This window comes from Corylus avellana, chromosome 5, assembly GCF_965113065.1.
Source record: "Corylus avellana chromosome 5, dhCorAvel1.hap1.2, whole genome shotgun sequence".
In the NCBI taxonomy this organism is placed as follows: Eukaryota; Viridiplantae; Streptophyta; class Magnoliopsida; order Fagales; family Betulaceae; genus Corylus; species Corylus avellana.
Genome location: NC_142494.1, coordinates 17,518,858 through 17,590,758, shown reverse-complemented (window position 1 = coordinate 17,590,758; position 71,901 = coordinate 17,518,858). Strand labels below are relative to the sequence as shown.

General features: G+C 36.8%; 5 protein-coding genes across 8 annotated transcripts; 1 reads left to right on the top strand and 4 right to left on the bottom strand.

Moving 5' to 3' along the window:
* Nucleotides 1-1,910: 1,910 nt before the first annotated feature.
* Nucleotides 1,911-7,971, top strand: LOC132180269 (transcription repressor KAN1-like). The gene is made up of 5 exons (XM_059593021.2): nt 1,911-2,089; nt 2,272-2,348; nt 4,583-4,704; nt 5,388-5,457; nt 7,715-7,971. The coding sequence occupies exons 1-5, from the start codon at nt 1,933-1,935 to the stop codon at nt 7,946-7,948; spliced, it is 660 nt and encodes a 219-aa protein (XP_059449004.2). The 5' UTR covers nt 1,911-1,932; the 3' UTR covers nt 7,949-7,971.
* Nucleotides 7,972-17,449: 9,478 nt separating this feature from the next.
* Nucleotides 17,450-24,312, bottom strand: LOC132183034 (uncharacterized). 2 transcript variants are annotated; one of them, XM_059596424.2, is made up of 9 exons: nt 24,037-24,312; nt 22,982-23,208; nt 22,768-22,856; nt 22,550-22,688; nt 19,062-19,136; nt 18,722-18,843; nt 18,559-18,634; nt 18,399-18,458; nt 17,450-17,827 (listed from the first exon to the last, which is right to left on the bottom strand). In XM_059596424.2, the coding sequence occupies exons 2-9, from the start codon at nt 23,117-23,119 to the stop codon at nt 17,699-17,701; spliced, it is 828 nt and encodes a 275-aa protein (XP_059452407.2). In that variant the 5' UTR covers nt 23,120-23,208; nt 24,037-24,312; the 3' UTR covers nt 17,450-17,698. The 2 variants fall into 2 exon arrangements, with proteins under 2 accessions (XP_059452407.2, XP_088372562.1); XM_088516436.1 differs by lacking the exon at nt 24,037-24,312 and having other exon boundaries at nt 22,550-22,623; nt 22,982-23,071.
* Nucleotides 24,313-26,055: 1,743 nt separating this feature from the next.
* On the bottom strand, nt 26,056-32,741 carry LOC132181487 (BTB/POZ domain and ankyrin repeat-containing protein NPR1). Its single transcript, XM_059594733.2, has 4 exons — nt 31,274-32,741; nt 29,047-29,800; nt 26,933-27,130; nt 26,056-26,556 (listed from the first exon to the last, which is right to left on the bottom strand). Exons 1-4 carry the CDS (start codon nt 31,796-31,798, stop codon nt 26,291-26,293), a joined length of 1,743 nt encoding a protein of 580 aa, XP_059450716.2. The 5' UTR covers nt 31,799-32,741; the 3' UTR covers nt 26,056-26,290.
* Nucleotides 32,742-34,010: 1,269 nt separating this feature from the next.
* LOC132180792 (DExH-box ATP-dependent RNA helicase DExH6) lies at nt 34,011-70,660 on the bottom strand. 3 transcript variants are annotated; one of them, XM_059593738.2, is made up of 14 exons: nt 70,386-70,660; nt 61,488-61,578; nt 60,986-61,298; nt 60,788-60,862; nt 60,504-60,548; nt 55,622-55,712; nt 55,470-55,528; nt 42,401-42,562; nt 38,440-38,492; nt 37,907-37,940; nt 37,704-37,793; nt 36,612-37,616; nt 35,016-36,116; nt 34,011-34,879 (listed from the first exon to the last, which is right to left on the bottom strand). In XM_059593738.2, exons 1-14 carry the CDS (start codon nt 70,516-70,518, stop codon nt 34,391-34,393), a joined length of 3,741 nt encoding a protein of 1,246 aa, XP_059449721.2. In that variant the 5' UTR covers nt 70,519-70,660; the 3' UTR covers nt 34,011-34,390. The 3 variants fall into 3 exon arrangements, with proteins under 3 accessions (XP_059449721.2, XP_059449722.2, XP_059449723.2); XM_059593739.2 differs by having other exon boundaries at nt 61,004-61,298; XM_059593740.2 differs by lacking the exons at nt 60,788-60,862; nt 60,986-61,298; nt 61,488-61,578; nt 70,386-70,660 and having other exon boundaries at nt 60,473-60,535.
* On the bottom strand, nt 46,711-49,515 carry LOC148585872 (uncharacterized). Its single transcript, XM_088516336.1, has one exon. It carries the CDS (start codon nt 49,513-49,515, stop codon nt 46,768-46,770), a length of 2,748 nt encoding a protein of 915 aa, XP_088372462.1. The 3' UTR covers nt 46,711-46,767.
* Nucleotides 70,661-71,901: the final 1,241 nt, after the last annotated feature.

The following is a 71,901-nucleotide window of genomic DNA, read 5'->3' as shown; positions in this document are numbered from 1 at the left end:
AGTGGCATCCGCATCAGCATGATCATCAATGTCGTTTAGCGTAAATATTGAACATTATCTTTGTCGCTTTCACAAGGAACGAGGATCACGAAATATTCTTTTTCCTCACCTACGTGCATGGAAGTGGGACCCTCAGAGCTGATCGAGCCATGCCATTGGATGAGAGCCATGGCCCCATTAACTTACCGTGCACGCGGATGCACTGGAAAGTGCCCGGCTACCTATATGTGTAGCTAGTGGTACTACACACATGCATCGTTTGAAGAAATTTGCTAGGGTTTCATATTGGTTTTCTCGCACGTTGAATTTGGAGGGAGTTGGAGTGTTGAACACGGCAGCATAAAAGAGGGGTCCAAAAGTAGGCACCGTCTTTTATTGACATGGAAGTATTGATTGGGATTCTTTTTTTTTTCTTAAAAAAAAAAAATTCTCAGCTTGACTTACTTGTTCTTTGCTTTTGCCATTTTCTGCCTCTTTCTTCCCAATTAATTAATTAATTAAACATCAATGCAAAGATGCATTTCCTAGGTTTTCTGCACATGACTTGCCTTCTACTTGTTTTTAATCATTCTCATCATCAATATATCAAATTCCAATGTATATATTTTTATTTTTTATTTTTCGATAGTGATTTATATTTATATACTATAATATTTGTATCTCAAATGCTAACTGGCGTGGAAGTTTTAATCAACTCTTGATTTTTTTTTATTATTATTTTAGTAATGGTAGAAGTTACTCATTTTTATTCTACAATATTAATTATCTCAATGTGGCAATTCCAAGCAACCGTTGATTTTTTTAACAATGAGTAATCCAATAGTTGATTGAGCCTATTATGTACGTCAGTATTTATGGGATAATTGCAAGATAAAATGCAGTTTCTAGCACTATTCTCTCTCTCTCTCTCTCTCTCTCTTATATTTTTTTTTTAGTAATGCTAAAAACTATGCATTTTTATCCTATAATTGTGTCAAAATGTTAATATGGTAATTCCAACCAACCATTAAATTTTTTAAGAATGATTAATCAAATAATTGGTTGGGACTATTACGTTAATATTTGTGGGATAATTGTGGGATCAAATCTAATTTCTAGCATTAGTCTCTCTCTTTATATATATAATGGTAAATAATAAGGTCGGCTTCTAGTTTTATCACAAAGTTTTTTCTAATGAATAATATGTTTTTTTTTTTTTTTGAACAAATTCTAACGAATAATTAGTATGAAAGCACAAGGTACACATATAATAATATTATTCATGAATTAATGAACATTTTTTTTTTAAAAAAATTCTCATACAAAATAATATATTTGTTGCCAAATGTTTAAAAAGATGCATAATTGCGTCAGTGTTCTTGACTTTGTGGAACTCCTTCCACCAATTAGATTCATAATTGAGCAGTTTCTTATCTTGACTTTCTCGATATGCCGAAAAATTACCCTTAATTTCTTTATATATATAAGTATAAATATAAAAGAAATAGCTAATAGGTACGGTATTATTAAGGGTTTTCTTGAGTTGATTTCGTCATTAGGAGATGATTACATCATCTAACCTATTTCTTAAAGTTGATAGCACATTAATTAATAACGCCGGTTGGTCATACAAATAATAATAATAAAAAAATCAAATAATTAATTTCTGCTAATTAATTACAAGGAAAACGTCTAACCAAGAAATATTCAAAAGTAATAATAAAGATATCTATTTTTCTTGTGCAATAGGATATTACAGAATTAATGTTTGGCCTGACCATCAAATATTTAATATAATTATAATTATAATAAAAAAAAATAATAAAAAAATGTATGTATATATATATATATGTACTTGTGAAAGTCAAGGGTCATAGACTCAATACAAATCCTGTGGGTGCTGCTCTTATAGCTAGTATTAGAGCTAGAGAGATCTATCCCCATTATCTTGCAATGAGCTTCTTAATTTCTCATGAGCAGAAAAGTATGAAAAATTCAGAGAGAATCGGAGTAAGGCAATACAACAAATCTCAACTTCCACGTTTGCGGTGGACGCCGGAGCTTCATGAACTCTTTGTTCAAGCAGTTGAAAGCCTTGGTGGAAAACAGAGTATGTTTTGCTTTTTTTTTTTAGAATTTCTTCAGAGCTAGCTAGCATGATGATGATGATGATGACGAAAAAATTAAGGTTTCTGAAACATTAATACCAATTAAGGAGGAGCTAGCTAGAACATGTTTTCTCATGACATATATGCATGGATGCTTTGCATTAATTCTTGGTGTTTTGTATAGAAGCAACTCCAAAGCGCATTCTGCAGACGATGAGTATTAAAGAACTCAAGATTTCTCACATCAAAAGCCATCTTCAGGTATATATACATATACTTCAATTCTCAAATTCATTCACCAGAAAAACTTACAAAAATCACCAAGAGTTTCTTGTTTATTATTAATATATACTGAGAAGCTAGCTTGAATGGATTATGTATAAAACTCTCAATTGGGAAGACAAGATATATATTATAGCACAGGTTCAGGGCCTGACTGCAAATTTTATGTCTAATAATAATAATCCTTGAAGAGGTTGACCACAGTAATGACTTTGATTATAAAAAAATTCTCTCATTTTAACAGAAACCCAAAAATAAAAAAGATTAATCTATGATCTTAAATGTAACCAAAATATATATAGTGATATGTTACCTTTGTTATATATATATTGATGAACTTCAATTACAAAGAGAAATAGCCATCTTTCCCAATCTTTGAATGGACAATGATTATCTCTATTTCATTTGAAATATTTTTGGGTTAAGATTTAAAATGTGTGTTGTTAATTAATGTTGACATTATATACATCTTTAAATGCATCAACTTTAAATTCTAACCATAAAATGGAGATTTTTATTCCATCCTATTATCTGATAAATAATTCCAGAAAAAGAAAAAGACTAGCCATTCTTTAGGGTAGACTATTTATATAAATATATTTATCAGGCAGCATTTAATTAAATATAGAGTGGCTTAAAAGTTATGGCACTACCTTGGAAACAAACTGGACCTGCAGCTAGCTAGCCATAGCTAGTTAAGCTGCAAATTACCCAAGAGGCCACACACTTCCAATTGGTCCCTATTAATTAATCAAGTTCTAAATACTATAACTAGTATTACTTATTTAGTATTATTGTTATTTTTATTGTTGCAAGCATCAAGATTATTTATATCTGTTATATATGACCGCATACTGGTTGACTGCTGAATTAATCCAGCTTATTAGATATAATAATTAAACAGGTTATCATATTGTGTGGTTATGAATTCAGAAATAAGTATAAGAAAATAAATAATTAGAAAATCCAAGGTCAACTTTGTCTTCTACACAAATTATAAATTAAGAGCATGATTTTCTCTCAATAATCAAAATTTATATAGTTTTCTATACGACAGAGTTTTAGAAATCTTACTTATTTTAATGCTCTCTCTCATGTGGTGTCTTGCGTGCAATATTGATCGAGCACTTGACTATGGTTTCAGTCTTAATTAAGTATTACTTTGCGAGGAGTTGGATTTTAAACTTCATAAATTAGTATTAATTTTATGGGTTGACTTCTTTAACTAATAATAGATATATGGACAGAATTCTAAAAAAACATGTATTTTTCACTTTTTAAGGAACATGTGCAACTTTTTTGAAGCTGGTTATAAGAGTTCCTATATACAACCGGTTTTCTAGGAAATTTATGTCATATATATATATATATATATATATATATATATATATATATATATATATATAGTCTAGAAATACATTCACCTCTCTCACATGAATGGTGAATCCCACCATCATATTCACTCATAGGATCTAATGTGGCGTCGGAGGAGAGTTATTTCGAAAATAATGAATATTGTGTTATGTGCCTATGTAACGTGTGATGAAAAATTAACAAAAGAATAGAATTTCGGTAGGTATTAATCGAGTTATCCTAGGCCTTCTTACTTTAGAGTATGTAGTTTGAGGGATTCTAACTCTCCCAACAACAAACGTAAATATTTGATAAATTAACTCATTAATTATTTTATTAACATTTAATTTTTCACTACCCATATGACATGCCTACTCTTATGTCAAATCTTTTTAATTTTAAACTTGGGAAGCGTGTTGAACACGCTCTCGGTTTGGAAGCAAAACACCCATAAACTTGACTTTTAAAGAAACGTAAGTACAGTATAATTTAATATAAAATTAAATTTAAGGCTTAGTTTGTTTTTAGTTTACATAAACGCATGCACACACATTAAGAGATTATATATATATATATATGGGCTTATTTATTTTCCTAGGTTCTGACCTCCCACACAAACATAGAGAGATTATATACATCTATAATTTTATTTATTTACGTCCTTCAAGTAAAAAATCCTTGTTCCGCCCCTAGTAGAACCGTTCATCATGCAAGGGTGTAAGTTGCTAAACTGTGTAATTAATGTATATTATTAGACCATATACATGAATCCTTATGTTTTGGTATTTTCTTTTTCTTTCTTAATACTTCTTGTTTTTTTAACAATAATCTTTCCCTCAATGAATTGTGGTACCATTTAGATGTATAGAAGCATGAGGGATGGTAGCAACATGAGTACTATACTCATGCAAATGAAGCATTTTCGTCCAAAAAGAGCACATTTTAAAGAAAGCTCCTTCTCCATTCACCCTCCTCATGAGAGGTACGTAAATGACGACGTTCATCACTCATACATCTCTTTTAACATTTAATATCTCAAGAACATCTTTTGAAACTGCTGTGTCATATTTGGAGATCATGATGGTCTAGTTTTTATTACTGTCCATATATATAGTGTAAAACTTGCCTCATCACAACGTTAATTGCATGCAGGTTTTTCTCGCACATATATAACTTAGTTAATTTCTTATTGTTTAGCTTTGAAATTCTACCTGCAGGTTTTTCAACTCACAATTAAAATGGATTCTTTTATTATTTTAGAGTCAATGTGCATTTCGTATATTATAATTTGTAGCCAATTAATAGAATATAATACAAAAAATAAAAGGAATTTAATTGTTCTGTTAAATGTGTTTACCATTTCTGTCCCACGAAAGGATAAAGAACATAAATGTTTCTGGAGAATAGATTTGGTCTATTCCAGGGGCCGCAAAAGATAGTGACATACTACCAATTATTGATTGAGAAGTTTAATAAACTTATTTTAATGGAGATATTATTTTTTGTCCCATTAATGCTTGACCAATTACCTTGATCTATGAGAATCCCAACGGACAGTTTACATAAAATGTACCAATTAGGAAAATCCTAGTCTTGTGTCTGAATTATATATGATGTTTCATTACTCATGATCTACTGACACTAGAGAAAATGGGAATATGACAGGGAGGATTTTGGACGTGAAGATGGCGATGGGCTTCCACGACCAATATTAGAAGAAACTTATAAGCATCAGGTACCGTACGCTAGTTAGCTCTATTTTTTGTCCTTTAAATCATGACATAATGCATTGCATGCGTGTGCACAAATACATGCAGAAAGAGAGAGAGAGAGAGGAATGAATACGATTGAGATAATGAGTATATATAGAATCATTTCATTTTTAATGGATCAGAAAATATCATTCAACACAGCTAGCTCTTAAATCCTCAAGAATGGCCATGGTTTTTGTTTTTAATTCCACAAGTTTATAGTGCTTAATAATTCAAGAACTTGGAAGACAATATCATGGAAAGGAGTGAAGAATAAAAAAGCTGTGCATGCATCAATTAAGGAGTTCTAATAATCTAAAACTCATAAACAAAACACAAGATATCAATGCGAGTATCCAACCTATTAATTTTAGGGTTAAATGCCAATATTAGTAAATGTAGTAAGGGCTTAAATCAAATGGCTACGACTTCAATTTTAAAAAGTATCACATGTGGTACTTAATCATTGTAAGCCTAAATACTGACTTGCACATTATTCCATCCAAATTTTGTTCATTTTTTTAACCGAGATCCAATATATATATGAGAAATGCTAGGTATTCTTCTAGTGTTCTCCTGGTGTCCTCCCAACTGTGATGTGACTTTTAAAATCATCGTTAAATTTAAGATTATCATTATTGACTTTTAATCTATTGGTGATTTTAAAAGCCACATCACAATTGGGAGGATATCAGGAAAACATTAGAAGAACACATAGCATTTTCCTATGTGTATATATATATTCAACTGGTCAAAATGGAAGTAGTCGAATCAAAGGACAATTAGGCCTTGGGAGTGGTTTGGTCAACCCAACTTACAAAATGGGGTGGCCGAAACCACCCCCTATGCTCGGTCTGGGGTTCGTCAACCACCCCCATGACCCTTGGTGTGGTTCAACCACCCTCAACTTGTAAACTGGGGGTGGCCAAAACCACCCTATATCACCGGTCTCAAGGTGGCCGAGCAACCCTCATAACCCTTGCAAATAGTCCGAGGTTTATTACGTTCACGCTAGACTACGATTTTTTGGCACTAATAAACACATTTTTAATTATTCAAAAAAAATGGGACAACTAGTTAAATTTCTAAATTAGAATGGGAGAAAAGATAAGTGACATCTTATAACATGTTCATCAGATATAATTTATTTCTCTTTCCCTTTTCAAAAATAAAATGGGAAAAAGACTTATGTGGAGAAACTTATGAAAATTATGAAATCAGAGCTGCCCTATTTATAGGGAAAATTTTTGGCTCATTCAAACAAGAATGTGTTACTACTTCGCTAGTAAGCAGTTTCGACACATGGTGTTGACGAGGCAAATTTTTGACGAGTGGCATTGAGTTGTCAAAGTGGTACATGTCTGACACGTTAGCTCGTTCAAATGAGTTGCAATCTCGTTTGAACATTTGAATGAGATTATTTATTAATTACTAATAAATCTTCTAGCTAGCGTATATATATGACATGTGGCACCCAACGCAATTCTGTTGTGATACGTGGCATTTGATGCTAATGTGGCATATGACGTGGCATCTCGCTTGACATGTGGCATTACGTCGCATCAAATTAACGTGGTTTGACGGTGGCGTGGCAAGCTCCTTAATTTGAATGAGTAGCATTGTCTTGTTCAAACGAAATCCTCATTGTTCGAATGAGGAATGTTAATTTTTCCTAAATTTTAAGTTTGTCTCAATTTTTTATTTTTCTTGCCTTTTGTTTTAATTATTTAGGGTATTAATTACAATTATAATGGCTATTTTATTTTTGAGTAATTTGATTCTACAATCAATAAATTAAGTAGAACAAAGTATTTCCTTGGAAAAACATTTTATAGAAGATGTTAGATTATTAAGGTAAGGTTAATAGTACTAATGGCAGTATTATATACACTTAAAATGTGTCAAAATTTTACTTGATTAAAATGAATAGACTCAAAGAGAACATAACTTTCTTTGTTGGGAGGCAAGTCGTAGTCGAAATAGGATTCTCTCAATTACACTGAAAATAGAGATTTAATTTCACAGATCTAGCAGTGCACATAGTGCTAGATGATGAATTTGTCACTACGTCACTAAAAATTTTAAATAACATGGTATCATGTAGACCGTTAAATGGTTTATCTCAATTTCACTTGAAATGGAAAAAAGATCCTTGTCCGGTCCGGCCCCACCCTTATATGTTATGAACTTCATAACTTGCTTTTTTTCGTATTGAGTAATTAATCAAGATTTTTCATGCAGAACACAAGCACATGCTGGCTTAGTAGGACCTCCGATGAAGAAGAAGAAGACACAAATGAAGTTCATGAGCTCTCACTATCCTCTGCACCTCCAATGGTACATAGTGTAGAGAGAGAGTTGTGGCCTTCAGTTGACGATGATGTTCCTGAGTCATGTTCCTTTGATGAATTCGTAAACATTCCCAATTTCCACTCTCCTGGGACCAATAACATAAACTTGGACCTAACCATATGAATTCGATCTCTACAAGGATTAAATATGTCACACTTGTTTATTATTATATTTATCCTTTTAATATGTTAATAAGAATTAGACTGTTAATATATACAAATTAAAATATGGCTTTTTTTAAGGTATTAAAGTTTTTTTGTTGCTACTATATCTAAACTATAAGTGAAGATCGCTAATTTGAGAAAGAGAAATGCTACAGTTTCTTCTGGTGTTCTCCTGATCTTACGTGGATATTGTTTTTTTAAAAAAAAAACAATTTTTTTTTTTTTTTTTTTTTTTTTTTTCGAAAACAATAAAAAGAACACCTAGAGAGATCGTAGCACTCCTCTTTGAGAAAATATTGTCTAAAATGTTTGAATTTCAACATGATTAGGAAGCTTAATAAGAGAGTAGGTGGCTGGCTTGAATGGACAGCTTGGAGATCGCCATTTGCTAAGTAGATTTGAGATGATGTGAGACATGGGAGAGAATTCACTTGGCACAACTGCAGAGAGGAGGACTCTATTCAAAAAAGTTTGATTGAGGATATGACTGGTCTCTTCTACAAACAGTATTGGCACATAGTCAAAGAGGATGTCATCAACTTTGTGCAAGACTTTTTCAGAGATGAGCACCTCATAAAAAATATGGATAATCAACCCCGCTAACTGTTAACTGTTTTTTAAGATAGTCAGGAAAAATCGTTAGCTGTTTAAGCGGTTACAGTTAGTGATTTTAGATTTTTTTAAAATCACTAACTGCTAACCATTAACCGATATATATATATACCAAGAGGGGACTCGCAGAACGAGTTGACATAAGCGAAAGGATTGAAGACATAATGATAAATTTAAACAGAGACTGCAGATAAGATTCTAAGCTGAATATGAACAGAATATCTAGAAGGATACACAAAGATATAAACATAAATATGAATATGAAATGTTGAATCTACTTCAATTGGAAGCATATATTCAAGAATATACATAATGAAAATAAGATATATGAAAAGAAAGACTTACGAAAATATGATGCTGTAAAATTAGCTTGAAGAAGCTTTCATTGAATGAAACATTCTGTAATACATAGATGAAACTCTGACATACATATTGTGAGATTTCACAGATGATCAGAGAGGGAGAAAAGAAAAGAGAATTAAGTTCAGAAGAACCCGAGCCCCGTATACAAGAGCTGAAGGGGCTTTAAATAAAAATTAAAAGCTGAATACTGTAGATGAACAGTGATCTGTCGGATGAATAGTGCTATGAACAGTAGCTGCCGACATGAACAGTATGTGAACAGTGGTATGAATAGTGTTGAACAGTAATGGCCGCCAAACAATAATGACCGCCAAAACAGTGACATGAACAGTGCTATATTTGGGAACAGTGTTTGTTGTATTTTGGAACAGTGATTGCTGTATTTGGACTTCTTGAAGTCTTAATCTTCACCAAGATCATAGGGGTCTTGGGCTTCCTGGTAAATGGGCTGTACTTGGTTTGTTGAAGAGGAGGACGAAGCTGGGCTTTGTTCTCCTTGTTCTTCAATGCCTTCATCTTTAAGGAGAAGGCTTCTGCAAAGGTCTTTGAGGTCTTCTTTACATTGGATCTGGGCCATGGCTGCTGCAATTTCTATCTGTAGATGTGATTTGCTTGCCAAGAATTGGCTTTGAGTGGTGAATGAAGGAAATTCTCTCTGTATTGATGAAAGTATTTTTTGAATGTTGTATTTGTCCCACCAGCGGACATATCTGTTTCTTCTGCAAATTCCTTGATCAATGGCATAATCCCATTTGAAGAGCCATGAGATTTTATATTTCTTTGCCATATGGAGCAAGGAAGGAAATTGACTTTCTGCTTCATTAACTCTGTAGGCTGTAGAGAATTGCTGTAATGCATCTGCAAGTTCTGGGGGTAAAATCTCGGGAATCATCCCATGACTTTGCCACCATCTGTTGAACCAAATAGGGAGTTGACTGTTGAAATTGTTATCAAAACAAAGATACCAGGAATGACTGTTATTATTGTTTTGATAAAGAAGTACTTTTGACCATGCTTCAATGTAATCATAGTAGCTGTATTGAACTTGGTGGCCCTGCAGGACTTTGAGATTAGCTGGGTGACCCCATTCTTTTGCTGAAATGATCTTTGTGATATACATTTTATCAAAGATTATTCTTTTTTGTTCTGGATTATATTTGTCTGGGACAGAATCTTTGGTAATTGATGCTGTTTGGAGTAAAATGTCTCTGTAGAAATTGATGGATTTAGATGGGTGAAATGGAATAAAATTCCATTTATGAGGAAAATAATTCTTTACAAGATCCGAAGGATTCTTGAGATGACGCTAGTCATGTTCTACAAAAAATAGGTTTTCTATATAGGTTTTTTGGACAAACTTAGATCTATTGGTATAGGTAATGGGCTAGTTGGTATAGAATTTTTGCTGCTGTATGAGTTTTGAAGAGTTCTGTTGGGTAGGGATAATGGTTGCTGTAGGACATTCTACCAACTGGTAAGGGTCCGGATGACTTGGGGATGCTAAAGTGAATGAAAAAGTAGGTCTTGGGGAACCAAGAACCTGAAACTTGTTTAACATGTTAATGGGTGAACATGTGTCATAAGGGTTTACATTTCCTGAGCTCAGGACTATATGGTGACTTGGTTGTGACTTGATGGAATATGTTTTATTTTTGTTTTTACTGGATTGTGGCTTTTCAGCCATATTTTCCCTGCAAAAATTCACGAGTGAGGAAATCAGGTATAGAATTTTGATCTCCTTTGATATATTCAATATGAAAATCAAAGATACTTAAAATTGATTGCCATCTGGCAAAATTCTGTTTACTTGCTATATTTTGAACATCTTTTTCTAAAACATGTTTTGCACTTTTGCAATCGACTCGAATTAAAAATTTTTGGTTTAACAAATCACTTTGAAACTTTGAGATGCATAATACTATAGATAAAATCTCTTTTTTAATAGTACTATAATTACTTTGTGCTGAATTTCAAATTCTTGAATGGAAACAAACAATTTGTTCAGGAGAATCTAGAGAGATTTTCTGTTTGAGAATACCCCAATATCCAATGTTGGAGGCATCTGTTTCTACAATTTTGAAAGCTTTTACTTCAGGAATGCCAAGACAGGGCAAAGTCTTGACATATTTTTTGACTTCTCGGACAATTGAAGTATGAAGATCTGTCCAAGGTGGAGGGTTGCTTTTAAGACGATCATACAATGGTTACAATGTTTTCTAAGATTTTGATAAAATTCAACAACATAATTTAAAGATCCTAGGAACTTCTGAAGTTGATTTTTATCAAGGATGATATCAGGAAATTTGTCTGCAATTGAATGGCCCGATCAATGGGTTTAACCATTCCTTGACTGATGTTGAATCCTAGAAATCTGATTTTTGTTTAAAACAAGTTGATTTTTGTAGCTGAAACAACTAAACCACTAACTTTGATGATACTAAGAAACGAATGAAGATGTTTCCAGTGTTCATCAATTGACATTGAAAATATGAGGACATCATTTATATAAATAATTGAGAAATGTGCTATAGGGTCAAAGATTCCATTCATGATGTTTTGAAATTCACTTGGGACATTTTTTAACCCAAAGGGCATGACATTCCATTCATAGTGGCCAAATGATATAGCAAATGTTGTTTTGTATCTATCTTGTTCATGGATTTGGATATGCCAGAATCCACTCTTCATATCAAATTTTGAAAAAATATTGGCTTGACCTATTCTGTTTATCAAGTCATTTTTGTTTGGAATTGGATATCTTATCCACTGTAAAACTTTATTAAAAGGTTTGTAGTTTATTACTAATCTTGGAGCTACTCTTTCTAATTCTGCATTTTTCTGTACGTAAAAGGCCGAACATGACCAAGGGGACTTGCTTTTTCTAATTATTCCCTTGTTAAGCAATTCTTTAATTTCAACTTTTTACAAAGTTCCATTAAATCTTGATTCATTTGGATGTGTCTAGCTTTAGTAGGAATATTTCTTTCGCTGAAATCTTTTACATAAGGAAGTTTTACAATATGTTTTTTCCTATGCCAAAAGGCATTGGGGAGATCAGAACAAACTTTATTTTGTATTTTTTTCTTTGAATCTTTCAATTTTCTGTAAAAGAATATCACTTGATAGTTGTTCGTCTATTCTTTTATGTTTAATTTCTTCTTTTAGGGAGTTCAAATGCTTGCTCTTATTCTATAAAATGTCAATTGTTTTAGAAATTGAAACTTCTTTTAATATATTGAGATCTTTAGTATGTGGTCTTTTGAAGAATTTAAATTTTATTTTCTCTCCTAAGACTTCTGTGGTAATTCCTTTGTGATCTGTAGTAAAGGGATACAAAAGACATAAAAAGGGATTCCCTAATATGACCTTTGATTCAGGCATGTTTTATTAAGACAAATGAAGTTTTGAAACAAACATGATCTTGACAGACATGTGCTTTAGGTAATTTGTAATCTATCTGCATTTCACTGCCATTGGCTGATGATAAATGTTCTGTAGTTTTTGAATAATATTTGGTAGGTATCATACCTTCCTGAATATAGTTTAAATATGCACCTGAATCTATTAAAGCTATAACTTCAAATTCGAATTCACCATTACTAATTATTGTTACTCTAGAGTGCCATTTTTGGAAAATGATTCTATCAATTATGTTTAAGTATTTTTCATCTGTAGTGTCTTTGAAGATTAAACTTTTGGTTGAAGATTTTATAGATTTTTCGTCTTCTGATTCTTGTTCAGTCTCAGATTGACTCTGTTCAGAAAATTTTTTATTAATCTTTAAAATCATTACTTCTTGTTCCAATTCTTTGTTTTTGGCTTTTAATTCTTTTATTTCTATTTTGATTTGATTGACTTCATGCTGTAAGTCTTGGAGGGTTACTTCCCTTTGTTTTGATTTAAATTTGTTGAGGATTTTATCAATACTAATTTGTGGTTCCGTAATTTTTGTTGGTCCATTTTTTGTTTCATTTTTTTATTAAATTACTCTTGAATTTTTTAAGGTATTTGGCTTTTGTTTCTAGGTCTTCTATTCCTTCTATCAAATCAATTAGCATTTCTTCATGTTTAGTTAATACATTTATCTTAAGTTTTGTCTTACAACGTGAATCTTTGCAACCTAGTTCTATCTCTGAATTACTAGAATTTTGACTTGATTCATAATCTGTTGAGGTATTAAAAATTTCATCTTCATTGTCACTAGAATATGAATTTCTGAGTTCTAAAATTTTATACAAATCTTCCTTTTCTTTGTTGGAAATTTTTAATTGGTTGATTTTATCTTTTACTTTGCACTCATTTTTGTAATGGCATGTTTTTCCAGATTTGAAGTATTTTACTTTCTTTTTATCATATTTTTTGTTTTGTGGCTTTTTGTAATATTTTCTTGCTGTTTTATTTTTCTTGTAATATTCGTTTGGTTCAAAGTTTTTGTTTTTTCTGTAACCTTTTTTTGTAGGGTTTTCTAATTTTTGCGTATTTATCCTTATGTTTTCTTCTAGAGGGTGGTATAGGGGGTAAGCCATATTGTTCACAAAAATTTCCCATTTCATATTTGGCTTCTCTTTTTTCTTTGTTTAAGTTTTTATTTATCTTCATGTCTATACACATTTTTAATCCTATTTTACTTATTGTACTTAGGATGTCTCCGTAGGTGAGATTATCATATTCTAAAATTCAAGTTTTATTACTTAATTATTCACGGATTTTATGGGCAAATTGGTTGGGTATACCATTGATAAATTTCTCTTTCCAGAAGGCATTTTTACAGTCATCTCTTAACATTACTCTTGACATAAAAACATCTTTATACCATGTAAAATCACTGAAGGTTGGACACCTAAGGTTACTTAGTTGGTCATGAATTCTGGATGTAACATTACAAGGGATTCCTATAAAATGTTTCGTTATGGTGTAAATTAAAACATTAATTTCATCAGGGATTCCTCTGTTATGTGCTTCATCATAAATTGGGATTCCTTCTTCATCTTTTTGAACTGCATATTTTATTTCAGTACGATCTACGTCAGTTAGGTATTTTTCCCACCAAACTTTTAATGTTCCTGTAAATCCTAATGTTAAAATGTCCACAATTTTTGCATTAGTTTTTTTCTGAATTTGTAAGGTAATTATTAGTAACCATTGACATGTGCTGTAGTTTATTTAAAATTTATTTTTCAAACAAACCATCAATATTCCATTCATAAATTTTGTCAGTAGAGACTGAGAATTGGTTAAAAACATTTCGTTCTTTATATTAAATGTCTGGTGGTGTAGGTCTAGAGTACCAAGTGAGGGCGTTAGGCATTGGTCTAATCATTCTATTAACTTGGAATTCACTGAATTGTTGTTCAATTTGTTGTATTTCTTGATCTATAGTTTGTTCAGATTCTGAATTTTGTGTTTCACTTGTTGTTTCATATGTGATTATTTGTTTGTCTTTTCTAATGACTTGGACCGTTTTAGAGGGCGATGTTTTACTTTTGACGTTTTCAAGTTGTTTTAGCGCGTCATGTTTTACATTTTCAAGTTGTTTTAGCATATTATTGACCTTTTCAATACAGGTTTCGTCTTTATCTTTTAAGTATAACATTTTGGGTTGTGAAATTTTTAAGAGGGGTTGTTCGTAATGGGGTTTTTTCTTTTCAGTTTGAGTTTTAGTTGGAGGTGTAATTTTGTTTTCTATTCGGTCTAATTGTTTTCCTATGGTTATGAGGCTTTGGTTTGTGTAATTGTTTTGTTCCATTAGCTTTTTTATTTCGTCATCTTTGGAAGTTTTAAAAGGGGAGGCTAAAATTTTTGATCCTTTAAAGTTTACAGAGATCGGTTCTTTTGGAGGGTGACTTGCTTCTATTATTGTTTTATCTTCTTTTTCCCACTGGGTTATCATGTTTAATTTTTTTATTTTCATAAATTTTTATAAAGTCAAAGAATTTTATATGTAACTTATGTTCATTCATAAATTTTTCCCATTCTGCAAAGATTTTTATTTTTTGTTCTTTCGTATATTTTAACTTATATTTTTCTCTTTTTTCTGTATTCTTGGTAGAATTATAGTTTTTTATTAAGGGTTGGAGGTCTAAAGTTAATGGTTTACTTATAGTCATTAATTGTGGGTGTAAAAGAGGTTCTTCTATATCTGTTTGTGTTGGGGAATTTGGTCCTTCTTCTTCAAAATTTTATTGATTAGCTGTATAACATAAGGAGCTTATTACAGATTTTACTTTTATACCTTTTAACTTTAAATTTTTATCACTTCTTAAAGGTTCAATATTAACGGAGGAAGAGGCAGAATTTCTACGGCTTGTATCTTGTGGATTTCTATGGCTTGTTGGTGTATATTGGAAAACTGTTTCTTTTATCATGAAGGGTGGTTTGCTGAGTCTTGGTCTATCAAAACTTAATGTAATAGTACCATCTAAGTATTGTTGTAAACAATTTAGATCAAATGCTGTATTTTCTGTTTTTGTTGAAATGTTTTCATTTTCTAATAACCATTCTGATGGGAGTTCTACTTCGGACCAGACTACTGATTTTGGTACTCTAACGTTTGCATCACAAGAATGTGTCTGTATAAGTAAAGTTTTATCTTTGGGACTTTTAACAAGAGCATGCACATTAAGATTTGTTTTCATTGACTTATAATAAAATCTGTAAATTAATGCTAAATGTTGGCTTCCTTCTAACATATCGTAACCTGTTATTTTAATGTTCAAAGTTAAGGCTTTTAAAATCTGTGGATTGCTTAAACTTAAAGTGAAGTCAGGGAAACAGTCGAAATGAATTGGTCCTTTATGTAGACTAGATTCAACGACTCCTAACATGTTAGTGCTGTAATCTTTATGTCTTGCATCTCTTAAACACAAAAGTACAGATGCATTAATTCCTAGACGGACTATGGGTTTTACCGCAACTTGGATTAATCCTACGTGAAGGAAATTCATTTTCTTTTCTTTAAGTTTTTTAATTACTTTTTTAGGAAGTAATTGACATGTATCATGATGTTTATTTAAAGCATAGACTTGTTCAACTGTTTTTACGCTGTAATCATTGCTAAAAGACAAGGGTGATATATATATATATACACGCACATGAAACAATGTCGTTTTTGTGTTTAAAAATTTAAATATATATAAAAATGTAGAAATGATGTCATATGTAGTATGATATTATCGTATTACCATAAAAACGACAACGTTTTTGTTTTTGATTTTTTGTTTTTTGTTTTTTTTTTTTTTTTTTTTTAAAAACAAATTATTTAATAGCAGTTAGCGGTTATTAGAGTTACTAACCGCTAACCACCTAGGCGGCCGTTAGTAAATTTTACCGCTAACCGTAATCATCTTTTTACTCTTAATAAATAAATAAAAAAGATAAAACACACCTTTATTGAGCTCATCTCAAAATATATATATATATATATATATATAATTACAATTCAGACCGATCAATCTCTGTAACATCCTCTACAAAATCCTCACCAAAAGACTTGCATACATAATCAAACACCTCCTTCCCTAACTTGTGTCTCCCACCCAAGCTGGTAGGAAGATTGAGGATAGCTCCATTCTTGTCGGAGGAACTTTTCCACAATGTGAAACAAAAACAAGGTAGAAAAGGTCTTATAGCTTTAAAATTAGACATGGAAAAAACTTTTGACAAGACGTAGTGACCTTTTCTCCTACACATTCTCAAGAACTTGGGTTTTCCACGTTTCTTTCATTGACCTCATTGATCAATGCATTTCCATTCTCCTCAATAGCACCCCTGTTGGTAAATTCTCTTCCATCAAGGATCGGAGCTAAGGAGACCCATTATCCCCATTTCTTTTCATTCTTGGGGCTGAAGCTTTCTCTAGATTCCTATTGCTGGAGGAATCTATAGGCAATCTTAAAGGCATAAAAATCTCAAGATCAGCCCCACCGCTCTTTGAAGGTTCTTCTATCAAAAAATGCTTAGATCTTTATGCAAGTTGGCAGGACAGAAAATTAATGTGAACAAATCATCCATCCTCTTTAGTAAAAACACTATCCCACACTCCTCACAAGTTGTCCAAAACATCCTAAACCTCAACCGATCCTCCTCCATAACCAACATTTTGGCCTTCCTTTTCTTTTCCATAAATCAATAAATATATGTTTGATGAACTGCTCACTACCGTTCATAATAGGATTGCTAATTGGAAAGCAAAACTCCTTTCAAAACAAATAAACTCAACCTGCCTGAAAAGTCCTTATATCAAACCCATTCATTAGTCACCCCCTCCTCTGGACGCCTCAAAGTAAACTTTGAGGCAGCCATCTGCACAAACTCTGCCTTTGCCGCCATTGGCACAAACTCTGATAGGCCCTCCTTGGTAACTTTTTGTGGCTCCCCTTTTGACTGGCCTTGTATTTTACAGTTTGTATTTGTATTGTGTTGTTGGCCTATCTCATCAACCATGAAAAGTACATTTGTCTCCAGTTGGAAACAAGAAAGCTGTCAATGACACAAGTTTACAAACTATATTTCTTTTCTCAATATACAGATTAGTCCTTAGTATCAAACAGGTTTGTTCTTTTTCAAATACCTAAAGTGACATTGATCATCAACCCATGACTGCCTATTTTGTACATTTAAGCCATTTACATTTGAGAGGATAAGAGAGAAAATATGGAGAACAATTGAGAAAACGACGATAACAGCTGAGAAATCATTCAGTCACTTTAGTTGTCAAAATTTCAGGGGTGATCCTTCAGTGCGTCTTTGCTAATATCTTCTTTAATCCCTTGAAAAGCTTCCAGAACCACATCAAGTTCATGACAGTAAGCAGCAATGGCACCACAGATACTAGAAAGAGCCCAAAGCTGTGCAGCTGCTTAATCTGTACGTTGAGAAAACAATAACATGACTACATGATACCATTTGGTTGAGCAATGGATACCAAAAAAGTGCGAAAAAACTACAGGAAATCGAGTTAGTTGTGTATCACAAATCCATACTAATATTCTTTTACAATTTATAATTTTAACTAGAGTTTAAAAAGTATTCTGTCCGTTGGCATGGAGTACCATGCTATTATTAATTCATTTTTTCCCTTGTCATATGTACTTTTCCGGGTAAGTAGTCATGCTCTACTTTGGTTGCTGGTGTAACAAAAGGTGTATCAAAGATGTAATCAAAATTCAGGACCTCAAAACAAACCAAAATAATACTACGTTCAAAGACTTAATATCTTTCCTCCATCATCTTGGCAAACAAACAGAGAGTTCCTTCTGATGCACAAAATGAAAACTGACTCGATTACTTCCAACTTATGATTTAAAGCAAGATGCACCTAAATTTGGAAGATTAAGCTTCCTATAGGTCATTGTTAAATAAATATTATGTATGCGTGTCAGACTTGCACGAGATCCAATATTTAGCAGGTGAACTTATGTAAGTATTGTTATTACCTGATCATAGTGCAGGTACACATGGTAAAAGAGGTAGACAAACAGAATTATTCTGGCAACCTGCGAAAATGAATTATAAAATCATGACCAAGAAAATAGACAGGATTTTGAAAGTAAAGAACAAATGTTTTATGGAAATAGAAATTGATTTTCTTTGTACCAGCCAAGCGAAGAACATGGCGACCCCATTTATTAGATATGCTTTGGACCTCTTCATTCCAATGGTATCAAGATACCTTCACAAGCCAAACTGATATGCATAAAAAAATTGGAAAAGAACTCCAAACCTTTTAAGAATTAAATCACTTGAAAACAGAAGATACCATCTTAAATTGATCCCAGGAGTGGTCGTCTCAGAGATAAGAACCATGTAGGTGTAAAGCTGACCCTCCCCCGTTAACATAGAATATGCTACTGCTACTATTGAAAGCAGATGATGAATCACCTGAAAAATTAACGCTATAAAAATGTGCTGGACCAGAACCAAGTTAAAATTACCTGATACCAAAACATGAATTCTCCTCCTCCCCACCCCTCAAATAAAATAAAATAAAATAAAAAAAGCACCCAAAATTAAAAGAACACACCTCCATTGAGGTCGTGCTGGAACCAAAACAAATGTGCATGGCTTGATTATATTCATTCATAAGAGAATGTACTTACAAACTCGAATCCACCTAGGGCAGGATAACACCAAAAGATCATCCCAAGGTCAACAAGGAAGTAACCAACCGACACCTGTCAAAGTTACATCAAATATGAAACATAAACTTTGCAAGATAAAACACAGCAGTAGGTAATACAGGCATATGAAGCACAGACTAATCTTATGACATTACATAGCAAACAGTAGAGTATCTTCAACAAGACCACTTAATTGAAAATGAAGGTAATATAGCATGTTTCAGCAGAATGAATCCATTTCCTCTTGTGTGTACATTGGAAGTAAATAGAGAAGCAGAGGAAACCAAAGTTATCTACAACACAAAAATCCTTCAATTTGACTTACCCAATACACATAATTTTTTTTAATAACTTTTCTGCTAAGAAACGGAATATCCTTAACTTCAATATATAGGGAACTGAAAGCCTTTGACAATTATACCAACGCAGTGATATCTTGAAAATAACTTTTCCTCATCATACTATCATTTGAAAATAACTTTTTTTTTTTGGTAGCTCTACCAGTTTTAGTTTTTCTATCATCCACATTATGTATAACAATCTGCTTCATAATCGTAGACTGTGTCAAGTCCTTTGTGTTGTGACTTTACATATCACATCATCACAATGTTTAGACTGTTTAGGCAAGAAGTCCGCTTTGGCTCTTCATTTTTTTTGATAAATATTAAGAAGTTTTATTAAAGAAAGAGAAAAGCGAGAGGCACCCCTAATACACAGGGAGTATACAAAGGGGTGCCAAAGCTAACCCAAATAAAAACCCCAGCAAACCCACCCAAACACCCTCAAAACAACCCCCAGAGAAAACAAAGCTATCCCAGAAAAACCCAAAAACAAACACATCAACGCAATGCCTACTAACCAAACACCCTCACCCCTAGACAAAAGGCTATAAGACAATATTCTTGCCCTTCCTTCTCTTGGAGGACGCACTAGCAATGCCATAGTTAACGGAGCTTTCTAAATTTAACAGCTCCTTTGTGCCCTTATTCCTAGGCCTTTGCCCTTAGCCCTAGGCCTCGCGACGTCCATTACCCGAAGAAAATCCTCTTTCACATCATCCAGCATCGCCAAATACAGATCCTCCTCTTTGTCACAATCCAACACCCAATCAAGGGGATCGGGGGACAGCTCCCCATCCTAATCGTTGTCTTCTTGATCCCACCCAAACTTGAAAGCTTCATCCAAGACTCAAGAGCTGCCACCCACTACTTCATCAACCTTAACAGCCCCAGGCGATGATGAATGAGACTCCCTTTGTTCTTTCGGACTTGGGTTAAGAAACCCTCGCCGTAGAAAGCCCCTCATCGGATTAGAGTTCTTAGAATCCACTTTGGCTCTTCATGTATCTCCTTTTACATTTGTGGGGTCTCATTAAAAATAATAAGATATTTAATCATGCTAACCTTAGTTCAACTGAAATATTAGATTCACATGGACAAGATACTGATCTCCTACACTATCAAAGAAGAAAAGAACCCTCTAGGGTTTACCCCACATGTCTACCAGTGTTGGTGTGTTGGATTTCTTTGTTTCTTTAGCTTTTTTGCTTCTTGGTTGGTTGCTCGGGTGAGATAAAATTATTGACCATGTCTGAAGAGGATGGTGTGTGGGTGCTGTCTCGTTGAGTTTGTTAGTGTAACAAAGGTCACATGGGGAGATTTTTTTTTTAGAAGCAAAATCCTTCGAGTTCATTATCAAGCAAAGGGGAAACTCCTTCAAGCTCAGAATAGTGGAAAGGGGTATCTCTTATCGATCTTGCTAGGGAGAGCCAGAGCCTTTTGGTTACTCTCAACAGTCAAAGTTGAAGCGTTTTCTCCGGTTGCAAAATTTCTTCTATTCGTGAACTTATTTCATTCGCTGCTAATCAAGTTTGACCCTTGTTTCAATTGGATGTCAAAAATGTTTTTTTACATGGAAACTTACATGAGAAAGTTTATATAGAGCAACCACCTGGGTTAGTAGCTCAAGGATTGTATCAGGGTTGTATGTGCAAGTTAAAAAGGCTTTGTACGGTCTCAAGCAATCATTGAAGCCATGATTTGAAAAATTCTCTAAGACATTATTGGAGTTTGGTCTCTAGAGATGTCAGACAGATCATTTAGTATTTCACTCACATATTTGTGCAGGCCATATTCCTCTTGTGGTGTATGTAGATAATATCGTAATTACTGGAAATGATTTAAGAGGCATGGCTTGATTGAAACAGTTTTTGCAGCATAGGTTTCATACAAAGGATTTGGGCAAGCTTCAATATTTTCTAGGTATTGAAATTGCTAAATTTCGAATAGGTATTGATTTATCTCAAAGAAAGTATGTACTTGACTTGTTAGAAGAGACGGGTTCTGGGTGCTTATCCTATTAAGATTCCAATGGATTTGAATCAAACATTACTAGAGGATAAAGGGGAATTATTTCAAGATCCTGGTAGGTATCGTCATTAGGTTGGAAAGTTGAATTATCTTACTATCATCAAGCCAGATATCTCATATACAATTAGTGTTGTTAGTCAGTTCATGGAAGCTCCTCGGGTTTCACAATGGAAAGCTATTACTCGTATTATCCAGTATTTGAAGAGACCTCTTGGTCTTACGATACTATATAGACTGAATGAACATCTCAGAGTAGAATTTTTTACCAATGCAGATTGGGCAGGTTCTCCATCAGATAGATAGTCTACAAGATATTGTACATTCTTAGGCGGTAATTTGGAAGAGTAAGAGACATACAATGGTGACACAACATAGTGTTAAAGCTAAGTACAGGGCAATGGCTCACACTACTTAATGAGTTAAAGTGGCTACAACATTTTCTTTAGAAAATTGGGTTCTTAGCTCTAGCTCCTAGTTTTATGATAACCAGGCAGTTTTACATATTGCGTATAACCTAGTTTTTCATGAAAGGACCAAGCGTACAAAGGTTGATTGTCGTTTCAGACAAGATACTCAAAGGAGATATATTTACACCATTTTGTGAAGTTGAGAGACCAATTAGCTAACATGTTCACAAAATCTTAGTACCGTAACCGGTTAGAGTTTGTTTGTTCCAAGCTGGATTTATATGATATATACTCTAGCTTGAGGAGGAGTGTTAGAAGAGTTAGGGCTTGATGTACATAGGTATTTTGGTCATTGGAATATTTCTCAAACCTATATAATAAAACATGTGAGGTAGGCTAGGTAAGAACTATGATTCTCCTCTTTCTTTCTAAACTTTTCATGCAAACTCTACAACAATAAGTAAACATCCTGACAGACCCCTACAGGATTGAACCACTGGCCTCACCCTCCATGGTTTACTGGCAAGGAAATGCCATTGGATCCAAAGACCATTGGCCTGTCCCGAAAATACTTACTGAAGAGAGAGAAAAAAAAAAAAAAAACACCCACACATAATAATCATTTTGATAATAATAACAACAACAACAGTAACAATCATAGCAATAATAACTTTAACTTTAGGCATCTCACCCCCAAGACAAATGTAGACAGCAGAGATGATCGAAGTGTGATAAGGCCATCAAATTGGTTGTCAGAATAGAGATCTGACCAGAACACAAAGTTCAGCGATATAATAGTGATAAAAATGGCATGAATAGTCGATAAGGCCCTGCATAAACAGTTAAGAGATACATAAAACTTTGCATCAATTGAAAAAAGAATTTTGATGCAATGGGGAAACCTCACACCTGTTATTCCACTCAATACGTTGGATTCTTGAAAGGGCGGCATAGCCCTTAAAGTAATTAGCACTGATCACCTGGGAAAGATCATAGACCTGAACACAAGGGAATGCTTAAATAGGAAAAATATGAAAGAAAAGACAGATAACAAAGAAAAGACAAGGTTGACATTGTGTGGAACATATGTGAAGCAATCATTTTAAATGGATGATGAGTGTACCATTTTGCAAGCCAAAATGCCGCCAATAATAGAAGTGTATGGGATAAATGGATCTGCTAGTACATATTCCTTAAGCAAAGACCCCGCCTGGCTTTGGTATGAGTTGATTTCCATAGTTGCTTGTTCAGAAACTAGCATTACAGCATACGCTTTGGCCAATAAGCCTAACGAGATGCTCTTTTCTGTTGCCTGATGCTCTTTTCTCTCTTTGTTTTCTCCTTTTGCCTCTTTGGTGAATAAATAAAATGATAGTTAGCTACTAGAAAAAGCATTACATAGATTATCTAATCAAAATAGAAAAGAAAATCAGATATATAACAAGATAGAACATTTTCATATGCCATAAATACCACATAGAAAAATAAGAAAATAACTCAGAAAAACCCTCCTCCAAAACTTTCTTTAAACGGCATATCACCATAACCATTAATTCAGAGAAGCCCACCTAAGATAACTCAATCTCCAAATTGCTGAACTCATTCAATAAGTCAATGAACATCACCCCAATTAACTAAATGGTATCTAAATTCCTTATTCCTTTTTCTCTTATCTTCTGGTAAGCGCTCATCCATCAATACCAAAGAAAATAATCTTTAATTTCTCAAGTCTATAAACAACCGACAAAGGATTAGCATTTAGTCATAGATTAATTGGAAGCCCAACTACCCCCAATGCAAGCATTTAGAACTCCTGATTCAATGCAATACGTGCCAAATGCCACAACAACCAACAAAAAAAATAAAAGAGTGCCAAATCCCATGATTCCACGACAGTCAAGAAAATGCCAAAAAAATGGCTCTGATCTTTGTTTCCATATTAAGGGTTGTTTTGCCCTAGAAATAAGATGCAGATGCCGTATGGAAAATCCCTATAATAGGGAATATAATCAATTGCTATAAAGTAAGTTGAGGAGACCCGACCCCCTCGAAGCGGCGATTATCTCTTTAATTTCTGTATTTTGTGATTTTTAATCAATAGAAACCCATGGGTTCCTATCATCAGGTATCAGAGCAGTTCCTTTTTGGGTGTTTTTCCATACGGTGCGAGTGGGTTACCTGTGGAAGTAAAGATTGACTTGACGGCGCAATTTTTCCGTGGGCTGACGCGGTGGGTTGCACTGTGCTGCAACGTTGGAGTAGTGTCGCTGAGTTGAGTCAGTGGCTGACGGCGTCTTTAGCGACGAAGGCTGGAAGTAGCGGTGGGTGCAGCCGGGGGAGGCAACCGTGCAGGGTGTGCTTAAGCCTTAACGCTCTCTGTGGGTGTTTATCGGTGGAAGAAGACTGTTGTTTGGTTGCACAACTTGGTTGGTATTCCTATTCCAGTAAACGGATAAGCTAAATCCGGTACATGTATCATCTTATTCTGCTTTGGTATTGTAATTATAACTGTTTGGTAGCAGGATTTAGTCCTTATCCCAGTTTACTGCATTTTGAGTATCTCTTATCCCACATAAGTAAGGGTAAAAAAAAAAAAAAAAAAATGTATGCCCTACGCACGCAACTAGAAACAAATGCTAGGAAATTCTTCTCTAACAGCTTATGCAATGGCCTCCGGTAGGAATCCCTCATGTAAGGAGGAGACTTCTTTGAAAACACACAGTTTGATTTAGGAGTTTTGAAGCAGTTGAAGGAATTTATTATGCAAGTCATTCGGAAAGAGCATAATGCATAACCATCTCCATCTCGGACCCCATTTACAACACATTATTCTGAGTATGAAAATAGAATTTTCTCGGTCGGATGAAGACAATTCATCCAATTGGGATAAGCCAGTTTCTCTCTACAAAGGTAAATTTGCTATTAACTCGAAAAATCATTTTTTGTTAACCAGTATTTTCGCTCCCACCAAACACTAGAACAAGGAGAAAATGATTTTCAAAAAGGGAAATATTATTCATATAATTAAAATTCTTAATGAACGATATTGCTAACCTTCTTTTCCAATCCCTTATTTTTTTTCACCCTTGTCTTACATTTTTTATAATATCTTTGCTCCATGAAAACAAATGAGAGATAATAAATCGTATGGTCACATCACATACACCAATCACTTTAAATTTCTTAATCAAAATAAATAAAACAGTCAACTACATTTTGTGACTATATTTGCATTTGATTGAAATGTTTACGTAAATTTGCCAATTAATTCACCCTAAAACTCCCTATTAATTTATCGAATGTAGAAATTTCTTCCAAACTTGTTTGGAGAAAATATCATACAACTCATTTAAAATAGTGCAAAGTGTCTATAAACATTTAAAACAATAACTAATTTAAATGTTTATAGACACTTGGTACTATTTTAAATGGGTTGGAAGATATTTCCTCCAGACTAGTTTGGAGGAAATTTCTGTCCTTTATCAAAGCAATAACTAATTTTGTGTTAACTTAACCCGAAATTGGAGATAACGCACCAAAAATGAAAAAATAAATTCGTTGTACCTTTTTTTTTGTTAAAAAAAAAAAATTGTCCAAAAATTCATTTCAAATGCATTTTATAATATGTTTTTCAGAAGGAAAAAAAAAAATGGTATAATATGAATTTAAATTTTTAAGTTGAGGATATAGAGGGAAAATGAAAACATTACATGCATATTAGACATCAAATACTACAACTTCCCTAAACTACCATTTGCAAATACATCCCCAAACAACCATTTTGTGACATTTGGCTCCTTCAAACTATAATTTTGTTGTAATCTGTTAGATGTTGGCGTTAAAATGGACAAAAAAGGCATATGCGACTTACATGCGGATGTCTTAGACATAGAAATGCCAAATTGTCTTGATTTTGCAAATAAAATAAAATAAAATATAAAAATCAAAATACAAAGGATAGGTTGAGGGGTGATCAACTACCCTCTCAAAGAGGATGACCTACCACTTGTTGATGATTGAGGGGATGGCCAACAACCCCATGAAGGCTTTAAGGGGTGACCGAATAACCCTCAAGGTTGATCCTGCAAAACTCGATATGAACTAAAGCAAGGAGAAATACATAGTCCTTGTGCTCATTAGGGCATTGAGATCAGTTCAAGAATGCAAGGTGCCCCACTTTTTCAAGGTAAGATGGAGTAGAGAAAATAGTTAGAGCCATTTGTCTCTCAACATTTATATTTTTAATACAATTTCATAGGCCAAGTAACTCGAGAGATTGTATTGTAGGTTTGCTATCATTATACTATTACACAGGAGCAAGGATTTAGGCTCCTTAAGAACACATATGAGGAAAAATACACATCAAAAAAGAAAGGCAAAAATTAAACTTTCATGGCTTCCTTGAAAAATACAGTTAAGATGAACTTCTTCACTACTTTCTCCTGACCTTGTAATTTGCAACCTTCTTCGGGGAAGATGAGGAGGATGAGGAGGGTGACAAACCTAGCAGATTTTTCTCAGCCATGTCCTTGGAAAATGCCTTCTGCACCTCATCTTTAAGTTCCATGAAGCGCATCTTCTTGATTTTCTGCTCATCGGGAGTGCCTTCTTCGAGGAAGAAAGCATCAGGCATATCGTCCTCCAAGAACTTGTCAAGCACTTGAGAGCAATGGGGAAAGTAGCGCCGACCCATCTCCACTGCCATCACATAAAACTCAATAATTGCTCAAAGAGAATGAGTATGAGATAAAAACATGGGAACTAGTACATGTTGCATTCAATTGTTTTAAAACTCTTAACTGGTTAGGTTTTTCAAGATTTTTGAGTCCATTAATATTAACTTTCACCCTTTTAGCTTGACAGCTAGAATGCTAGATCCTATATTTCCTAGACAAGTACCGCAAAAGTTGTTAAACCGCAACATGTCTAGAACTGTAAACCCAAAGCAGCAACTTCAGCCGCAAGCCATGATTGTAAACGTCCTAGACTTCATTGTTTAATACTGTTTACTCAGTAATCATGCGGAAACATGTTCCATGGAATCATAAAAAGCACACTTTAAGGTTGATAATACCTGTTTTAATCAGGGCATGCAGCCTTAAGTGGAGTCTTTTGGTTTGTACAGAGGGCGTTTCATTCAAATCAACCTCCCTTAAGTTACCACTTGAGCCTTTTGATGCTATAAGACCTGTGTACACTGAGGTTGAATCTGCGTCTGCAACCTGCATAGCTACCCTTGCTTCAAGAGGAAATAACATTTGTGCAAATGCCACTGCAAAATGTAAAGCAACCGTTTGGAACTCGTTTATAAGATAGAAACAAAGATTCAAAATTACTTATTCTGGTAAATATTATGAAAGAGAATGGAAACGGCCTGAGTAACAAAAAATTGCAACTATTAGTGCATATTCAGATGTTTCTACTTGCATGGGCGTCAAATATTAGTTAACTCAATATATCCATATGTTGATAACAATTAATGTTGCTAAGTATTACTCAAAACATTTCTAATTTTTACTAAACCAAAAACAAAAAGAAAATCATATGCCCAGATAATATGTGTGCACTGTACTCTGAATGAAACAGCATGGAGATACTTGACAAGCTATCTGTATGTTTCAAGGAAAGAGTTATGCTAACTTAAAATGCACCAGTTACTTGAAATGCAACTCATTCAAAGAACAACTTTCTTCAATGTTATTGTTGAAGTAAATTCTCGGTAAAGACTGTACCAGCTATATTTTAGGAGAAATCAGAGAGGTCCATCTCATGAGTAGCACAAACTCAGTATTGCTTAAGATTAATGGCTTTCGTAAAAAGCACCAGAAAATCCAATGTTACTACTCAATATTCCAATGGCAATCCAATGCAATAAAAAAAAATTTATGAAATATGATGAATTGATCATTTACATATCTCTCAGAATGACAAACCATACCACAGAGATCAAAATGTACATTCTATAATTTGCATTTCTTGGCATGATTGTTATCCAGCCACAGTTAACTTTCTATACAAACACTGACACATCAAAGCAAACACAGTATTTTATTGATTTTAACTAATGTGCTTTAAGTTATAAACTATTTATATTAATATAATGTGTGGGAAAAATCCACATACCCACTACCACACAATGTCAATGTTCTCTCCAAACTAAAGATTAAGTCAATATCCCTCCCAAACTATCAAAAATTGTTAATGTTGCCCTTCAAGGCCAGCAAGGGGACAAAAATGACCATAAATTTTATTAAGGGTATTTTTTTCATTGGGGGACATTGACAATTTTTGGTAGTTTTGGGAGGGAGGAGGGACATTGATGCAATCTTTAATTTGGAGAAAACATTGACAATTGGATGATAGTTTGAAATGGATATATGGACTTTTCCCTATAATGTTTATACCTTAACAATAAAGTGATACATATTAAGATCTGTAAAAATCAATCATAGTTAATATGACACCAACTTACACATACAGGCCCTTGAAGTGGTCTAATCAGAATCCATATAAGATCCTGGAGAGATCGACTTATATCAAAAGCAAAGGCTCATCACTTTTTTTTTTTTTTTTTTTTCAACCAAGTAAATTGTATTAATTTTAGCAAGTCTCTGGAAGTTCTTGACCTACATTATATTTTGTCTGTGAACCAGCTGGGCGCTTTTTTTTCTTTTTCTTTTTCTTTTTCAACAAGTAAATTTTATAAAATTTTAGCAAGTCTCTGGACCTTCTTGGTCTGCCTTAGATTTTGTTTGTGAACCAACTGGCACTCTCTTGTTTTCAGAGGTTAAACCTCCCTAAAGAGGAGGCTTTTCATTAACCCGTAATCAATAAAAGAATGATTACATATATATATATATATATATATATATATATATATATATATATATATATATATATAAGAACAACTAGATTTAGTAACTTATATACATCGTGAACAATTAATTAAGTCAAAAAATGATCTCGATATCAGTATTTAGCATCAAAAGGTTTTCATATGCAAGCTAATCACAGATTTTCGTACAAAGAGCTTAAGAAGAGAAACAGCCACTTAGCAGGGAAAGTATCCATTGTAAGATTTTCTAAAAGAGGAAAGGAACTAGCATATTGCATTGTCCTTCAAAAAAATGTTGATCAATTTATCTCATTAGTAGCAAGTAGAAAATGAAAGAATTAGTGAATTATTACCTCTACTCTCCAGGTAGTCAAGCCTCATGTGCAAATCATCAGGTATCACATGCGATGAGATTGCCAAATTCTCGGACATTGAATTTCTTCGCATTTCTCTCTCGAGAACGTCGATGCATATCCGGTCTTTGTTAGATTCTTGCCCCTGCTTTGTGTTCTCATTGTAATCCTTTGGCCTAGTTAACCTCCGACAGATTGCAACAGCAGTTTGTCCATCCGAAGTAGTTTCTGATGCACAGGCTCCCTTGCTCAGCAATGCCACTAGAATTGATGGCTCCTTACGCCTTGCACCGACATGAAGCACACTATGTCCTCGGAAATTTTTATGGTTGAGATTAGCCTTGTCTAGGTTGAGAACCTCCTTTACAACTTTAGGATCAGAATATGCAGTAGCATAGTGGAGTGCATAAGCATCATCTAAAGTGATACAAGATTCTTTAAGTAGCAACTTCACCAATTCAACATCATCAGAGTCCAAAGCCCTGTGGATTCTCTTAATATGCTTTTCATGTACGGGATCCACTTGCTCAACTCTAGGATTGGCCTCTGGCTGAAGTTTGCGACGTAGTGATTTGATTTCACTTGAAACTTTATCAGGGAGCTCTTTTTCAAGAGATACACTATCAAGATCTGATCTTGCTACTCTCTGGATGCACTGAGAGAGAAGCTGGTTCAGTTGGCAGTGGAAGGCAGCCACAAGAATTGGAATTACATCTTCCACCAAAGCCTTGTCAACAAAGTTGAGGAGACGACGCTGCATTGCATACATGGAATACTGAGTCAGATGAATCTGTGCAAGTTCCTAGGAACTGGAACAACGTTGGTAAAACTATAAGGTATGCATAAAAGAGATCATTTTCTCCTCCATAAATGAACCGGTTAACTACTAATATTGTTAAATCAGAAGAAAAATAAAGAAGCCCAACTAGTGGCATCAAACATTCATGAATGAAATATATCAGCTTACAGGTAATGCCCTTATGATACACATCTATCTTATTGAAAACTACAATTAATTGACACGTTAAACAGTCACAACTGTCTAAGCCAGAGCACAAAAACGTGGACAAATCCTGAGAGGAAAATTGTTTGAAGGTCATAAATTTCAATCAAACACGTTTTACATGCTGCTTTGTAATTAAACTATCGCAATACAGAACTTAAACATACAGCTCAAGAGAAACTTCAACAAGTACATGCATTATGCATTCAAACAAAGCAGAATAGAAGGTAAACAAAAATGATAAACGAGTTTTCCAAAATTAGATAATTTTCTAGAATGGTGATCTATCATGGGAAAGTAGACATGACTGAAAGTAAGTATAAAACTTGTAAGAGAACGCAAACGTTTGCCTTCTTTGACCAGTAGCATAATAGCATTTGAAGCGGGGAGTTTGGTGCCCTTCAACTTATCTTTTTTGAAATAAAATATCAACAGAGTTGAACTTGGTTTCATGAATGTCAAGAACCTATACAGGAGACAGGTAAGTCATGTGCTAATTAAAAAATCTGAAAGAGAACTGATTGGTAGGCAAAATAATCTCCTAACTTCTAAACTAAAAAAAATCTGGTTTTGTAGCTCATCATTCACATGGCACTCTCCACCACAACGCCAATAATGTTCAAAATCTATATGATGCAGCGTGACTAAGCTTGTGTATGTTTAAATAAAACAAATGTTACCACTAAAATTCATGACATGGAAAATCGCACATCATTACCTTATTAGTTAGTGAGCCAAGCTGTTTATGTTAGAAATAAAAATATTTGATCAAAAATAAAACGAAGAAATTTTCTTAAAAATATCACTCACTATCTCTCTCTCTCTCTCTCTCTCCCCCCCCCCCCCCCCCCCCCCCCCCCAAATACAAACGGTCTTTTATTTGACATAGTCCTATTTTGTTCTTCATAGGCACTCAACGTCTCTCTATTCGTTTTCTTTTCACTTCATAACAGAAGGGTCATTTTGGGTTTCATGAAATGAAATCAATACTTCTCATATTAGTGACTTTGGTGGTGACTCACATGTTATGGAACCCGAAGTTATATCATTTGACTTGAATACGATGAACGATGCTCCAAAAGTTGTTTCATTGATATCCAATTCAAGCCATTTTTACTAAAACAACAAGCCCTGCTCATATACTTCAGAAAAGAATATAATGATCAGCATAACATCCTGACAGAGATTGAGACAGTTTGAATCACAAATGGAAATATGACTCACCTGAACAACCAGAACAAGCTCTTTCATCTGAAAGTTTGCAGAAGCATACATCAATTCCACAGCATAATTAATAGCAGGGCGGCATGCATCATGTGCGCAAGCATCATCAACACAAATTGATACTTCCGGTGGTGATGGCTTAAGCTTCCCAGAATACAAATAACTCAAGATAACTTTGAATGCTTCATATCCAACTCCACCACAAGGCACCAATTCAGTCATGAGATACGTTGGCCGGCCTTCCTTCACCGAACAATCATTTCCCTTCTTAAAAAGCTCGTGAAAAAACAGGCTCCGTGCAGCCAATATACACCGATGGACACCCACCGGGATGCCCTCAACAACAATCGCCGCATCGCTATAGTTATATTCGGCATCATCTAATAACTTTTCCAGATTGGTGCTGAGCTTGCTTAGACTCTCGGAGCTGGTGGCCGCAGATACATCTTGACAACTAGACCCATTTGATAGATAAGACGACGAAGCAAAACTCAAGGAAGATGACAACTCATTCCCATTATCCATGACTTGGAATCTACTGAGTCCTACTTGGGGCTAAAGGCTAATAAGGTTTTGGCGCCATCAAGAAGCATGATACATTAAAGGAGGCATAAATTCTACAAAAGAACCAGAAACTAAGATGACCCAAATCAGGAAAACACTTCAAAATGCTGAAACAATGCTTAAAACAGCAAAATCCACGAATTGTCATCCCAACTCAAGGAAGATGACAACTCATTCCCATTTTCCATGACTTGGGATCTACTGGATCCTACTTGGGGCTAATAAGGCTTCGACGCCATCAAGAAGCATGATAGACTAAAGGAGGCATAAATTCAAACAAAAGAACCACAAACTAAGATGACCCAAGTCAGGAAAACACTTCAAAATGCTGAAACAAAGCTAAAAACAACAAAATCGACGAATTTTCATACAGCGTCAAGCAATTGGCATTCCAGAACCAAAGACAGTATGATTTGAACATTCGTTAGCCATCATCTGCCCAACCAAATCAATTGATCGTTAACAAGCAAGAAAGAATCATACGGAAACTTAAAAAACTTCAAGGCTCAAAAAAAATCAAAGATTTTTTTTTTTTTTTTTACTTAAGCGTCGACGCAAATGAAAAAGCTGGATGAGACACAGGAATCTGCAACGAAGTTGTGCGAAAGAGGCTATATGAAGTCCTCACAGTTGACCCAAGGAAGCTTCGGATGCAGCGAAAGTGAATTCAATTGTAGTAATATGGGTTTAGAGAGAAAGAGAGCTTTGAAAAAACAGAAGAGGCACTGAAAAACAAGAGCCTTACTGCTGAAGATTATCGGCGCACCATATTAATGGAAAACCGTTGACTGACCAGTAATAACGAAAGATGCGGAAACGTGAAAATAAGATCGAAATTTAAATAGGAAAAAGTTTAGCCGACCGACTTCGTGTTGTCGGGGTTTTCCATGGTCTTCGGGCGCATTTGTTAGCCGAATAAGTTGTTTTGGTCCCTCTCCTTATATTTGGGGATAGGCTAGAATCTGCTAAACTATAAAAGTTCGGGCAGCGAGATGCCACGTACGTCTTGCCATGTGAATTTTTATTGATAAAATATAGAATTTTTATTAAATTTTAATATTTCTCTTTCTTTTATCCTAAAAGAATTATTTTATAGATTAAATACTTAATACTCCTTTTATCTTTTTATTTGTTCCTCTTCAGGATTTAATTTTTACCACACGAAGTCTAGGGGTATTAAGTATTTAACTCTTATTTTATTTTACTAGTAATATTATCCTCATTACCATTTTACACCCACTTAGAGATGTTTGGAATTAAATCGAAAAATAAAGTTTTTGAAGTAAAAAAAAAAAAAAAAAAAAAAAAAAAAAAATTTAAATTTTTCTCAAAAGTGTGTTTTAACTATTTTTAAAATGAAAAAGTCAAAGAAGTATAACGCAATCTCAAACATGCTATTAGGAAAGAGTAATAGAATTTTTAAAGTAAAAAAGAGTTTTTATCTTTTTTTATTTTTTTTATAATTTTAGAAAAAGCTTCATTTTTAAAATTTTTCTAAAAAATGTATTTTGGTCATTTTTAGAATAAAAAAGTAAAATAAACGCTTCTGAATTTTTGTACCAAACATGTCAATTTTTTGTTTGATACAACTCTTAGGTACTAAAAGTACTTTTTAAGTTCTCTAACACAATTTCCAAAATGCTCTTAGCGTGTTTTGAGAATTTTTTTTCTTTTTTAATTTGTTTTTAGTGGTTAATATAAAAAGTCATTAATGAGAAGTCAAGCAGTGTTATTCTTATTTTATTCTTGTTATATGGTTGAGAGTTGATCAGTAAGACTATGTAAAGAGCTCCTCGTGGCAAAAAGTTGTTCTCAGAATTTATACCCACAAAAGAAATAGAGAAAGTACGTCAAAAAAAAAAAAAAAAAAAAAAAAAGGAAAAACGTTTTCTATAAGACTTTGTTTGGTAACATGTTTTCCTCTGAGACCCAAGTCTGATCTTTTTTATTGTTTTGTAAAATTTAAATGCTTGATGGAGAATATGTTATCCTTAATATGCAAACAATTACAACCTAGTGGAGGAGGGGGAATACACTTCCCATCTCTTCACCAATTTTTTTGTTTGAGAAATGCTATTGAAACATACTCTCCATATTGAAACGAGTAAAACTGTAAAATATAACTTAACCTAAAAGTAAAGAAAGAGAATTTATAATAATAAAAAGACTCCTCATTTCCTTGATAATGAAAACCCAGGGCAAGCAATTCAACCCAAAATGGGTGCAAGCAATTCAATCCAAAGTGGTGTTAAAGCAAAAGCAAAAATTTACTAAAAAAAAGTTGAACAAAACATCCAATACACCTACTTATCTCTTATCATTTTTTTTTTTTTTTTTGGGGGATTTCGTCACAAGTGAGTTTAGCCTTAAGGGAAAGAGGGAAGGGAAAGAATTGAACCGGTGATCGCCACTTTATGAGAATCCTAAACCAATTGTACTACCCTTAAAAGAAACAATTATTTTTTAATTTTTTAATTTTTTCTATTTTATAGAAGCATATGAGAGTCCCTCCATTCATCGTCTTGTCCACAACATACAATTAATTAGGTTTCATTATCTAGACCCATTCCCCCGCTGCCGCTTAAGAGAGTCTCCCCTTGGACCATGTTGTCCAAGCATTCCAAAACTGTTACCATCTACACTGGGACTGGGTCCAGGACCGGGACCCCGTGATGCAGGTCTCTGATACTGGTTCATGCCGGCTGAATTAAGTGGCGGCCGAACTTTGTGACTCGAAGGATTGCCCAAATAGGTTGTTCCCATTGGTGCAGGTAATCTAGTATTGTGATGACGGGAAGGGGATTGCTGGTGTGTGCGAGGGTTCATAAGTGATCTAAGGAACCCATTTGAATTCTGTACCAACCCTTTACTCCTCCCTGGGGCAGACTTGTCAATCTCAGTAGCATTTACCATTGAAGTCAATCTGTCCACTGCCTCTAATGGCACTGAAATTCCAGACAGCCCATCTAATGATAGAATGCGGGTCATAGCATGCATAGAGGCCCCTAAAACAGGAGGAAGCATGGTCTTTGGATGTGTTACCTACAAAATATAAAAAAAAAACAGTAAGACCAAGTGATTCACGATTAGGCGAGTTGAAACTCTCACCGTGCATTAGTCAAAAAGCGTGTCGCATACTTCACTAACACCCATAAGTGAGAACAATGCAAGCACTTACTTTGAATAAGATTGCTGCAGCTAATCGCTCTCTCAAGCAGTAAATTTGAGCAACATCAAGTGCTGTTGACCCAAAGAAAAGCCACCGATCCACAATGACTTTAACTGAATTTTCAGGAGCCGACATAATCTTCCCTTCACGCTGTCCACCTGAATGATTGTCGATCTCCATAGCATCTTCATCACTTTCATCTTCATCAGCACCATCATCACTACTGTCATCGTCATCGTCTTCATCATCATTGTCATCCTCTTTTGCTGGAGCAACAGCAATCTCGGTTGCAAGCAATAATAATGGAAGCGGCCCAGTCACAGTACAGCTCCTTATTATCATACCTGCTTCCCCGCGGGTTATCTCATCATATACAATCAAAGGGCAATCCTTACTTTTTCTTGTTGACAATCTACTATTAATGGAAAAAGAGTGCAAACGAACTTTATCACCACCAGCAGTCTCTATGAGCCGTTTTCCATTTTTATGAGGTGGACGCAATCTCCCCACCATAGGATACAAACCAGCCACAAGGACTGAATGGAGTACACCAGGGTCCCGTGCATTCAAGCTACAACTGGAAATATCACCAGGAATAAACCCATTCCGAACTAGTTCATTTTGGAGCTGCTTACGCATGCCATGCAACATATGCATAGTGCCTTTGTTGACAAAATACTCTGAACAGAACCGTGCCTCTTGACCCATTTGCCTAGCATTCATCCAGCACTCGTATGCTGCTACTATGGCTAGCTGATCACTGTGCCCACCATACAATGAGGCAAGTTCAGATTTAGCAGCTTCAGCTCTCATCTTATCTTGTGGTAACATGGGAAGTGTAAATGGATCTTTAGAATCAGAGGCACATGCCAGAGTCAAGGCTGGGTCAAGGCAATTCATTAATATAGCGAAGAAAAGCATCTTGCTTGTCAATGGATGAACAGGTAGAGAACCTAGCTTTTCCCCAAGTTCAGTCAGCTTTTCATCAACTGACAAAGCCCCGATATCTTGAAGAACTAAAACTGCATTTCGTATGGCCTCGAAAACTGGAGGATCTAATGTCTTCTGCAAGAAATCTTCTATCTTGCAATTTGGATCAAGCAATTTTACCTGTAAATGAGAAACAAAATTTAAAAAATGAATCACCACAAATAATACTGTTATTCAGAACAATACTGTTTCAATTCCCAAAGTTCATTATTTGAAAAAGTGGAGGAAAAGGCATTTCTTTTATTCCAGAACAGAAATAAGCATTTTCCAAGGAAGAGAGAGAGAGAAAGTGAACTCATAAGCACAAGACGAATTATTCATCTCTTTAATCAAAATTCCTAGCATGCTATCGTCATGTGAATATATATTAAAATAATTATTCAATAAATGTGAAACACGAATCAACAAAACAGTAAGGGAGCACATCAAAAATGAATTTTTCCAGAATTGATTTTCAGCCAAAAATTGCTTCTGCACACTGATTTGGCAATAAAGATAGGAAATGCATCACAAATGGGTTTACACGATCTGGATCACCATTCCAATAAAGGTCTTAGGACCCATAAACCCTGTCAGCTCTGGCTCAGAAACAATGTCATTAGGAGAGTAAAGTACCTGTAGACATAGCTCCTCGATTGGAATTCTCTTAATTTCAGGAAGTTGAAATTCTGGCAAAGAAGCCGCCCGGAATTTTGAAAAGAGATGATAACATATTCCAGGCTGACAGCGGCCAGCACGTCCTTCTCTTTGCTTGGCACTTGCTTTTGAGACCCAAGAAGATTGAAGAGTTGATACATTATTATAAGGATCATAACTTTTTTCCTTCATACGACCGCTGTCAATAACGTACACAACATCATCAATGGTAATGGCAGTTTCAGCAATATTGGTTGCAAGAACAATTTTGCGGCAACCAGGAGGTGGACTATTAAAAACCTTCTTTTGTTCCACAGATGGAATCATAGAATGAAGACACATTATCAGATACTTGGAAGTATTTGTGAAAAAGGGCGATGCGATTAATTTTTCCCGGGTTTTATTTATAGCCTCCCATCCTGGCAGGAAAACAAGTATAGCTCCATCTTGTGAATCAATACATATTTTCTTAATTAACTGCACTATAAGACCAACATCAATATGTTCAGGATCGACTGTTCCTAGATACTTATCAAGCAATTGTTGTTCTTCACTGGAGTTGGAAATGGTACTTCCCAAGTGTTTTTTAATTATTTCAGCAGCTTCTAGTTGATTTTCCCGTTCAGCCCACTCCAGCGCAGTAGATCCATCCTTGGCCTGTAAATGGCATTCTGCCCCAAAAGATAAGAGCATGCAAACATCAGCCACTCTACCCTTTCCAGCAAATACCATCAATGGTGTAACCCAAGTCAATGAATGCTGGTAATTGAACACTTTTTGGGTTCCCTCAGAAGAAACTAATTCCAGGAGTGGATCAAACTCATCATTGGTCCAAGCCAGATAAATAGCTTCATCTAAAGCAAGCTTATCTTCCTCTGTTAACTCAGTGTCCTCAGTAGGAAGACTGGATATAGTATTATTGAGATGATTATGTTCCTTCGATTTCAGGATAGAAAGTACGTCCTCCAAATAATAAGTTTCAACCTGCAAAAGAGGGGGGTAAATTGCTAGGATATTAAAACAAAAATCAACAACGATAATTGAAAACTAATAATCTCACAGAGGTTTTACAGGATAAGTGAACCCAGGGACACGGATGATTGGGCAGCCACCAAAATATTGTGAAAATCGTTCAGCATCAATAGTAGCACTCATAAGTATCTGTTGGTTTTCAAAACATAAGAAAAGCCCACTTATCAGTAACCAGAGATCCAGAATAAGAAAACGTCCAATATAATAATAATAATATAAAAAAGAAAAGGATTAGAACTAACCAATCGCAGATGAGGAAATGAATGAAGCATGTCTCTGCAAATAAGAAAAAAAAGACACCAGTGAAATTCATGAAAGCCAAAAGAAATATCCGAATTGATTAATAATTGAAAGCTAACTAGCAACTATGCCTACCAACTGTAATCTTTTGTCTGTTCTATAGGCAGTTCAAAAAGACGTAAACTTTCTAGCATGAAAAAAAAAAAAAAAAAAAAAAAAGAGCACAAACACGCATCAATGCTTCTACCCAAGGGCACTTCCAAACCATAATAAGGATGGGGGAGCTGGATGGGTGAGATCATGGGTTCAAGTGCGATGGGGCAAACACACAGAAATGCTGAGTAGATGAATGACTGATTCGGTATCAAATAATAATGTCTTAATGCCACATTTCTAGTGGTAGCTCTTCTGACATTTTAAAAGTTCAATTACCAAAAAGAAATGCATTTTAAAACATTCCAACCATACCCATACTCTTATTACAAACCACAAAAACATGTTTACTTGAAGCAAGTTTCTCTTACTTATGAAGTACCTGAGAATTGCCAACATGAAATCAGAGTAGCGATCCCTTTCATGAATTTCATCCTGGAAAGTAAAATCAAGGACATTGATAATGTTACATTAACTATTTAAGTTCAGATATATTAGAAGAGTTATGCATCAGTATGGAGAAATCTTGTATTTTAAAATTTAATAAATAACAGATATGTACGGACGAGCCCACATGACCATCCAAAAGCCACTAGATTAAGTTCGTTTCTCCATGACCATCCAAAAATATAGAACAAATGAGCTACAACTAGAAAGTTTTTTTTTTTTTTTTTGGGATTTTTTTTGGCTTAAATCCTTCCGCAACTTGGCTACGTTTTGATTCAACAATTAACTCATGGAAAATAGATTTTTGGATGTAACCACATTTGCAGACGTACCATGCATATGTTATCGCATAAATGTTTTCTTAACAATATAATCCACAGATCAAGAAAAAACCATATATATAAAAAGCACTAGACTTTTGTTTCCAATACTGACCATTATCCTTCACATAACTTTACAGGTTCTGTAAGTTATCTATTCTCATGTTTTCAGTTTAACATAACTCTCGTTAAACTGTAAACTTTTCACAATTAAGGCATCCAAATATTCAAAAGCATAATATTGATATTTTCCATTTAATTTCTTTTTTACATTCAAGGCAGCTGACTACACAAGTAATATAGCCACCGCATGTAAGCCAATGGTAGCAAATCAATGATGAGCAGACCGCACATATGGTTGGATAACTTTCCAGAAACATAGACCACAACCCAATCGAAGACGGCTTTAGGCAAAAATTTGATTTCAAAGAAAGCACAAGAGTCACGCAATCCTCAAAGGGGCGACGATTCATTTATCTCTAAATGTTCACAGCAAGAACAAAACAATAACTTTCCAGATTGCCTCTTTGGAATATCTACACCCTTGATTCTTCCAATAATGTAGCAGCTCTAGGATGTTACTAAACATTGTCTAGAAACTCCGAATAAATTGAGAACCATGTACCAAAGATCACTTGGGTATTCATAATGGATGAGGAGATGATTCAATGTCTCCTCATTCTTTTTGCAAAGGCAACACCAATTAACCAGTGCAAAACCACGCCTTTTAAGATTGTCAATCATGAGGCTTCTACCCAATGCTGCTGTCCATATAAAGAAAGCTATACAGGGCGGAGCCTTGGTCTTCAAAATGCTTTTCTTGGGTAAAGGACAAGGGTCTCCAGCTTCTAAAATTCTACAATAGCTCTTCACTTCAAAGTCGTGACTACTAGCTGGAGTCCACAATTCTATCCACTTCCCTGAGATAAATATAACAGATTGAGGAAAGAATCTAAAGATTCCAGCTCCCAATCCTAAACTGCCCATGCAAATCTCGGATTCCAATGGAAAGAAATGCCGAAAGAATCCAAATAGTCCAACATCATGGCCTCTTTGTTGTGAGCTATCAAATAAAGGTCTGGGAATATAGTCTTAAAAGCAGCTTCTCTGCAGCAAACATCATGTCAAAAGCGAACCCATCCCCAACCATGAAGGAGACAAAGTTGGAGAAACTCCCCCAGTCATTTCTGATATTCCTCCAAAGACACACTGTAGGGCCCTTGAGCTTCCTCTAAGCACCAACCACCTCTTTGGACCCCATATTTCCCATCAATCACCTTTCTCCAAAGAGGAGTCTCCTCTTGCACATATAGGCAAATCCACTTACAAAGTAAGGCTTTATTGAACAACATAAGATTTTTAACTTCCAAGCCTCCTCTAGGAACTGAGGAGCAGATAGTATTCATGTTCACCAAATGAAACTTAGGCTCACATCCCAAAGAAAATCTCTTTGAAGACATTCTAATCTCCTAGCGATACCAGCTGGCAAAAGAAAAAGGGACAAAAAATATGCAAGTATATTGGGTAATGTACTCTTGATGAGAGTAAGATGATCTCCCTGAGACAAATAACTCTTTTTCCAACTAACCAATCTTTTCTCTATTCTCTTGGCGACCCCATACCAAATAGCTTTTGTTTTCCCAGAGGATGTCCTAAGTATTTCAAGTAGAATGGTGAGAGTTGTGGGCTCTAGTGTCCCCTCTTTTTTGGGTTCATGAAACTTTAAACCTACCCTATCATGGCATGAGAACCCAGTCTACACACTTACGAATACCACCAAAAGAGAGAGAGAGGTTTAATTACCAAACAAAGGCATGAAATAATGCGTTAATATAGCATATGATCATTAGCACTAAAAAGTGTAGGATAGAATAAATCATTCACCTTGTATGTCAATCACTAGGATGGCAGCTAAACCCAGACTTGCCAGCCAACACTCGGCTTTTAAGCCACAATAACCAATAACAATAAATGTTCTAGTCATTACATAGTTTCCTTTACGTAAGATATTTGTGAGGCTCGCTAAAATTCCAACATGTTAAAGCAAAGTATGGGTGCCCCACACAAAGAGAATACCCAGTTCAAATCATGATTGTAACAATAAAGGTAGTGAAAGTTTTTGAGCAAATATTATACTTGAACACATCCGAAAATCTCTTTTACCATTTAAGGCAACTCAGTGCCACAACCAACAGTTTGAAACACAACTGACGCATGCATAGTGCACACTTCAGATGGTTCACATATACAAGTTTTTCTTTTATTTTACAATATTGGGCAACTACCCACAGTAGACAGTTGCCAGACACCATTTGAAATGTGCATGGTGCATACTACAGATGATTCACATATATCTCAAATCTTTTTTTCCCCTTCAACTCTCAAAAGAAGTCCTGCAAACACCATCCAAAACGTGCATACTGCAAATGATTTGCAGATGCCAATCATGTACTGCAGAAACATTCCATAATTCTAGTAAAGACAAAGCTATGAAGATGATTCTAAATATTTCTAATTTTTGCCACGTGTATATTTCACAAAAAGGAAAAAAAATGCCAATAGCCAGATTTTTTTCTGAAGGAAGCTAAGGGCCAATATTTTGCAACCTCAGTGTCTTCTTCTCTCAAAGGAAAGCAGCACAAAATAAAAAAAGCTGTCTGTGACTTTCATCATACAAAAATCTGAACCATTCCAATGCCACAATTCACTAACATAATATGGAGAACAAGGATTTGTTCTTATATTACTAATCTTATGCACCCTCACTCTTGTCACCATTGTACACAAAAGGTAAGAAGAAACACCTTCGCCCAAGTTGTTATCCCCTTAATCAACCCCTATAAATCCTTCACCCTTCTTTTCATTACTTACGATTTATCAGAAGAGTCTTTCATCTCATTGGTCTTATTTGCACTTGTGCCACCCACTGTCCCAGATATTAAAACTGATTAAAGCTAACCCAAATTTCTTTCTGAAAGAAAATTCTCTTTTTCAGCATGCCATCCTGGTTACAGTTAATGATAGAAAATGTTACTCTTCCTTCTTCAGCATTCAAGTCCATCGCTTCTGATTCATCAATATTATGGTATTTTCACACATCAAGTTAAAGCTGCTTCTTATATTTACCTAAATAAAAATATAAAGATCGGAGGAAAAAATGCTATAAATAATTTCTGCTTATATATCTAGCTCTGATCGACACAATGATAGACTAATGCTGGGCTCAGGTGTGGTCCATTAGAAGTCCAGGAAAAATATAAAGTTAAATTATGAATCTGCTTTATGATAAACATGGCCATGGCCACGATACTAATAGACTATGACACAACTCCAAGCTAGTAGACCTAGCTAGATAAGAACCTTTCACAAATGAATGCAAAGGAGACCAGTGACTTCACTTGATCATTCCCACATTTTTTACTCACATTAACTGTTTATCCCACTATTCGAAAAGAACTTTTGGTTAATGAATGAAAGTAAGAACATCAGTCATAATATCTATATAGCAAAAAGTGATCTTACCCTAGTATAGGGGAAGAAATTAAGAGAATATACTAGTTAAACAATAAAACCTACCACAATAATGTGAGTTATGTCAGGAAAATCTTGTTTTGCAGGTTTCATTCCAGCTTCTCTCTTTGACCTACCACCACCACAAGAAATTAACACCCTCAATAGAATCCCATTTGTGCAGAACACAATTGATGAGTTCCTTCCACCCTTGCTTTCCAACCGTATCTAACAAGGAGAGAAAGATACAAGTTAGTTATACTGCAATAGCTCAATGTATAAAGATAAAAAATAAAACATAGAAGATAAGAATTCAAACTAGACATTCCTTGTACTGCCACATACGAATATGTAAAATTTAGCAATAAAGCTACAAAGTTCAGACTTTTGCCATGCAAACCTAGGGTAAGTGCTAAGGCTTCATACTGAAATATGAGCAAATTATATTGACGCAATGACGCTTCCCAAGTAAATACTCCATTACTTTTTTATGAATAAAATTTATATGTAAAAAATATAAAAAATAAAAATAAATAAAAAGAAGAAAAAAAAGACAACCCCCATACACAAAAAGTACACAGGAGAGACAAACAACCAAAAGGCATCTGAAATCTAATATTAATCTAAGAGATTCAAAAATCAGAAATTAGTAACAAACTACAACCCGATCTAAGAGAGATCTCAAAAAAGAGGACTTTAAATAGAGCACATTGGACTTGCAGTTCTCAAAGAGGCGCCGGTTTCTCTCTCTCAAGAACGCAAGAATAACTTTACAGATAGCCTCTTTACAATGTCTTCGCTATGCATGACTGCTTGCTTCAAGTCTCCAATGGCCTTGAGTCTTCCAACAATGTAGCAACTCTCGGATATTGCTAGGCAAAGCCCACAAAACTTTGAATAAGTTGAGAACCAAGTTCTAAGGATCACTAGTGTACGCACAATGGATGAAAAGGTGATTTACCATCTCCTCATTCTTTTTGCATAGGCAACACCAAAGTTGTGGTCCATGTAAAGAAAGTTATGCAGGGCAGGCCGTAACCTTCCAAACACTTTCCAAGGGAACAAACAAGGCTCTCCAAACTGAAAAGTGTTATAATAGCTCTTAACCTCAAAGTCATGATTGCTAGATAGGGCCCACAACATTCAATCCGCCTACCCCAGATGGATTTTCAAAGAGTATAACATATTGAGGAAAGAGTCAAGAGATTCCAACTCTCAATCCAAGGCCACCCTAATGAAACTCGGATTCCAATTTATACAAGTACTAGAAGAATCCAAGTAATCAAACACCAAGGCCTATTTGCCACGAGCTACTGAATAAAGTTCTAGGAATGAAGACTTGAGAACCATGTCTCCGCACCAAACATTTGGCCAAAAACAAATGTGGGACCCATCCCCAACCTTGAAGGAGGCGTAGTTAGAGAAATTCTCCAAGCCATTCCAAATATTCCTCCAAAGGCACACCCTATAGGGCCCTTAAGTTTCCTCTGAACACCAACCCTCTCGTGGATCCTATACTTTTTTTTTTGGACAAATAAGTGATTCATTAAAAAGTGCAGAGGGGCGCAATCCTAATACACAGGAAGTATACATAGACACACACCCCTTTAAAGATAAAATGAAGAACACAATTCTTCAAATTGATTCATAGTAGAAACTTGAGGAACGTTCAAGGCTCCCGCCCCAAAGGAAAAACAATTTGAGAAACCTATTGCTAAGCTCCGCCATTGTCATTTCCTTATCTTCAAAACATCGAGCATTCCTCTCCCTCCAAATAGTCCACATAAGGCACAAAGGGACCATTCTCCACACCTCCCTCACCATTTTATTACCTCTTTGGCCTTGCCAGCAAGCTAGGAGGTCAATTACCCTACCATGCATGACCCAATGCACATCAAAAAGGGTAAAAAGAACACTCCATAGAGCACGTGCCACATCACAATGGAGGACATGATTGATAGACTCACCACTTCTCTTACACATACTACACCAATCCACCACGATCAAGCTTCTCTTACGGAGATTATCCAAAGTGAGGATCCTTCCTAGAGTAGCCGTCCACACAAAGAAACTTACTCTAAGCGGAACTTTAACCTTCCATATACTCTTCCACGGGAAAGAAGAGCTCCCCACCTCATGCCTCTTCAACGAAGAAGAAAGCACTCCAAAGAAGGATTGCACCTCAAAAAGCTTTCTCTTGGAGGGAATCCACCAAATGCGGTCCACACCCCCGAATGGCGCCGAGTCTCATACAATTTGCTATAGAAAGCCATCACCACCTCCACTTCCCAGTCATGAGCCACTCGTAAAAAAGAAACATTCCAATGAACTTCCTCATTCAAAATCTGCATGTTATCACTCACCCGAGCCTCTTTGTTTCTAGCAATACGAAACAATTCAGGATAAGCCTCCTTCAAAAGTTGATCCCCACACCAAATATCATGCCAAAACCTAATATGGGATCCATCTCCTACTTCAAATCTGATAAACTTAGAAAAAGACTCCCACCCTCTCCCAATATGCTTCCAAACCCCAACACCAAAAGACCCCTCAACCTGTTTTGTACACCAACCTCCATCCATGCTCCCATGTTTTACTTCAACGACCTTCCTCCAATAAGCTTCCCTCTTCGTAGCGTAACGCCGTAACCATTTCCCAATAAAGCTTGATTAAACCTACGCAGATTTCTAATCCTGAAGCCACCATTCTGCAAGGGAGAGCAAACTAAAGACCTTTTAACTAAGTGATACTTCGACTTCTCATTGGTACCACCCCATAAAAAATTCCTTTGCATCTTCTCTAACTTATTTGCCACACTCGATGGAATGGGGAAAATAGATAACAAATAGGTTGGTAAGCTAGAAAGAGTGCTTTTTTAATCAGCGTTAGCCTCCCCCCTTTTGATAAAAGACCCATTTTCCACCCCGCCAGCCTCCTTTTCATAGTCTCTAGCATACTGTTCCAGATTGTGATAGCCTTGTAATGCGCCCCCAAAGGATGCCCCAAATACTTCATGTGCAAGCCAACCACCCGGCAACCAAAAATGCTAGCCAACAAATCAATATCCTGCACCTCCCCAATAGGAACAATTTCTGACTTCGGCAGATTTATCTTTAGACCTAAAACAACTTCAAAACATAGGAAAAGACAGCGTAAATTACGAAGTTGTTCCTCATCCGCATCACAGAAAATCAGTGTATCATCCGCAAACAACAAGTGCGAAATGCTAAAACCAGGATTGCGCACAGGACCTACAGAAAAACCTGCAACCAGCCCCCTAGCTTCAGTTTCCACCATCATTCTACTCAATGCCTCCATGATAATAACAAATAACAAAGGAGAGAAGGGATCTCCTTGTCGAATCCCCCGAGTACAACTAAAAAAAGCCTGCTGGTTCTCCATTAACCAAAACTGAGTAGTGAACCGTAAAGACACAAAACGCTATCCATTCTCTCCATTTCTCCCCAAACCACATTTTTGTAGAAGGTGGAATAAGAAATCCCAATTTACATGATCATATGCCTTCACAAGGTCCAGCTTGCATAACAAACCAGGTATCCCGGAGCAGAGACGGCTATCAATGCATTCATTCCCTATAAGGACCGAATCCAAAATTTGCCTCCCCTTGACAAAAGCATTTTGAGACTTTGAGATGATCTTAGACAACACAGTTTTCAATCTATTCACTAAGACCTTAGCGATAAGTTTGTACACCAACCCCACAAGACTTATCGGACGAAAGTCCTTGAGATCTACAGCCCCCACTTTCTTAGGAATGGGAGCAATAAAAGATGCGTTTAAGCTTTTCTGGAAACTTGCTTTGCTGTGAAACTCTCTAAAGACTGCCATAAAGTCTTCTTTTATCACCCCCCCAACATGCCTTAATAAAACCCATAGAGAAGCCATCGGGACATAGAGACTTGTCGCCCTTCATATGCTTAACAACCTCAAACACCTCAATCTCCTCAAATTCCCTTTCCAGCCACCTACTATCCTCCTCCTCCATAGCTTGCATTGATAAACCCTCTCAGAAAGGCCTCCATCTGCAACTCTCAGTGAATAAATGGGTATAAAATTGGACCATATGCTCCTTGATCTCTATAGGATTAGAGGATATAGGGCCATTGAACTTAAGGGATTCAATAGTATTATTTCTTCGGTTGGATTTCACCACCCTATGAAAGAATTTTGTGTTGTTGTCCCCCTCCTTCAACCAAAGGGCACGAGACTTTTGTCACCAACTGATTTCTTCTCATAGAAGTAATCTTTCCAGCACCATGAACAGTAATTCTTTCTTCCTCTTTTCCTCCTCATCCAAACCCCGATATTCCTCATAGCTATCCAGTTTTTTTTTTTGATAAGTAATTATGTGATATAAAACAAGAGCGCAGAGGGGCGCAACCCATTTACACGGGAAGTATAAACGAGAGCTCCTAAGAGGGAGAGAAATGAAAAAGAAAATCAGTGAAACTAAACTCTAAAGGAGCTAGCCAAGCGGCCGTCCAAGAGTAGAGAGTAAAGAAGAAAAAATGGGTCAATTCCTCTATAGTCCTAGTGGAATTTTCAAAACATCTAGCATTTCTTTCAATCCAAATACACCACATAAGACACAGAGGGATCATCTTCCACACAACTGCGCTTCGGGAACTACCTCCCGACCACCAACTATCGAACAAGTCCCTCACCCTGCAAGGCATGACCCAATGCAATCCAAACCGAATAAAGATCGACTGCCAAAGAGCACTCGCGAGCTCACAGTGGAGAAGAAGATGATCGACTGTCTCTCCGGACTTTTTGCACATACAACACCACTCCATAACCACTATGTTTCTTTTACGCAAATTATCGTGCGTCAATATTTTGCCTAGGGCTGCAGTCCACCCAAAAAAAGCCACTCTCAAGGGAGCCTTAGTACGCCAAATGCTCTTCCAAGGAAATACCTCTTGATAACAGTGAGACAAAGCCTTGTAGAGTGACTTAACCTCAAACTTTCCTTTCTTGGACGAAATCCAACACATACGATCAGTCACTCCTAAGGAAATCTTGCATGAATACAACCGATCAAAAAAAGGAGAAACCAAATCCAGCTCCCAATCTTGAACGGACCTAACAAAAATAACATTCCATTCAACTCTCCCATTCCTCCAAGTAAAGTTATCCTTCACCCAAGCTTCTTTATGACTGGCAATACTAAATAAGGACGGGAAAGCTTGTTTCAAGGAATTCTCCCCACACCAAACATCATGCCAAAAGCGAACTTTCGAACCCTCCCCCACCTCGAACCGGATCCCTTTAGCAAAAAAATTCCACCCTTGACGAATGTGCTTCCAAAGACCCACACCATGGGAGCCTGAAACCTCCTTTGTGCACCACCCACCTTCCTTATCTTCATACTTAGCTTTAATAACCTTACACCAAAAAGCATCGCTCTCATTCGCATATCTCCAAAGCCACTTCCCCAAAAGAGCTTGATTAAATTGGTGCATCTTCCGAATGCCAAGTCCTCCATATCGAAGGGGACGACAAACTTGATCCCAACCTACAAGATGCATTTTAGTCTCATCTCCCATTCCTCCCCACAAGAAATCTCTTTGGACTTTCTCAATCCTTTTAGCTACACTTATAGGAATCGGAAACAAAGACAAGAAATAAGTCGGAAGATTAGCCAAAGAGCTTTTAATAAGAGTTAGGCGGCCTCCTTTAGAGAGATACATCCTCTTCCAACCCGCCAACTGACGCTCCATCTTTTCAATCACATCATTCCACATAACCCTATCCTTGTACGGCGCCCCTAGAGGGAGGCCCAAATACTTCATAGGCAACTCGGCAACACTACACCCAAGGATACTAGCTAACACCCCAATGTTCTCCACCTCACCAATAGCCACAATCTTGGATTTTCCCAAATTCACTTTTAAACCCGAAACAGCTTCGAAGCATAAAAGAATAAGACGTACATACCGGATTTGCTCAATAGAAGCTTCACAAAAGATCAAAGTATCATCTGCAAATAAAGAGTGAGAGACCCTCAAGTCCGATAAGACCCTATTCAAAAGACCTTGTTCTACCGTCGCATTTACCATTTTACTCAAAGCCTCCATAACTAGCACAAACAACAAGGGAGAGAGAGGATCCCCTTGCCGGATTCCCCTCGAACTCTTGAAGAAGCCTTCCGGCGAGCCATTCACAAGAATGGAGAATCTCACCGACTTAATACACCACTCTATCCAAGCCCTCCACCTCTCTCCAAAACCCTCATAGCTATCCAGTTCCCTGATTTCTTCTAGTAAAGCCTTTTTCCTCTTCCCTACATGCCCAAAAACTTCATTATTCCACCTGCGAAGGTCACCTTTAAGAGCTTTCAGTTTAAAAAACCAAAACATAACTAGGGTAGTTTTCCACCAATGTTTCAATTGATCCGTGAACCCCTCATATTTCAACCACATATTCTCAAACTTGAAGTAACCTCCCCCTCTATTTGTCTCTCCACAGTCTAAAATAATGAGGAAATGATCAGACAAAACACGAGTTAGTCTCCTTTGAGCCACATCAGGAAATCTCTCTTCCCACCCTAAGGAAAGGAGAAACCTATCAATTCTCGACCAAGATTGACTATTAGACCACGTATATTGCCCACCCATCAAGGGAATGTCAATTAGCCCTCGGTCAAAGATGAACCAGGAGAACACCTCCATAGACGGAGCATATCTATAGTTTCCGAATCTCTCACTCGGAAATCTAATAGCATTAAAGTCTCCTTCAATACACCAAGGCACCTCCCACCTGTCCATATGGCCGCTTAATTCTTCCCAAAGCAGAAATCTACCATTATCAATGTTTGGCCCATACACACCAGCAAAAGCCCACTTAAAGTCATCACTAGTACTACGAAAAGAACATGCAATAGTATAGCAACCCACACAAACCTCCAGCTTTTCCACTACCCTTCTATCCCACATAAGCAAGATACCTCCAGAAGCACCTTGCGACCCAAGAGAACACCAATCCACTTGAACACAGCCCCACAAACTTTGTACCAGCTCCCTTGTAACATTCTGCACTTTGGTTTCCTGTAAACACACTACATCTACCTTCCATTCCCTTAGCAAGCTTTTAATCTTCAATCTCTTCTCTACCAAGTTCAACCCCCGCACGTTCCACAATAATATCTTAGGCTTCATTTAACAAAAGACAGCCCCCTCCCCTTCCCCTTTCCTTTGGTTGTTGTCCCCTGTTTCCCATCATTGTTAATGGTACATTTTAGTCCCCGTAATCCCTGGTTATCTTTGAAGGTTGTTTTAGTAGGAGTTACTGCAGGACTATACTCCTTACCTCTATTTCCCTCAATTTTACGAAACAGCATCTCCATCTCTACCCCTCATACAACAAACCCACCACCTGGCAAAAGTCTTTCACTCTCTCAATCACCCATTCACATGCATTTCCTTTCGGACATTCTGAATGAACTTCCAGAGGTTCAACCTTTAACACCTCTTCATCAGCAAACTGTGCCAACTCCACACCAACCAAAGAACAACTAGCTCCCCCCCTTGTTGAGATTGTATACCACAGAATCTACCAAACAATCCCCCCTCCTTGACAAAATCCAGCATCTCCCCTGAGATGTAAAACTCTGGCTGATCCAACTCTGTTTGTTTGTATGGGATAATCACATATCGCGAGTCCTCGGCCCCAGCTATATTTGTCGTCTTCGGCATCTTTGAATCACTAGCCACCACATTTTCTAGAAGCAAAACTACATAGAAGGGGTTTATTTCAGGCCCAATACCTTGATCGGCACTATCTGGCTTGGCAGTATCTTCCTCCCCAGTGATTACTAATTCTTGTCCTCCATCCACACTTCCTATATTCATCATTAGTCCCTCCCTATCTAGCCCATGATCCAGCCCTCTTCCATCTACTACCGCCGGTGATCCGCTGCCCTTACCATTTCAAGTCTCCGGCCGTCAGTTGAGCATCGCCGACAATGTCTATGTGTTGTAGTGTCTGTGTTTCCTAACCCAGAGGCTGTCCCATACCTCCTACATCGGCGCCGATGTGTTCTGCTTCGATTCCGGTCATCTCTGCTTCAATTCCAGCCTGCACAAATGCAGTCGCAATCTCCCCTCCTCCTGTCGCTCTACTGCCGTTAGAGTTTCATCGTTGGGTTGGTCAATGCTCTTATCATCATGTTTTGTGGCAGTTTTGCTTCTTATCATCTCTGACGTCCTACTCCGGCTATTCTCCGGCGGCTCACCGGTCGCCGGGTGTTGCATCGTTCCACTGGCCAAAGAGACGTTGCCTTACTTAGCTTTACACACCAACATGGCTTTAAATTCAGTAGTTTCTTTCGAAAATAAGTCTTCTTGACCATAGGTTTGGGCTGCTCTTCATACATGGGGCCTTTCAACTTGAGCCCAAGATTCTGTTCTTTTCATCTCTAGTCCCATTTCTTACTCAGCCCAAGAAGATACACCGCCCACTTCAATCTTCTCCAGACAGCTGTTTATTTCCTCCTTAAATGCAATTAACATATTTCGAATTGCCATAATATTGCCTTCCGTTATGAGCTGCGAAAAAATCTTCTCATTATGTCCAGCGTGATCCATGGGTGCGATTCCAGTCACCTTGTCTTCAGCACTTTCCTGAATGGGCATCTCTTGCCCGTCCCAGCGTCATGGTCGCCGGCATGCTGAGCACCGCCCTGGAAATTTTGTGTTTGCATGATGTCCAATGCCGGAATTCTCTACTCAACCTCCATCCCCTTGCCCGTCACCACCTCCTCGTAAGACACCTTTCCATGGATTCCTTGCGACCCTTTTAATACGATCCCCACCCGTGCCTCTACTGGAGCCTTACCCGCTTGCGTTCCTTCTAAGCAATGTTTTTCAAAATGCTGTTTCAGCCATAGTAGTTGCACACGACATTCCTTCCAGCCCATTCATTCATCTCCCTCCGATATGATAACGAAACTTCTCCTTCCACGCCCGCCATATTCTAAGAGCTCCATGAAATTCCCATAGTTATTACTTCGCCTCTATAACAGGTATACAGTGCTACCGAAGCAGAAAGTTCTCCAATTCTCCTTGATCTTATCCTTATGTGACAGGAAGTCCCATGACATTAAGAAATAGCACACTGTCGGCCATGCCATGATCACCGACCGAGAAACACCTTTACTTTTTTCCACCAAGCAAACACCTCCTCTCACTTCTGACCTGAATTCAAAGGACTTTTTTTCTACATAAAAAAGCCCCAGATAACCCATTCTTCTTACTGGACGACTACTACCTGCCACTAGATGGGTAGGGGAACCACCCCTTACCTACTCACACAAGGTACTTCTCAACAATAACCTATCTCCATAGAGAATTCTCCTCATGCACGAATCTGCAAAGCCATTTACCGAGTAAAGCTTTATTGAGCAACACAAGGTTTTTAACTCTGAACTCTCTAGGAACTAAGAAGCAAATAGTCTTCCAATTCATCATATGAAACTTAGCTCACCACCTATTCCATCCTGTAGAAAGTCCCTTTGAAGATGTTCTAATCTTCCTGCTATATCGGCCGGTAAAGAAAAAAGGGACAAAAAGTTTGTGGGTAAACTGGATAATGTACTCTAGATTAGATTAGAGTTAGGCAACCACCCTGAGGCAAGTAGATCTTCTTCCATCTAGCCAATCTTCTTCCCATTCTCTCAACTACCCCCATCACAAATAGCTTTTGACTTAAAAGAAGCACCCAATGGAAGTCCCGAATATTTCAAGGGCAAACAAGAGATACTACAACTAAGAATATTGGCCAGCTCTTCTTGATGTGATACCTCCCTCTTGCTGCAACTAATTCAAATGTCCGAAGATTGACCTTAAAGCCCAAAATAGCCTCAAAAACAAGAGAATGTGTCCCAAATTATAGATTTGATCTCGATCTATATAGCACACATAATAAACGTACCATTTGCAAAAAGGTGGGATACTTCCAGGGAGCAGTGTTTTGGATGTCTACCCAAAATCCAGATAAATAACCCGAAGCCATAGCTCTAGAGAGCATCCTACTGAAAGCCTCCATGACAATCACGAAGAGGAGAGGTGAGAGAGGGTCCCTTTGGCAAAAGGCCATGGGAGCCTACCAAAGAAATCCTACGGACTACCATTGATCAAAATAAAGAAGAGGGCCATGGTGATACAAGCAGACATCCATTCCTCCATTTAGTACCAAAGCCAAGACGCCCAAAGAGATAGAGGAACTCTCGGTTGACATTGTCGTAGGCTTTCTGCAAGTCTAGCTCGCAAATAATGCCAAGAAATCCTAATTTCAATCTACTGTCCAAACACTTATTTGCTGTAAGAATTGAGTTTAGAATTTGTCTCCCATGTAAAGGCAGTTTGATTGTTCGATATGAGCGATCCTATCACCTGTTTCATTCTGATAGCAAGGACTTTATCCAAAATTTTATAGATACTCCCCACCAGCCTCATAAGTTTGAAGTCCTTTACTTCTAACTGTCAGATCTTCTCAAGGATAAAGGCAATGAAAGTACCATTAAGGCTCTTCTCGAACAACTTATGCTCATGAAAGTTATGAAAGATGTGCAGAAGATCATCCTTCACTACAGCCAGCACGACCGAAAAAAAGAAGAAGCAATAGTTAAGTCATCTGAGCTTCAGCTCTTTGTCACCATCCATTCTAAGCATCGCCTGAAGAACTTTCTCTTCTTGAAACACTCTCTCCAACCAATCCGCTTCTACAGAGACTAATAAGGGAAACTACAAACCATCTAATTTGGGGAGCCAATGAATTATCTCATTAAAGATATTCTTGTAATACTGAATGATGATCTCAAGGAGTATATCCTTGGGATATACTCCTGGAGACCATCATTCAGCATATCCCAACATTATTCCTTTTCGAGCAATTTAACATAACATAATTCTTTAACTAGTATATAATTTGTTCAAATTCTTAGATTACTAAGCACTAACTTGCAAGGTCTATAATAAGATAGGAGACCCGGGAAAGAAAGAGCTATGCTATTGACGGACCCTTTCATAGTGACTTCAAATCAACAAGCCTCTCCTCTTTTTATCATTTTGTTTGAGGTTCGTTGAATAGAGAATGAAACGCAGAAATAGGGAAGGGTTTCCAAACATTTATTTATTTTTTTGGTTTTAGGGTTGGTCACCCTACCAAAGAACCAAAGGCTTATGGGGTTTACACCTCCCTATTACATGACGTATCAAAGGATTTCAGTAGTGCCCCCAACCCTTTGGCGAGATACTTTTTCTTTGTTTACCGCATGTCTAACCCCGGACTTTCAATACAAAAGATCTAAGGGGAAAATGCCTCAAGATTTCGGGATTTTTCAGCTTGTTCAAAAAGGGTATTTTTCTTTACTTAGGAGAAAATCCTCCATGATTTGAGTATGGAGGTTGGCATTTTCCCTACCTTAATTCCTTTTCGAGTCATTTAATCTAACATAATTCTTTTACATGTAGTATATAATTTGTTCAAATTCTCTGAAACTTAGCACTAACTCGTAAAGTCTATAAGATACGTTTTCGCATTAACAAGTTCGGTAAGAAAAGAAAAAGAAAAAAAAAAAAGTTCCTTCACCAATGTCAGTAGCGTCTGGTTTAGAAAAGAAGATTTATAAAAGAAAGTTAATTACCACAATTTCACACAATTGTTTTAAAAATTGTTGTATTAATTCAATATACGTGATAGCGAGCATCATAAGAAAAATAGTGAACATTACCTTGTATCCAATATCCAAATGACCCCTTTTAATACAATAGACCTCATGGCAAAACGACTCAAGATTTTGGGATTTTTCAGCATGTTCAAAAGGGGTGTTTTTCTTTACTGAGGAGCAAATGATTCAGCTTACCTTTTGGAAGCCGTGATTTTTTTTTTTTTTTTGAGAAGTAATGTTTCATATATCAAAAGCGCAGAGGGGCACAACCCTAGTACACAGGAAGTACACAAGAGAATGCCTTAAATGGTGAAGAAAAGAGAGAGAAGAGAACAAGAAAGTCAAAAAAACTAAAGAAGAAAGAAAGCCCAACAAAAAATCCCTCACGACACTATAAACCCTAAGACAATAGCCCTCCCACCCGATACCCAAAAGGAGGATCAGCGTTGCCACCCTTGTGCCTTGCCTTTCCCTCGCCGATTGGAAGTAATATCATCGCCATAGTTAACTGAGCTCTTCAAGTTGAGCAGCTCCCTAGTGCCTTTATACTTCACCCGAGCGACTTTTACTTATGAAAATCCTCTTCAATGGCGTCCAACAGCGCCAAGGCCGGATCCTCCTCTTCGTCATAATCCCAATCGAGGGGGTCGGAAAAATAATCCCACTCATCCATCTCCTCAAATGGATGGTATACATCCAGAGGGGCAGGAAAATCACCTTCTCCACCATCCCCACCACCCCATAGCTCGCCACCCTTATCCCACACAACGATCTCCCCAAACTGACCGTATCCTACTGGGCAGTTTTGGGGTTTTGGCAAATCAAGTGGCACCTTAGACGAGCTAGGCTTCGAACTTGGATTAAGAAAACCCCACCGTAAAAGGCTAGGCTTCGAAGCAGGAACAGCCCCAAGAGAAGACACCGATTCAACCTTTGAATACACTATGCTCTTAGCAGCCTTCGATGGTAAGTGATTAGCAAACCCAACAAAGGATTGAAACTGCACAGGAGGGTCACTGAGAGCCCCCACCGCCTCCAGAATTAAGGAATCTATCACCGGTTTGGAAGCCGTGATTTGAGGATGGAGGTTGGCATTTTCCCTACCTTAATTCCTTTTCAAGCCATTTAATCTAACATAATTCTTTTACAAGTAGTATATAATTTGTTCAAATTCTTTGAAACTTAGAACTAACTTGTAAAGTCTATAAGATAAGTTTTTGCGTTAACAAGTTCCTTCCCCGACACAGGGGTAAGAAAAGACAAAAAAAAAAAAAAAAAAAAAAAAAAAAGGGTTCCTTCACCAATGTCAGTAGTGTGTTGTTCAGAAAAGAAGATTTATAAAAGAAAGTTAATTACCACAATTTTGCACAAATGTTTTAAAAATTGTTTTATTTATTCAGTATGCATGATAGCGAGCATCATAAGACAAATAATGAACATTACCTTGTATCCAATATCATCTCCAACATTCCCTCCTCTTTCATAAGAGATTCTCTCAGCAACTAAAAAGAAATTACTCAGTTTCAAAATTGTGTCTTAAGAGTCAACAAATTAGAAAAATAATAAATTTGGAGTTCATGGCAATGAGTGCACACCTGAGGTCGCTGAGATACGTCGAGGTTGAGTACACACAATTTTACAAGCCTCACCCTTACTCCACATGTAATCTAGAAGAAATTGAGGGACCTGGACGATAATTGATATGAATATTAGTAACACTAACACCAAGAAAATGCTTAAAAATATCGAAGTATATCGATGTGTACACGAGTGTTTCGCTACATACGGCAATCTCACTATTTGCTAGCAAAAATCATGATATATCACAAGCTGAACATGTTCTTGATAACTGACCAAAAAGAACCAAACAAAGTATCATAAGAAAAGTTTTTTTTTTATAAGTAATATTGTATATATCAAAAAGCGTAAGGAGCCCCTAAGGACACAGAAAATCATAAGAAAAGTTATAGCACATCATACAACAGATCAAGATTTTTAAGTTTCTTCATTAGAGAATGACAATTGCTCTGTTCTTTAAGTAATATAGTTGCAATATATATTAATAACATATATAATCATAGCCCCTAGTGTCCACTGCTCTGTTCTTTGTTGGTTATGACGATTGGTAACATTGCATTCTAGTTAAAAATCCACTCATAAAAGTCAGTGTGGGTAGGGCTAAGATCAAACTTCCTATTACACTTGGATTTTGAAACTTGAGAAACTCAATGTGAGCTTATTACAATCATAATCTACATACATATAATTATATGATCAAAATATGCATATAATAGTCCTAGTTTTTTTTTAATAGAGAAGACTGAGAGATTACTATGATTGGATCCATGAATGCCTTTTTATCAGGAAAATCAGAAATTAGAACTAGGATTAAGTATAAAAATACTTCTATCTCCTGGCAACCAAAAGGCACTTTTTTTTAAAAAAAAAAAAAAAAGTAATTGGTCCTAAGGGGAGAGGGAAAAAGATACTCGAACTAATGACATTCACTTCATGAGGCGTGGTCCCTAGCCGATTGAACTACCCTTTGAGGTTGGCACTTCTAATATATATACCCCCACAATGCACTTCTCCACTTCTAATATATATTTTACATCTTATGTCCTCATCCATCTCAAATTAACTTTAAAGACTTCTTGGCCGACAATGTTCACATTATACACATTTTCTTCCTAATTTTGTTAAAATGATATTCGCATCTTTTTTTTTTTTTTTTTTGATAAATATGATATTCACATCTTTAGTCCTACTTAACCTAAAATCTATAGCACAAAGTTTTCCTTCAAACTGGATTGAAAAAATTTCCTCCAACCTTTTTTTTTGATAAGTAAAATTTATTATTCAAGATTTTAAAAATGTAATTGACATGTATCCAAAATGAATGTGATTCTTACATGCTCTATTAAAAATGCATGTGAGAATCACATACATTTTAGACACATGTCAGTTTAATAAACTGGATTTGAGGAACAATTTGGAGGAAAACTTTATCCAAATCTTTATATTCTAAAGCATGTCTCCATAGTGAGACTAGCAATTAAACTTTACTTTGGTTTTGTTTACCAATACTATCTCATTGGCAAGCAACACACACAACAGACATGAAGACTGGGATCCTAAAATTTTGCAAATCAATGTGCTGCCAAAAAAGGCACTACCATGATTTCTACACGTATTTTCAACCTTCCCTAATTAAGGAAAAAAATCATAGCAGGGGATAGTTTGGTACATTACCAAATCTGGATTGTTTGGATTTAAAGTTTGTCGTATTTGTTTGAGTTTCGACTGATTTATTTCTCTTTTTGTTAGGTTTCCCTTTCCTAGTAAGAGAATGAGTCATATTTAGTTGGTAAAATTATTTTAACAAGAGCTTTTAACTTTTCCATATTAAGCTAGGACTCGGCTACTATACAAGCATTGTTAGAACTTGATGAATGAAATTCTCAGGAACTTAGCTCTCTTTTTATCATGAGACTCCATTATAATTTTGTAAGTGTGACTCCTAGAAGGACTTGGGGAGACCCCAAGGTTTCCTAATTCTTTCTCCTTCACTTTCTACTTTTTCTTTAATTTTTTTACCACAACAGAACCTCTTCCAACCGCAACCAACCCATAAAATCCTATTTAATTACCCTAACATATGCCACTATCAATAAAACATAAAGAAGTTCAAAAACTTCCAAGCTACTGATCACAGTATTGTTCATGTCACCATTCAAAGCCCATGGACAACAACTCTGATTCTTTTTCAGTTCTATGCTATTTCAACTGCAAACCCTCAGTTAAGTTCGCTGTTTTAGCCTGCATTATTTTCACCAGCAACTGTTAACTAATGTCCACATGTGACAAACCTAGAAAATTTTTTGTTTGATAAGTAATAATCCCTTTTATTAAAAGCGTAAGGCGTCCCTAAGTACACCGAAAGTATACAAAAAGAATCACCTAACTAGAAAGAGAAAAATGAACCTAGAAAAATTACCTGTACTAAAAATCAATTCATACCAATAGACAAATTGCAAGTGATACAGGGAAACAGTAACTCCTAATCCCTTACAGTATACCAACTGTTGTGTTGTGTAATTGGTAGACATATAATATATTTAAAAATCACCACAAAAACTACTTGTCCATTCTAATGATAGTGTTAGTTCATATTTACTGAAGAGCTTCACGAGCATTACAATAGGCTTTCCTTCTTCTTTAAAGTTACCTCAATATTCCAAATTAGTTAAAAGTGGCATCCACTTTAAATTTTGCTTACTGTTTGATGCAGCAGCAAAAAGCTCTTGGAATAACAAGAACAAAGTAAATAAAAAATACGGTCTAGTTTTTATATGGGGCTATTTGTCACCCTTCCTAGGCAACTTTAGTTACTATTACGCCCTTTTTCCATTTTTTTTTTTAATTTAATGTTGGTAGCTGCTGGGTTAGTAGCAGTATTTGGTATTTCTTCAGTTTTTAATCAAGGTGTTGTTGCTCCGAAAAAAAAAAAAAAAAAAAAAAAAAGTTTAACTAAAGACAGCCGGAGTAAACTGGGTTATATTAATTTCTAGATTTGCTCGAGTTGGCTGTACCAGAGGCCTATTAGTCTCCTTTCCTGATTAGCATCTTATTTTATTGTGTTTTAATAGTTTCCCACTTGCTTAAGAAGTTCTTTTAACTTCTTTTTTTTATTTTTTATTTTATTTAGGAACCCTAGCCATTGTAAGAAGAGTGGGAATAGCCTATAAAAACGCTTTTATGTATGATTGTGTGATGCAATTCAAACTAGCGATTACGCCCAAGGAACCCCAGGAATGATTCTTAGCTGCTTCGTCAATTTCTCTACTTCATTCCTCCTTTTTTTTGCACTAATTAAAGCTCTTAATTCCCTAACCAGGTCTTGAAAAAATCCCTTTTTATATCCTCAACCACTATTTACTAAGCTCTGCTCTTTTCTCCATTCAACTCATCAAAACCTAACCTACAAAGAAACGCAACCAGCCACCCAAACAATGTTCAACTGCACTTTTCCCAGCCTCAAAACAGCTGGACTTCTGGCTTCCTTCGCTTTATGTAAGGTGCCCTAATGTACACAGGAATATACAAAAGAAGCCCCCTAACTAGAATAAACAAAACAAGAAAATCATTATCACTAATCACCAAATGAGAAAAATAAGCAGCAGTACAAAGATACAAAGTGTTGAAAAATAAAAACTAATCTCCTCCAAAGTCCTCTCACGGTCTTTAAAACTCTTATCATTCATTTTCCTCCATACACATCACAAAAGGTATGAGGGCACCATCTTCCACACAGCAACACTTTGATTTCTATCACCAATGCATCAACACAACTCAACTACTCGTCTCGGTAGAACCCAAGACAACCCAAATCGAGTGAAGAAAGCATTCCAAATGGCACAAGCAACCTCACAAGGAAGAAGAAGATGGTCCACAAATTCTCCATTCTTTTTGCACATACAATACCTATCAACCACAATGGTGCACCACTCCCAGAGATTGTCCATGATAAAGATCATTTTGAGCTGCCAACCACAAAAAAATGTCACTCTCAATGGAACCTTAGTCCTCTAAACACAATTCCAAGGGAAACATAAGCCATCATGACAACCCATGACCCTGTAGAAAGATTTAACACCAAACAAACCTCTTTTGGAAGGGACCCACCACAACTTGTCTTCCCCTTCCTGTCTCACCCTTACTAAATACAACATCCTAAAGAGTAAAGCAAAGGCATCTACCTCCCAATCCTGAGCCACTCTAACAAAGCTCATGTTCCACTAAATGGCACCTCTAGAAAATTCCACATGAGCCACGACAAGAGTATCCTTTGCACAAACAATACCAAATAAAATTGGAAAGGCATCCTTAAGGGCCATATTCCCATACCAAAGATCATGCCAAAATCAAACCTTTGGGCGATGTCCTACCTCAAATATGTTGCGACTACAAAACTTCCCCAAATCTCTCCTAATATTCTTCCATAAATCCACCCCATATGCCCCAACTGGCTCACTAGAACACCACCCTCCTCATAAACTTCCATATTTAGAGTCCACCACCACTCTCGCCCCTCTCTCAAGCCCATTGCGCCAATGCCATTTACCTAAGAGAGCATAATTGAACCCTTCCCTTTTGTTAGATATTTCAAACCCTAACCATTTTTCCACCCTTTAGCCAGCTAGAAATATCCATAATCAGCACAATAATCATCTTTACTGTGTCCTACATCACTGTTGGATTCTAATCTCATTTTTTCAAAAAAATAAATGCAAGAAAAAAAGGTGTACTACCCAATCAAATACTTCACACATGATGCACAATTATGTAAGTATAGAACTCGGGGCATATGGACTATTAAGAAAAACGACATAATCAAAAAGGACTAACTTAAATGCCGAGTTTCAGACAAGTTGTGATAAGTATACCACAAAGAAGACAAAGCAAAGAATTCGTAACCTGCGTGGTCTTTCCACACCCAGTCTCACCAGATATGAGAACTACCTGCTTCGAAACAAGGAAAAATCAGTAAGTATTCCATAATGAACCTGAAGTCCAATCATCCAAACTACAGTTCAATGTAGTAGTAAAAACACAAATTCTTGTGCACAATATCCAAATAAGTTGGTACAAGGACACAGTTGATTTATATGAGGAGTATCAGCAGTAATGTCATGCCTAATGCAATTTGCAAACTGGTAACTACCAGACAAATTTCTAGGAAACGTAAATTTTCAAATAACCTGGTGAGAGTCAATTGTCGATGTAATGACATTCCTGAAGGATGTAATTGGAAGCTCAGACCTCTTTTTAGTAACCTGCACACATAAGATCAGAGAAATCTTTCACAATGAAACCACTCTTTCACAAGAAAACCATAAAAATGCAAAGCATCCAACAGTTTTCATAAGACTCTAATGAGTTCATTAAGTCAGAAACACCTGCTTCAAATATGCAACCTTTTCCATTTTTGAAGCAAGTGACTCCACTTTCTTCGCAATTTCTGCTCCACTCATTGAAGGCTTGCAGAAAATATCATCTTTCTTTTGTCGTATTTTATCAATTTTTTCAGTTTTCTTCCCAACCATTGCATTGTCCACCTCTCCATCATCAGGTGGGTATCGAGTAAACAAATCCTGTAAAACCATGTTTGCCTCTTCCGAAAATGTCAAATAAGTGAGACTGTCCAAATCCTTGGTGTTGTCAACATTCTTTTTAGTTTTGTACACGGAAACTCGCCGTTGGCTCCCATGCCTATCCAAAGTTTATAAGAAACTATATTAGCAAATGATTAACTCAAGCTAGACCTAAAGATGTGAAGGCATCAACTTTTCTTTGGAAGAACAAAGCTAGAAATCTAGCAGCAGGTAAGGTTCTTTTTGAATTTTAAATGTTACGGTCATCACTGTAAAATAAAGTCCACACATAACTAAGAGCACTTACCCTGTACTCTTGGAAGTCATACCCATTTTCCTGCATAATAAATGCACTGCTGCACGTTCGCGGTTTGACAGGTCATCTTCAAACTTGTAAACTGCATGTAACACCCAAAAGTCCACAAATTAGTGTAAAAAACTTGGAAGACAATTTTTCCAATAAAAGACAGATAAGAATTACAACATTTGCAATAGGAGCAACAGCAGATACTATATGTATAAATGAATTTCCAAATAACAGCCCAAAGGTAGTTCCTTTCTTTTCTTTTTCTCTGGCAAGCATATTTCAGTCATATCCATTCACTAAGAAAGACTAAATGACTAAACTCCAAAATCAGTTATTGAACGCCCTTGACTTCTACCTCTAACTAAACTCCAAAATCATTTTTTTTTATAAGTAATGAGAATATTATTGAAAAAAGCGCAGAGGGGCGCAACCCTAATACAAAAGAAATATACAATAGAAGCCTCTACAAAATATACAAAGAGCCCATATTCAAGAACTCATCTAAATTCGGGACCACACTACGATGATGAGCCAACACCCACAGGTGTAGCATAGAGATCATATTCTTCCTCATCCCATCCACCGAACACTCCTTATCCTCAAACGTTCGAGCATTCCTCTCCCGCCAAACACACCATGTGAGTCACAAAGGAACCATCCTCCAAATGACTTTACAGATTACCCTACCCCCCACCTGATTCTAGCAAGACAAGAAGTCAATGAACCATTGCGGCATGACCCACTCAATACCGAACAAAGTAAAAACATAGTTCCATAACCGAGTAGCCACTTCACAATGAATCAGCAAATGATCTACAGACTCCCCATTCTTCTTACACATACAACACCATTCCACTACCACAATTCTCCGCTTTTGCAAATTGTCATGTGCTAGAATTTTACCGAGAGCCGCAGTCCACCCAAAAAATGCCACTCTCGAGGGCACTTTAGAGCGCCAAATACTCTTCCATGGAAACCCCCCACAATCTGGATTGGACAAGGCCTTATAGAACGATTTCACCTCAAACGTACCCTTTTTAGAAAAGGACCATCGAATACGGTCCGCATTACCATAAAAAACCTTACAAGAGCAACAATTCCAAGAAAGATAAGACCCCATCCAATTCCCAATCTTGGGCAGAGTGCACAAAAAGGACATTCCACTCAACCCTCCCATTCCTCCAACTAAAATTATCCTCCACCCACGCGTCCTTGTACCTCGCCATACCAAACAAGGAAGGGAAAACATGCTTCAACGGTTGATCATCACACCAAATATCATGCCAAAAGCGAACTTTCGACCCCATCCCCACCTCAAACCGCACACCTTTTACAAAAGTATCCCAAGCTCTACTAATATTCTTCCACAAACCCACCCCATAAGACCCTGACACCTCCTTCGAACACCACCCACCATCCTTGATCGTCATGCTTGGCTTTTATTATTTTGTACCAAAGCGCCTCACGCTTTGTCGCAAATCTCCATAACCATTTCCCCAAGAGAGCCTGATTAAACTTATGTATATTCCTAATGCCAAGACCACCGGCCCACATGGGACGGCATATTTAGTTCCAATTAACAAGATGCAATTTTTGTTCATCTCCCATTCCTCCCCAAAAGAAATCTCTTTGAAGTTTCTCAATCCTTTTGACCACACTCATAGGAACAAGAAACAATGATAAAAAATAAGTTGGGAGATTAGACAACGTACTCTTTATAAGAGTTAAGCGACCACCCTTTGATAGATACAATTTTTTCCATCTTGCCATACCGTATGGCACTCTATCTGTTCAAGTATACCATCCACATAGATGAATCCTTGTGCTTCGCCCCTAGTGGCAAACCCAAATACTTCATAGGCAATGCCGCAACACTACACCCAAGAATATTAGCCAAAACCCCAATGTTTTCCACCTCCCCTATAGCAACAAGTTCTGATTTACCAAGATTAACTCTCAGCCCCAAAACTGCCTCAAAGCACAAGAGCATAAGGCGTACGTACCGGATTTGTACAGGATATGCTTCACAGAAAATCATAGTATCATCAGCAAATAAAGAATGAGAAACCACTAAATCTGAAAAGACTCTTTCCCCCACAGAGAAACCTGATAATAAACCTTGCTCTACTGTCGCATTCACCATCCTGTTCAATGCCTCCATAACCAACACAAATAGTAACAGCGACATCGGGTCCCCTTGCCGAATCCCCCGTGAGCTATTAAAGAAACTTTCTGGCGTTCCATTTACCAAAATGGAGAATCTGACCATCGAAATACACCACTCTATCCAGCTCCTCCATCTTTCTCCAAGCCCACATCTTTTTAGTAAGTACAACAAAAAGTCCCAATTAACATGGTCATAAGCCTTTTCCAAGTCCAATTTACAAATAACACCAAGCACCCTTGACCTCATCCGACCATCCAAACATTCATTAGCAATGAGCACAGAATCTAAAATTTGTTGCCACCCCAATAAAAGCATTTTGGGAGTTAGAGATGATTTTTCCCAAAACAGTTTTCATTCTAGTGGCTAAGACTTTTTATAAAATTTTATACACCCCTCCCACCAAACTAATTGGCCGAAAATCCTTCACCTCTATCGCAACCGCCTTCTTAGGAACCAAGGATACAAATGTCACATTCATTTTTTTTATAAGTAATAATGCATTAAAGAGCGCAGAGGGGCGCAACACAAGTACACAGGGAGTATACAAGAGAGCGACTAAGCTGGGCAAAGAGAAGAAGAGAACACAGAGAGGAAATCAGGAAAATTAATCACTATAGGAGCAAGCCAGCCTGCAGTCCAAGTGAAGAGAGTGTACAAAAAGAAATGAACAAGGTCCTCAAGTTTCCTTGACAAATCCTCGAAGCATCTTGCATTTCTTTCCTTCCAAAGTTACCATAAAAGACAAAGGGGAGCCATCTTTCACACCACGGCACTACTAGATCTCCCACCCGACCACCAACTGGCGAACAAATCCTTGACACTTCTAGGCATAACCCAACACAAATTGAAGCGAGAGAAAATAACCTCCCACAACTTTCGCACAACCCCACAATGAAGAAATAGATGATCCACAAACTCCCCATCCGTTTCACATATGCAGCAACGATTAATCACCACAATACCTCTCTTCTGAACATTATCCAAAGTGAGAGATTTCCCAAGGGCGGCCGACCAAGCAAAAAAGGCTACTCTCGAAGGAGCCTTTGTGCGCCAAATACTTTTCCAAGGAAAGTGATTGGACTCTTTTGAGACAAGCATCCTATAAAAAGAACGAACCTCAAACTTCCCTTTTCTTGAAGGGGTCCACCACATCCGATCCTCCCCTTCCCCACGAATCTAGGACGAATACAAGAGCGAGAAGAGGGAGGCTAAGTCCAACTCCTCCCAATCATGAATACTATGGGTAAATGTGACATTCCAGTGAACCATACCATTAAAACACTACCGGATATCCGCAATGGAAGCATCCTTATTGCTAGCAATATTGAAAAGACCGGGAAAAGCTTCCTTGAGAGACATCTCGCCACACCAAGTATCCTCCCAAAATTTGACTTTCACCCCCAATCCAGGATCAAATCTAAAGTGGCTCTGAAACAACCCCCAACCCTTACAAATGTGTTTCCATAACCCCACCCCATGCGTCCCACGAGAAACTTTAGAACGCCATCCACCCCAATCCACCCCATACTTTGCCACCAAAATACTTCTCCACCAAGCTTCTTCCTCATTTGCAAATCTCCATAACCATTTCTCCAAAAGAGCTTGATTAAAAAGGCGCAAACTCCGAATCCCTGGACCACCCTCAGCAATCGGAGAACAAACCTCTTTCCAACTGACCAAGTGTATCTTAGGCTCGTCATTGAAGCCCCCCCATAAAAAATCCTTCTCAATGCGATTCGCCACAGAAACAGGAATGGGGAAAAGAGACAGAAAATAAGTGGGGAAATTGGATAAGGTGCTCTTGATGAGAGTGAGTCTCGCCCCCTTGGACAGGTACGAGCGCTTCCATGGGGCCAACCTTCTAGCCATATTTTCCAACAAATCATCCCAAATAGCCAAAAGCTTGAACGAAGCCCCTAGCGGAAGACCCAGATACCTCAAGGGCAAAGAACTAGTGCCACAACCTAGGATACCAGCCAGCTCCCTTGTCACCACCGAACCTCCGACTGGGACCAAGACAGATTTGGCTCGGTTTACTTTTAACCCTGAGACCGCCTCGAAGCTGATAAGGAGGGCTTTAATAAATCTGACTTGGTCAGGAGTAGCCCCACAAAAAACCAACATATCATCAGCAAAGAGAAGGTGAGAAACAATTACCCGCTCAGGCTCTCTAACACCCACATAGAAGCCATTGATGAAACCCCTACTGATGGAAGCATTAATCATCCTGCTGAACGCCTCCATGACCATGATGAACAAAAAAGGTGAAAGATGATCACCTTGTCTCACCCCACGTAAACTCCCAAAGAAACCGGAGGAAGAGCCACTAATCAACACCGAAAATCGCACCGAGGAGATGCAATGCTCGATCCAAGTACACTATTTCTCACCAAAACCACACCTCCTTAGCAAATAGATTAAAAACTTCCAGTTCATGTGATCATAAGCCTTCTCCATATCCAGCTTACACAAGAGGCCGGAATCCCCAGATCTGATACGGCTGTCCAGGCATTCATTGGCTATAAGCACCAAATCCAAAATATGTCTTTCTTTGACGAAAGCATTCTGCGGGTTGGAGATCACCCGATTCATGACTCTTCTCATTTTATTGGCTAGAACCTTCGCAATAATCTTATAGATCCCCCCCACGAGGTTGATAGGGCGAAAATCCTTCAGATCGGAAGCCCCATGCGACTTTAGAATAAGGGAAATAAACGTAGCATTGAGGCCTTTTTCGAATTTACCTCGGTCATGGAACTCCATAAAAACAGCCATGATGTCCAGTTTGATCACCTCCCAACAATCCTGGAAGAAAGCCATAGAGAAACCATCCGGGCTTGGAGCCTTGTCCCTATCCATTTTTTTGACCACCTCCCTTTCCTCGAAGGGAACCTCCAAACTAGAAGACTCATCCACCTCCAACGTATCGAAATGGAGATTATCCAACCTCAGTCTCCAACTAAGAGTCTCTATGAAGAGCGACTCATAAAAGCGAGTGATATGATTACTAATAGCCTCTTGATCAGAAGTACTAGTGCCATGAATGTTCAAAGACTCGATATGATGTCACATTCATACTCTTTACCAACTAACATCTTCAATGGACTTCAGAGAAAACCGTCATAACATCATGTTTCACCACAGCCCAACAAGATTGGAAGAATGCCATGGTGAAACCATCCAGTCCTGGTGCCTTGTCACCCTCCAAACCTTTTATCACCTCCCAAACCTCCTGCTCCTCAAAGTCTCTTTCTAACCAATTTTTCTCCTCCTCATCAATGGACCAAAAAAATCGATTATCCATTTTAGGTCTCCAAGAACTTCGCTCAGAGTATAAATTTTGATAGAACTGCACAATATGTTCTTTTCCCTCTATAGGATTATAGGACACATTCCCATTGATACGTAGAGCTTCCACACGGTTATACCTTCGATGGGAATTAGCCACCTTATGAAAAAACCTGGTGTTACTATCCCCCTCCTTTAGCCACAACTCTCTCGACTTTTGCCGCCAATGTAGTTCCTCATACAGTAAAGTATTCTCCAATTCCTTCGACATATCAGCCAATTGAACCTTTTCTTCCTCCACTAGACCCCTAGTTTCTGCCATAACATCCAGCTCCTGGATCCCTTCCAACAACTCCTTTTTTTTCCTCCCAATGTCACCAAAAATCTCCTTGTTCCATTTTTCACTGACTTTGTCCTTCTTCATCACATAGAGCTCTCTCGTCCTCCAAACCGTCAAGAACTCATAATTCATCCAAGAGAAGCTTGTTCAATCACGTAAAAGTTTCGTCCGCAAGTAGAATATCCATGAGGCACTGATCAAAAGTAAAATTTGAGAGCTCCACCAAAGCATTATCTTTCACTAGGCAAACAAGCGACATTGAAGTCTCCTCCAATGCACTATGGCAAGTTCCACCATCCCATAAATATCTTCTCTCACAATTGGAACTAGGCCCATAGACACCCACAAAAGCCCAAGAGAATTCATCTTTGACGTTTTTGAAAGAGCAAGCAACTGTAACCTCCCCCACACACTCTTCAATTTTTTTTCAAAACCCTCCTATCCCACATAGCAAGATCCCACCGAAGGCCTCTTTAGAATCTAAACAACACCAATCCACATGTTGATATCCCCACAAACTACTCACAACACTACTAGATATGTACTCCAGTTTAGTTTCTTGCAAACCAATAATATTTGCCTTCCACTATCTAAGCAAATTTCCAACTCTAAGGCGTTTGTCCCCCTCATTTAAGCCTCTCACATTCCATGATAGCAGTTTAAGCTTCATAAGAAACCAAGAAGAGCCCTCCCCTTAACTCTGACTCAAGTAGAACTATTGCTTTTTGAATCATAGTTGATAGAACATGACAATCTTTTTAGGCCTTGTTTGGTAGGTGGAATGGCTATTCCATTAGGAAAAGAAAAGGCTATTACTAGAAACGAGAGAACATGGAATGGAATAACTAATCATATTCTTTAGTTTGGCGACAACACATTTGCTCTCATTGGAATTGTTCCAAAATTACTAAAATACCCTAAATATATATAATAAAGTAATAATCATAATTTTTATAAAAAAATAAAATGAAATAAAATTGTTAAAAGGTTTTATATCTTTATTTTTGGTGTTCTTTCTATGGGTTAATTAGCAGAGCCTTTGCGAATGGACATGTAGGATGATGTTCGCCTACATTAAAAAGCAATATGTTTTAGTGTAGATTTGGGTTCTTCTAGTTCCAATTTTAGCCTAGAAATTAAAATGGTTCTTGTTTAATGTTCTTTATGGGATTGGGCTAATTAGCGGAGCCCTTGCGAATGGAGGTGAGGAAAGATATTCTTCACCGTTAAAAAGCAATACGTTTTAGTGTACATTTGGGTTCTTCTAGTTCCAGCTTTAACTCATAAATTAAAATGGTTCTTGTTTGAATGTATTAGTTCAATTGGTTCTTGAAGGATTTGTTTTGTTTACTATGTATTAGAAATTAAAAATAATTTCTTTTCCAGGTTCATTGTTTTTTTTTTTTTTAGGTTTGCAGAATAATAAATAATAATAATAGATTTTTTGGAAAATCCATTTCATTCCTCAAGGAATAGCTATTCTTCTCCTTTTTTAGAAGAAGAAGTATTCCTCTTCGTAGGGGAATACCTATTCCCATGGGAATAGCTCTTCCAAGGAATGGTGAGCAACCAAACAAAACAACAGTTATTCCATGGGAATAGCCATTCCATTCCAAGGATCTATTATGTATACCAAACGAACCCTTAATTCTCTACTTTCTTTGTTAACCAATTTGGAGCTAGAGATCGACTCCTTTTGGAAGCGCCTTGCTTCAATGGCCGTAAGCTCCTCTTCGAAGCCCTCACACAATAACCATGTTTCCTTAACTTTTAGCAAAACCCAAGCGGAAGACTCTTCTGACCCTGCACATTTCTCATTAACAACGAAGGGGCAAAAGCTCAACAAAATGGGGTCTTCTCCAAAGTACAATTCCATATCCATACAAGGTGAGATTACCTTATCATGAGGATTGAACCCTTCCACACTATCCACATCACACCCATCCACCTCAGAGGATACAATACCTTTGTCCCCCACCCCCATATTCCGCCAATGCCAGATATCGGCCATGCCTATTAGAACACCTTTGTGCTACACAAGCCTTGCTCCCAACCCTCAACAATTTAAAAAGCTCAATCAACTCTACTACTAGGACCAACGCCTCCATAGTGGCCGATAGTCATCCAACACTCACCTTACCCGTGTACACGGCTCAGGATATCCCTTTGCTCCTTTCGGAGAAATGTAAAATTGACAACCCTTCTTCTACCGAACGCTTGAAGGCTTTGGCTTCAACATAAAACCAACTCAAGAATCCCACTACAAAATACCAAAAATGGGAACCACAAAAACACCAGTAACCGAGAGTAACACAGAAGGAGAAAAACGTTGACACACATCTACAGGAGCCAACGATAGAGAGGGCATTCTAAGAGTGTACTTCCACTCCACAAACTTTTATCTTCCTTTCCTTTCTTCCATTTTCAAAGCAATTAAACAAATTCCAATGCACAATACAACAAAATCAAGAGGGAAAAAGTTTCTGAGCTATTCATACCTTTGATTTAACTAATTGAAAAAGAACCTTAAGAAAACAACCCCCCCCCCCCCCCCCCCCTTCCCCCCATTTTATATCGTTTATGCCCTAATGAAACCCCACAACCACCAACCTAATCAAAATTGAATTTAGAACAAAGAAGCAACACATACCCATTTTCTACTTCATTATTATTTTAATTTGACGGAAACAATCCAGCACATATACACTCGTTTACAAACGTTTCACATATCTTTATGAACAAAGAAAAGTGCTTCAAGAAAAACACCATAATGACCAACCAAAGCCACACCCACGATCAAATACACTAAGCCCATAGCCACTCAAAACCCATTTGTTATTTCAATTCTCTTATAATATCAAACAAACAGCACCTGCACAACACATACCCGTAATATAGTCTTTAGTTATGAGCATTTCAAATATCTTCATAAACACACAAAAAGACTTCAAAAGCAGCACCAAACCTAGACCCACCATCAGATATACTCAACGCAGAACCAACAATACATAACCAACAAATACCCACATATTATTTCTTTGCTCCGAAACCAAAATAGTTAAAATAATAATAATAAGCAATTATATTAAAATTTTATTAATACCGTCATCTTTTGATTCATGGAACTTTTGCAGTTGTTCGGATATGCTAATCGTCGTAGCTTCAGCAATGTTCTTTGTTACATCAGCCAACTTGAAGTTTTGGCGTCCTTTCTTCTGTTTCTTCTTCTTTGTCATCTTTGCTGAATCTTAATAGATGGGAAGGTACTAGACCCCGGAGAATAATGGAAGAATACTATTACAAGGCGGCAGGACACGACTGCGATTGTGTTTTAAGAGTCGGCTCTTGCGCTTTCAGCCCTAAGCATATGCTTTTTGATGCTTGCTTGTTTCAATGGCAAACAATCTACCTCCTTTATCACCAAAAAAAAAAAACAATCTACCATCTTTTTTACCTTTTTATTTTTATCAGAAAAAAATTCACCATGCTACCCTCAAATTTGCGCCAGATTATCGATGCCCTTTTCACACTAGTTATTGTGTCAATATTTCCAAAATATCTCCCTCCAAGGTCGACTAAAAAACAAAAGTTACCTTAAAAACTTTTTTGATAAAACAAAAATACTCATATATATATATATATATATATATATTAATTATAAAATTAAAAATTATTTTAAAAAAAATGTTGGAAGAGGGGGGTGGCCATGGAGGTTGGAGGTGGTTTGGCCACCCTGTTGTAATGTCCAAGCAAATTAGTCAAAAGAAAAATTAAGTTTAAATGAAATTTAGCAAATTAAACAAGATAGATTAATAACCCAAGTGAAAAGCCTATAAAAAAAATTAAGAAAAAAATCAATTTCCTAGTTTTCTGTCTGAATTGGAGTTCCTTCGTCAGAATGGGCATCTTCGAGTGTGTCTCGTTCGATGGTCGTCCAAAAGGGCATCTTCCAATGTGTCTTGTTTGATGATTGTCCAAACGGGCATCATCCCAGTGTGTCTCATTCGATGGTCGTTCGAATGAGAGACAGATATGTATCATTTTCATTCAGTGTTATGGTTGTCCGAACATATAAGTTTTTATGTTCGAACAAGGACAACCATAACTATAAAAGGGCTTAACTGCGTTTTCAGTTTCTTTTCTCCTCTTTTCTTTCCTTCCTACACAAATTTTCTCTTCTCTCACCTAGGGTTTTCACCCAAATCCTTAGGTATTGATTTGAAAATACTTCCAAAGGCAAATCCGACTCCAGGAACAGGTTTCTTGGTGTTCAATCATCGTTTCCACCAATTGATATTAGGTACATCCACAAACCCTAGATTTGCTTGAAGTTTATTGTTATAAGTTAAAGTGGTGTCAAATAGAAACCCTAGAATGCTATGAGTTAACTTAAGGAGTGAGATACTTGTAGTGCTCAAGTATTCTTGTGAAGTGTAAGTTATTAAGATTAGAATAGGGTCTAATTGTGTGCCTACTATGTAAATGCATAGGTACATTGCTATTGAGTCAAGAGTACACCAAGTGTACGCAAGCGGACATTGTAAGTATTTTTACTACTGAGCAAAATAAATGTTTTCAAAATGTCTTCAAAGCAAGATATAGTTATTTGACTCCTAGCC

Excerpts from the sequence above, each read along its gene's own strand:
- LOC132183034 (XM_059596424.2), bottom strand. The coding sequence starts at position 23,119 with ATGCTAGTTTCTGAACAAGCAACTATGGAAATCAACTCATACCAAAGC. Across the intron at positions 22,857-22,981 it reads GCATTTTGGCTTGCAAAATG|GTCTATGATCTTTCCCAGGT; the intron begins GTACACTCATCA and ends CCTTGTGTTCAG. Across the intron at positions 17,828-18,398 it reads TGTACCTGCACTATGATCAG|ATTAAGCAGCTGCACAGCTT; the intron begins GTAATAACAATA and ends CTCAACGTACAG.
- LOC132180792 (XM_059593738.2), bottom strand. The coding sequence starts at position 70,518 with ATGACAAAGAAGAAGAAACAGAAGAAAGGACGCCAAAACTTCAAGTTG. Across the intron at positions 55,713-60,503 it reads GGTGTGGAAAGACCACGCAG|GTCCCTCAATTTCTTCTAGA; the intron begins GTTACGAATTCT and ends ATTATCGTCCAG. Across the intron at positions 36,117-36,611 it reads TCGAGGAGCTATGTCTACAG|GTAAAATTGCTTGATCCAAA; the intron begins GTACTTTACTCT and ends TCTCATTTACAG.
- LOC132181487 (XM_059594733.2), bottom strand. The coding sequence starts at position 31,798 with ATGGATAATGGGAATGAGTTGTCATCTTCCTTGAGTTTTGCTTCGTCG. Across the intron at positions 27,131-29,046 it reads TGACTACCTGGAGAGTAGAG|TGGCATTTGCACAAATGTTA; the intron begins GTAATAATTCAC and ends TACATTTTGCAG. Across the intron at positions 26,557-26,932 it reads GCATGCCCTGATTAAAACAG|TGGAGATGGGTCGGCGCTAC; the intron begins GTATTATCAACC and ends ATGTGATGGCAG.
- LOC132180269 (XM_059593021.2), top strand. The coding sequence starts at position 1,933 with ATGAGCTTCTTAATTTCTCATGAGCAGAAAAGTATGAAAAATTCAGAG. Across the intron at positions 4,705-5,387 it reads ATTCACCCTCCTCATGAGAG|GGAGGATTTTGGACGTGAAG; the intron begins GTACGTAAATGA and ends GGAATATGACAG. Across the intron at positions 5,458-7,714 it reads AAGAAACTTATAAGCATCAG|AACACAAGCACATGCTGGCT; the intron begins GTACCGTACGCT and ends TTTTTCATGCAG.
- LOC148585872 (XM_088516336.1), bottom strand. The coding sequence starts at position 49,515 with ATGAAGCCTAAGATATTATTGTGGAACGTGCGGGGGTTGAACTTGGTA.